The following is a 72,089-nucleotide window of genomic DNA, read 5'->3' on the forward strand; positions in this document are numbered from 1 at the left end:
TTATGCATTCTGTCTAGTATACATTAAACCTGTGTAAAGGTTTTCAATTTGTAGTAATTCAAATAACTTCAAATTCTAATTATTCATGTCCAACCCCTTTTTGTAAACACAAATCAGTCTCCGTGCCTTTGCATTTACTTTTCTTTTTTTCCTTTGCATTTACTTTTGAGGTTTTGGCTCAAATGTTTCATCAAACATTGTCAGTAGCATTACTCATCTTTTCCAGTCCTTTTTATTTCCCTTTACTGTTTTTTTCTCTTTACTTTCTTCTTTTCTCTGTAACAGTTTACTATATTGTTAATATGTGTGTTATGTATTATTCATGTCATTACTTTTGATTGTAATTTCTCTTACCTCATGCCCTGGAAATGTAATAGATATTTAAAATGAGTAATTTAATAGAGGATAGCTGAAGCTACGTATAAACTATTTAATATTTTTAAATACCTACTTTCAATGCCATTATTTTCCACAAATTTTTAATACATACATAGCCCTTCTGTCTTACCTGCTCTGCATCACTCATTGGCCAAGCTTATTCTTATTTCTACTCCTTTATTTATACATCCTCTTTACCAGTTTTTCTCTTTTATTTATATTCTTCAATATTCAGCTTTACGTTCATCTTTTTTATGAAAAATCTTCTATTGATTTCTTTCCTTTATGAATTTTGAGTTGAATGTAACGCTATACTTTAGACCTTGATATAATCAGTAACATTGGTATTGATGATTTTGGCCTAATGAGAATATGAGTTTGTCTTGTATTATAAATATTATACTTAGTGTCTTCAGGGTTTGGTTTGGTTTGGGTTTGGTTTGGGGAGGAGGGTGCCAGGGATTGAGCTCAGGGGCACTGGACCAATAAGCCACATCCCCAGCTCTATTTTGCATTTTATTTAGAGACAGGGTCTCCCTGAGCTTGCTTAGCACCTTGCTTTTGCTGAGAGCCTTGCTTTGAACTCTTGATCCTCCTGCCTCTGCCTCCCAAGCCACTGGGATTAGAGGCATGCCCAGCCAATATCTTCAGTTTTGGGGGTTTCATTTGGTTTTTTGTTGTTTTCCCTTTGAATAATTGTAGTCTGTAGAGTACATTCAAGCTTAAAACAATTTCACAAATAGATATATTTCTGAATTACGTTCTATACCAAAAGAAAATATATTAGATTCATGAATTATGTTCCTGTTCATACCTGGAGTTAATGTTTTTTATGGGTAAAAACTGAAGTTATACAATCATACTAACACTTTCAAACTGGAAAATAGTGGCATGTCATGTTTTCATATAAGAAGACTGAAGTTTAGAAAAGTTGTTCAAAAAGCAGTTAATAGTTGATACAGAATTAACCTTCATAGTTCATTGCTCTTTAATCACATTATTACTAAATAGCACATTCACTTAAAGATGAAGTATGTTTTCTATTTAAACAAAACATAGGTATATTCTATTGTATATTTTTAAAGAATGGTATTGATTTAAATGTTTATTAACCTGCTTACATTTTTATAATCCTTTTTTTGTGAGACTGACCTGACAGTTTTTAAAGTTTTTATTAGATATAAAAAAGTATATAGATACTTTATTGTAATTCCCAGGAATTTGTATGTTTTTTATTTTTATTTATTTATTTATTTTTGAATCACATCGGTTACAAATCCACGTTTTTACATATTGCCATACTAGTAACTGTTGTATTCTGCTATCTTTCCTATCCTCTACTATCTCTCCCCTCCCCTCCCGTCTTCTCTCTCTACCCCATCTGCTGTCCCTGTTTAATGTTAATCTTTTTCTCATGCTCTTCCTCCCTGCTCTGTTTTTAGTTGCTCTCCTTATATCAAAGAAGACATTTGGCATTTGTTTTTTAGGGATTGGCTAGCTTCACTTAGCATAATCTGCTCTACTGCCATCCATTTCCCTGCAAATTCCATGATTTTGTCATTTTTTAGTGCTGAGTAATACTCCATTGTGTATAAATGCCACATTTTTTAATCCATTCATCTATTGAAGGGCATCTGGGTTGGTTCCACAGTCTAGCTATTGTGAATTGTGCTGCTATGAACATTGATGTAGCGGTATCCTTATAGTACACTCTTTTAAGATCTTCAGGGAATAGTCCGAGAAGGGCAATAGCTGGGTCAAATGGTGGTTCCATTCCCAGCTTTCCAAGGAATCTCCATACTGCTTTCCAAATTGGCTGCACCAATTTGCAGTCCCACCAGCAATGTACAAGTGTACCCTTTTCCCCACATCCTTGCCAGCACTTGTTGTTGTTTGACTTCATAATGGCTGCCAATCTTACTGGAGTGAGATGGTATCTTAGGGTGGTTTTGATTTGCATTTCTCTGACTGCTAGAGATGGTGAGCATTTTTTTATGTACTTGTTGATTGATTATATGTCCTCCTCTGAGAAATGTCTGTTCAGGTCCTTGGCCCATTTGTTGATTGGGTTATTTGTTATCTTATTCTCTAATTTTTTGAGTTCTTTGTATACTCTGGATATTAGGGCTCTATCTGAAGTGTGAGGAGTAAAGATTTGTTCCCAGGATGTAGGCTTTCTATTTACCTCTCTTATTGTTTCTCTTGCCGAGAAAAAACTTTTTAGTTTGATCAACTCCCATTTGTTGATTCTTGTTATTAACTCTTGTGCTAAGGGTGTCTTGTTAAGGAATTTGGAGCCCGACCCCACAATATGTAGATCGGAGCCAACTTTTTCTTCTATCAGACGCAGAATCTCTGATTTGATATCAAGCTCCTTGATCCATTTTAAGTTAACTTTTGTGCATGGCGAGAGAAAGGGATTCAGTTTCAGTTTGTTGCATATGGATTTCCAGTTTTCCCAGCACCATTTGTTGAAGATGCTATCCTTCCTCCATTGCATGCTTTTAGTCCCTTTATCGAATATAAGATAGTTGTAATTTTGTGGATTGGTTTCTGTGTCCTCTGTTCTGTACCATTGGTCCACCCGCCTGTTTTGGTACCAGTACCATGCTGTTTTTGTTACTATTGCTCTGTAGTACAGTTTGAAATCTGGTATCACTATACCTCCTGATTCACACTTCCTGCTTAGAATTGCTTTTGCTATTCTGGGTCTTTTATTTTTCCATATGAATTTCATGATTGCTTTATCTATTTCTACAAGAAATGCTGTTGGGATTTTGATTGGCATTGCATTGAACCTATAGAGAATTTTGGTAATATCGCCATTTTGATGATATTAGTTCTGCCTATCCATGAACAGGGTATATTTTTCCATCTTCTAAGATCTTCTTCTATTTCTTTCTTTAGGGTTCTGTAGTTTTCATTGTATAAATCTTTCACCTCTTTTGTTAGGTTGATTCCCAAGTATTTTATTTTATTTTATTTAATGGGGTGGTTTTCTTCATTTCCAGTTCAGAAGTTTTGTCGCTGATATACAGGAATGCCTTTGATTTATGCGTGTTGATTTTATATCCTGCCACTTTGCTGAATTCATTTATTAGCTCTAGTAGTTTCTTTGTAGACCCTTTTGGACCTTCTAGGTATAGGATCATATCATCCGCAAATAGTGATAATTTAAGTTCTTCTTTTCCTATCTTAATGCCTTTAATTTCTTTTGTCTGTCTAATTGCTCTGGCCAGTATTTCGAGAACTATATTGAATAGAAGTGGTGAGAGAGGGCATCCCTGTCTTATTCCAGATTTTAGAGGCAATGCCTTCAGTTTTTCACCATTTAGAATGATGCTAGCCTGAGGCTTAGCATATATAGCTTTTACAGTATTGAGGTAAGTTCCTGTTATCCCTAGTTTTTCTAATGTTTTGAACATAAAGGGATGCTGTACTTTGTCGAATGCTTTTTCTGCGTCTTTCGAGATGATCATATGGTTCTTATCTTTAAGTCTCTTAATGTGGTGAATAACGTTTATTGATTTCCGTATATTGAACCAGCCTTGCATCCCAGGGATGAATCCTACTTGATCATGGTGCACAATCTTTTTGATATGTTTTTGTATCCGAGTTGCCAGAATTTTATTGAGGATTTTTGCATCTAAATTCATTAGGGATATTGGTCTGTAGTTTTCTTTCTTTGAGGTGTCTTTATCTGGTTTGGGAATCAGGGTAGTATTGGCCTCATAGAATGAATTTGGAAGTTCTCCCTCTTTTTCTATCTCCTGAAATAGATTGTAGAGTAATAAAGGTATTAGTTCTTCTTTAAACTTCTTGTAAAACTCTGCTGTATATCCATCCAGTCCTGGGCTTTTCTTGGTTGATAGTCTTTTGATGGCTTCTTCTATTTCCTCACTTGATATTGGTCTGTTTTGGTTGTTTATGTCATCCTGACTCAATCTAGGTACTTCATATATCCTAAGGAATTTATCGATGCCTTCACTATCTTCTATTTTATTAGAGTATAGGGTTTCAAAATAATTTTTAATTATCTTCTGTATTTCTGAATTGTCTGTTGTGATATTGCCTTTTTCATCCCGTAAGCTAGTAATTTGGGTTCTGTCTCTTCTTCTCTTTGTTAGCGTGGCTAGTGGTCTATCAATGTTATTTATTTTTTCAAAGAACTAACTTTTAGTTTTGTCAATTTTTTTGATTGTTTCTTTTGGTTCGATTTCATTGATTTCAGCTCTAATTTTAATTATTTCTTGCCTTCTACTGTATTTGCTGCTGATTTGTTCTTCTTTTTCTAAGGCTTCGAGGTGTAGTGTGAGGTCATTTATTTGTTGGCTTTTCCTTCTTTTAAAGAATGAACTCTATGAAATGAATTTTCCACTTAGTACTGCTTTCATAGTGTCCCAAAGATTTCGATATGTTGTGTCTGAGTTTTCGTCTTGAGTTTTCTTTCTTCTAATTGCTCTGGCCACTGTTTCGAGAACTATGTTGAACAGAAGTGGTGAGAGAGGGCATCCCTGTCTTGTTCCAGATTTTAGAGGGAATGTGCCAAGGATGTTTTGAAGAACTGGTTGTCTAGCTGCAAATTCTTTTAACTTTTGTTTTTCGTGGAAGATTTTTGTTTTATCTTCAATCCTGAAGCTTAATTTTGCTGGATACATGATTCTTGGTTGGAACCCTTTTTCTTTCAGCGTTTGAAATATGTTGTTCCAGGATCTTCTAGCTTTCAGAGTCTGTGTTGAAAGATCAGCAGTTATCCTGATTGGTTTACCCCTAAATGTAATCTGCTTCCTCTCTCTTGTGGCTTTTAAGATTCTCTCCTTATTCTGTATGTAGGGCATCTTCATTATTATGTGTCTTGGTGTGGATCTCTTATGATTTTGTACATTCGGTGTCCTGTAGGCTTCTAGTATTTGGATTTCTTTTTCATTCTTTAAGTCTGGGAAGTTTTCTAGTATTATTTCATTGAATAGATTGCTCATTCCCTTGGTTTGGACCTCTATACCCTCTTGTATCCCAATCACTCTTAGGTTTGGTTTCTTTATGTTATCCCCTAAATCTTGGGATGTTCTGCTCATGATTTTTTTCACATTCTGACTGCTGGACAGTTTCTCCGTGGAAAGGGTAGCATTCCATTTTCTATGCTGCAGACACTAATAAAACTCATTGTCTTGATGTTCAGTACGTTATTGCTTGTTGTGATTAGAGTCCAGGTTATTCAGTCCCAACTTCCAGTGTTTACAAGGTATGAAATTCTGGTTCTTTTTTATTTTTAATCATTTTGCCTTTTTAACTTTGGACTTTAAGTGATCATAAATGTTTGGGAAAGTCTGATTTACACTGAATTTTTTTAGCAGTTTTATTGAGGTATAGTCTATATATTTTTAAAACTGCAGATCATGTTTAAAATATACAAATTCATTAGTTCTGTCATACTTGTACATCCAAGAAACCACCACATCAAGGATAATGACCCACAAATTAGTTAAGTATTAGGGTTAAAGTGGAGTCTTCTCTATCCTTAGTGATTTTTGTTTAACAGTTGTTGAGAGAAGAATATTGAGATCTCTACTGTAATTGTAGATTTGTCTTATTGCAGTTTTTTCAATTTTGTTTCATGTGTTTTTTAAGCTCTGTTTTTAAGCGCATAAATGCTTAGGATTTCCACATCATCTTGATGAGTTAATATCTTTATCATTATTAAATGAGCTTCATTGCTAGTAATAGTCTTTACCTAAACATTCACTCTGTCTTATATTAGTTTGTCACAAAGGCACACACCTGTAATTGCAGCAACCTGGGAGACTCAGGCAGGAGGATGACAAGTTTCAGGCCCGCCTTGGCAATTTAATGAGAAACTATTTCAACATAAAAAAAAAGTACTAAGGATGTATGTGGCTTAGTGGTAGAGCTACCTACTGAGGAAAAAAAATTCTCATGCCAGCTCTCCTTTATTAGTGTTATATAATACATATTTTTCCATCTTTTTTCTTTTTATCTATCTCCCCCTCCCCTCGTATACATATGTTTTATATCTACACATATTTTGTGTGTGTGTGTGTTTTGCTTTTTGGGGGGGTTTGGATGTTTGAACCCAGGGACACTTTATTGCAATCTACATCTTCTGCCCTTTTTACCATTTATTTTGAGACAGGGTCTCACTAAGTTACTTAGTGAGTTGCTAAGGTTGGACCCAAATTTGCAAATCTCCTGCCTTAGCCTTCTGAGTCAGGAATTGCAGGCTTGTGCCACCAATCCTGGCTGCTTTTATATTTTAAAATAATTTCTTGTAGGTTATATATAATTGGGTCTTAATCATTGTTTTTTGTTTGATTAGATAATCTGAGGTGTTTAAAATGAAATATTTGGTCCATTTATATTTAATATAATTATCGATACATTGGATGTAAATCTTCTACCTTAAGTGTTTTCTCTTTTTCTCATCTGTTTGTTTCCTTTTTACTTTCCCATCTTCCTTAGAACTTTCCCTTTGTGCTGTTTGTATATATTTCCCTTGAGCATACATTTTAATGCATTGTTGTTACATTTGCTTTAGATGCTTATCCTTAAGCATTTCAGTGGTAAAAGTCTTTTATATTAACTCATGAAATTATTTTTTCCCAGGGCTCTGCATTCTGTTAGTGACATTTTTCCTTATCATGAAAGACTTGCACATTTCTTAGTATGCAGCAATAATTCTGTTAGCTTTTATATCTAAAGATGTATTCATTTTACCTTTTTTAAAAAATCTTTTTATTTTTTTAGTTGTAGATGGACACAATACCTTTACTTTATTCATTAATTTTATGTGGTGCTGAGAATTGAAACTGGTGCCTCACACGTGCTAGGCAAGCACTCTACCACTAAGCTACAACCCCAGCCTGAGTGGAGAATACTACACTTGCTATTTCTCATTCAGTATTCTAAAAATATTGCCCTACATCTTTTGGCTTACATTTTCAGTAAGAAATCCTTTCTCATCCTGTATCTTTAGCCTTCTGTAACATTTATTATTATTATGTCATGTTAGTGGGGGGGGGGTACGGCTGGAAGGTACACATACACGCGTGTGTATGTGTGTGTGTGTGTGTATCTGTTGTTAATTTCATCTAGTTATTTTTCATCTTAGAAACTGTTTTCATCTCTAGAAGGAAGTCTTGATTCAAATTTTTTTAATGTCTTTCATATGTCTACATAATCTATTTTGTTTTATTATCCTTCAATACTTTTTCTGTGATCCATGCCATTTTGATCAATTTATATTGAATAAATTTTCTTCTCATTGTGACTTTTATTTTTTTGCTTCTTTGCATGTCTGGTAAATTTTGAATAGATGCCATATATTAATTGTATCTTCATGTATTTCCATATAAATATTTTTGAGCTTTGTTCTGGGATACATGTAAGTTATAAAAAATGTTTTATCTTCTTGTCTTACTTTTAAACTCTTAGTGGGACCACAGCAGGCTTTAGAATCAGCTAAATTTGCGCATTAACATCTTTCTAACTTATACCAATGACTGAATTACGAAGATTTCACATGGGTGCTGAGGGCATTTCTTCCTCTGTATAATTTTATGGGACTTTCATTTCTCATCCTGTTTTTTATCCTTTTTCAAAATGTTCTTTCCCATTAGTTTTCCTAAGATCATTTTAACAGTCACAAAGTAAATGGCCTAAAACAATAGAAATGTATTCCCTCACAGTTCAGGAAGCCATACGTCCAAAATTAAGATGTTGGCACAATTGGTTTCTTGAGGAGGCACTGAGGAAGAATATATTTCATGCCTCTCTCCCACCTTCTGCTGATTGCTGACAAGCTTCAGCATTCCTTGATTTTGTAGCTGTATCACTCTAATCTATTCTGTCTTTACATGGCTTTCTTTCCCATGTATATCTATCCTCTCCTTTTTGTATAAGGTCATGGTCATTGGATTTAGGGCCTACTCTAATACGTCCTCATCTTAACTAATTACTTTGGCAAACTCCACACCCCAAAAAAAAGCCATAGTCTACAGTTTTAGATCGACATGCATTTGGGGGAGACATGATTCAGCGCACTAACCTTAGACACTTCTTCTCATCTATATTCAAGCAGGAACTCTTCAATACTGAAAGATAGTGGGGCCGCTCTGCAGTCTCTTAAGTTTTCTTATCATTTTTCTTCTCTCTGATATTCTACCCAACTAACTATAGACCCCTGAGCTCCTCAGGCTTCTGGTGTTTGAAGCTCCATCTTCTCAACTTCAGATATACCACTGGACTCAGCCTGAGTTCCATCATCTTCTTGCACCTACCTAGTGAAAATTTAATACCTAGATAGAGCTTTAAGTTGGTACAAGATGATGATTGAACTTAAGCTAAGTCCAGTGGTGTTCCAGCACATAGGCCAGGGTACTTTCCATGTCATTGCATTGTGGGCAGTGAATAGAATAAATTTTTTTCAGATAATTTTCTAAGTCCAAAATTTTATAGTGTTTTCACATAATAAATTGACCTCAGTATTATTTTTTATTTAAAGAAGAATGACTTCAACTTGCAGAATTTTTAACTCGAGTCGAGCCATATAAAACTGAACTCATTCAGGTATAACAGTATTGGAAATGGATTAAATTGTAGATATATATTTTTATATATCCTTTAGCCCTTAGTTTCAATGTTTTTATTCTGATTATTACTCCATTTAGAGAATTTAAATGAACTGTTTTCTGTGTCTGTTTCTACAGTCTGAAATGTGGTTTATATTGTCTTTGTAGCTCTTTGTGTCTGGAACATGTACCATTAAATATATATTTTCTAAATATAAGCATTTAAAAATATGTACATGTGCATTTATATGAATTTGATTCTGTTACACTACCCTATGAAACTGATTTTAATGATTTGTTTTACGTTGATTATAATATGATTTGATCTATTTTAAAGTTAACTTTTTTTTTCTATATCAGCTATCCTAAATATAGGAATAAATATAGGAAAAAAGCTTTGTATTCATTTATGCCAAATTTTTTGAAAGTTAAAGTACTAACAAAATTTATTATTCTTCATATGTATAGAGATTTCAAATATGAAAATTTAAAAAAAATTATTCAACATGTGCTTTTTCTCAGTTATTTAACATTTTAAGAAAATCAAGTCTAAGGGGTAAATGTTGTTTGTTTTTTTTAATTATTTAAAAATGACATTGGGTTTTTATTGTTATATTTTAACATTGCCAAAAGAATTGGAAGATAGATAAAAACATACAAATCAAAAGTTTTTCATTTGTAATGTACTATTTTAAAGTAATTTAATTTACATCAAATAGTCTATGCTAATAAAATACATAATTAACATATGATGAAGGGGTTAGGGAAATAGCTTAGTTAAAAGAGTGCCTTGCCTCACATGCACATGGCTCTGGATTCAATCCTTAGCAGCACAGGAAAAAAAAAATCCAAAAAAAAAAGTGTCAACTTTCAGAGAAACTTTCAGAGAAATAAACTAATATATATTTTATTAATATACTAGGAAAAAAGTTAGAACACAACTAGAATGTTACATAAACCTACACAATTACAACTCTCTACTAGAAATTTAGTTTTTAGTTTCCTAATAATCAAAGCAAGGATGGTTAAGTTAGGAGGTAATATAGTTTTCTCTGTCCATGAAAGAAAAAAAACAAATTTTGTGTAGAAAACTTAATTTTTTTTAATAAAAATTAGCATTTAGCTTTACTAACTACTAGCAGTTCTCTCTAAAATAAATGTCTTATGTAGGGAAACATTTAATGAGATTTAGTGAAAATAATTCTACCAAATGTCATATTGTAGTATGAATTATTCTAATAATAACTAGAAAGAGATGACCTGCTTATTCTTCAAGTAATTCTTCATAAATATCACTTCTCCCAACTAGACATTTTATATAATTCAGATAGTTTGAATTTTAGTAATGATTTTATGCAATATTCAATATTTTATTTATATATGTTGTAGAATAAAATTTGTGTTTAAAAAGTGTTTTCTTATAAGTACCTTTTATTTTTTTTAATTCTTTATACAGGTTTGATAACCCAGCTGCTGTAAGCCCAACTCCCACAAGGCAGCTAACTTTCAACTACCTCCTTCCTGTGAATGCTTGGCTTCTATTAAATCCTTCAGAGCTATGCTGTGATTGGACCATGGGAACAATACCACTTATAGAGTCATTTCTAGATATTCGAAATCTTGCTACTTTTGCTTTCTTTTGCTTTCTGGGGGCTTTGGGAATATTCAGTCTCCGATATCCTGGTGATTCCTCCAAGACAGTTTTAATGGTAAGAAACTTCTTTCACTTTTTCTGCAATGTTGCATCCAGTTGATTGACACTATCTTTAATTCATCAAAGACATCTTTTTAAAGCAGTGTCTTTCCTTGGTCAACAAATACGTTTAATTTATAAACTTATTTTAGTTTATCCTAAAATTATAAAGCAAGGCACGTAATTTTCCTAATTAGGTGGAAACTAAAATCAAGATGTGTCTTTTTTTTAAGTTCATTTTCCTCTCATAGAGAAGAGTGTCCTATGAAATATGCAGCTAGAGAAATATATGTTAAGTTCTCATTAGCAAAATATTCATTACTTCCTGAGATAGCTCTTGCTATCTTCAGAGAATCCTGTTTAGTTGGAAAGGTTTTGTTGTTGTCATTTTTCTGAACTGTTTACTTGTAATTTTCCCTCTCTGCCCTCAGTTCTTCCTCACTCTAGTTATTTTCCCTCTTCCTTTTAATTATTAAAGACAGTAATAATCTATAACATTTTCTTAGCATTTACTACAGATTAGAAAATATAGTGCTTCAAAAATATTTCATTTCTGGCTATAGCCACTAAATGCATACTAGGCAGCACTTTATACACAGAATATGATAATAAGAGGAAATATAAGGTCCCATTTCCAGGGAGCTTGTCTTCTAGAGAAATTTGAAGCCAGTGGCTGAGAGAATATAAGATTTGGGAGAGATCGTGTTTACATCATCCTTGGACATGTTGAATGTGAGGGTTATTTAAAGCATCCTAGTATAGATTTTGAACAGTACTTCATGTCAAAAAGAGTTGCCAAAGTTTAAAATAAAATTTTTATTCATTAGCATAGTGGTAATTAATTGAAACCAGAATGTAGGTAGGATTGCATTTAGAGAGATTATAGAGCAACCTTTGTCAACAAGGATTTTTTCAGTTCAAGAACAGTTGCTAGCTGGTAACATTGTAGATGCGTACAACAAAAGTTAATTCATGTTCATTATAGATGCCTTAAAGTATCTGATCTCATTTCACCCCTAGAATAGTTAAGGTGACTGAGTAGAGTGAAAAGAGAAGCCTACAACTAGATCTTAAGCAACTCCCATATTCAGATTTTGAATAGGAGACAGACCAAGGGAACAGAAAAGTAGGAAAGTATATTAGAAAAGACAGAATATTTAACTCTTAACAGACACTGTTGAATACAAAAGTGAGCTCTGTTTGAAAAGTGATGTCTCTTGGATTTGACCTCTTATAGATCCATTAGTTAATTAAATGAAATTTATTTCTGTGGAGTGACTTGATTTGGAAATACAAAAGTAAAAATAATATTGGTGAAAAACTTGATTGGTTGATACTTAGAAACATTTTCATTTGAGTACTCAGCTATCTTTTAGAAGTTAGGAGATATCACTAATGAGTTGGCTTAAAAATAAAGTTGAAATGTTGATTAAATCAGTTTATACTAGCTACATGTTACTGTGGCTCCAAAGGTGGAGCTTAAAAGATATATTGTCACTGAGAAAATTTTTAAGGTTGGATAAGAAAGAGCATGTTTAAATTTTGCTACAGAGGATATAGGTGATTAGAAAAGGTTGAAACAAATGGTAGAAGGGAAAAGCAGGGAAATACCAAGCAAAAGTTTGACCTGAAATAGAAGGAGGAAACTCACAGGAAAAAGGGAAATGGGAATGAATATGGATGTTAGTAGGTTTAATAGCAAGAAATTAAAGGAACTTTTCTCTTATGGCTTTACCCCTCTCTGTAAATTAGTATGGTTGCCTGCTGAAAGTAAAATGGGTCAAAAGATTGAGAAGAGCAATCAAGATTCAAACATTCAGAGAGAATAGAATAACACCTGTCAGAAACCTAGAAATTCTAAGCAGTCTTAAGAATCAATTTGAGGCTGGGCCTGGTAGCACACCCTATAATCTCAGTGACTCAGTAGGCTGAGGCAGAAGGATCCGGCCTCAGCAACTTAGCAATTTAGAAAGACCCTGTCTCAAAAAATAAAAAGGCCTGGGGATGTAGCTCAGTGGTTAAGGGCCCTGGGTTCAATCCCTGATACCGAAAAAAAAAAAAAAAAAGAATCAATTTGAAGTTGGTGGTCATGAATTTATGAGGATGTTAATCTAGTCAGCTTTGGGACTTACTCAAGCTGCTCAAATACAAACAGCATAGATAAATGTCAGAATTATTCAAAATTGGGGTTCTGATAAAAGAAAGATTGAAACAAAAAGGAGAGATTGAATTAAAGCTTGACAAATAAAATGATGGTATATGTAATATGCTATTTTTTTTAAAAAGAGAATAATGCCAATGAAATAGATTTATCTAAATTATATATTATGTACATTTAAAAAGAACAGTTGTGACCTTAAGTATAACTGCTTTAAATGTGCTATTTTTTAAATGGTATTTTCTGAAAATCTCTACAAAGGAACAATAGAGCAAAGATATAATTTCAACAACAGATATCATGTTAACTCTTATTAAATAAGATATCATGTGTGTCACAACAATTTAAGTAGTTAGTCTTTTTTCACTTATGAAAAAATAGTCTCAAGGTGATAGAGTAGTTTACTTTCTATTACATAAGAAATAAGTGATAGGTTGATTTCAAACTCGTAGCTCTTTCTGTTGTCCTTCCTTTTCAAGACAGTGTATGTTATTAGAAGAAAATTAAAAATTATTCATAATTAACTAGATTGGCATACATTAGAAAAGAGCATTAAATAGAACTTGATAGAACTTATAAGTTTAGTCATTAGACTAACATTTACACATTTCTTATCCTAGAACCAATAAACTTTTCCTGAGAGATTTTTTTTTTTGTAACTTATAAATCAGTCTAAGATGCATCTCTGAATGAATTTAACACTTTTAATTCCTACAAATGAAATTGCTTTAGAACAACCATGAATTAATGGGAAATTATTTTTGTCAAGCATATCTAGGAAGTGAAAAATTATGTGCACTCTAAATACTTTATGTTTTTATTTTAATAATACTGAAATTTCAGACATAAATTAGTGTGATACATAGCAGCTTGAGAATGGTACTTTTCCTCAGATTCAATATTACGTGAAGTCATAATATATGAAAGAATATTCATGCAGAAAGTATTCTTTTCTAAGTATATGCATCTCTATATCTATATTTTACTAATAAAGTTTGATAAGGAAGAGACAGTTCTTTGCATTAGAAAAGATGCAAACTTCTGAAGCTGGAGATTAACTTATTATTTATTTAGGTACTGTGAAACAAATCAGGGAAATAACATAGAAACAGATGCCCATAGAAAGATGTCCTGATGACAAACTTAAATCCTTTCACAAGTTTGCTAATTAATTTTTCACAATTGTACAAATTTTTGTGGCTTTATAATTAAAAAAAACACATTTCATTCCATATTCACAAGGGCGATAAATCTGAGCATTTTTATGACATTTTATCTCAGTATATGTATTATAATTTTAGAAATTCTTGCATAGAATAAAAAGTCTTCAGTTTCCAGTATTATGTGGTTTCTTAGAGTAATAAAGTTACAAAAACATGTATGTTATCAACTTGTGTAATTTTGTTGAAAATTTTTTAACATATTTTCCTATCAGTTTATTTTGGCCATATGTAAAACAAGTTAGATGTGTAAACATTTTTTTAATTTTTAAAAAGTTTTTTATTCTGGTAAATTAAATTAAATTTTGTGTTCTGCACCATTTCCTCTTCCCCCAGCAATTATCATTCTACTCTCTTCTGACTGTGAGATTTTTTTAGATCTCATGTATAAGTGAAAGCATTTGTCTTTCTGTGCCTGTCTTTATTTCATTTAATATAATCTCCTCCAGGCTGGTGTATGTTGAAATAACAAGATTTCCTTCTTTTTAAGGCTGAATAATATTCCCATTATACATAAGTACTCTGATTTTTTAAATCTGTTTATCCATTCAATTCATTTGATTGAATGTGATTCCATTTCTTGCATATTGTAAATAATACCACAGTGAATATGGGAGTGTATATGTCTCTTCAACATAATAATTTCATTTCATCTAGATATATACCCAGTAAAGGGATTGCTGGATCATATGATATTTCCATTTTAAATGTTTTGAATAATCTCTGTACTCTTTTTCATAATGACTATGTTATATTTTACATGCCCACCATCAGTATGCAAAGTTTCCCTTCCCATCCCTACCTGTGTGTATTTTCTTTTTTTTATAACAATCATTCTAACTAGGCTGAGGTGATATCTCATTGTGATTTTAATCTGCATTTCTTATTTTGAGTATTTTTTCATATATCTCTGACCATATGAATATTTGCTTTTGAAAAATATATTCAACTCCTTTGCCCATTTTTTAATTGGTTTATTTGTTTTCTTACTATGAGTTGAATATGTCATTTTAGAAATATTTTCAAAAAAGTTTTTTTTTTAAAGAGAGAGTGGAGAGAGTGAGAGAGAATTTTTTAATATTTATTTTTTCAGTTTTTCGGCAGGCACAACATCTTTGTATGTGGTGCTGAGGATCGAACCAGGGCTGCACGCATGCCAGGCAAGTGCGCTACCGCTTGAGCCACATCCCCAGCCCCCAAAAAAGTTTTTTTTATTAACAGGATACACCTAGTTATTCAGTTTTCACATAAAGATGTAAATATTTACCATTGATCATTTTTTTTTATATATTTCACTAGGCAAGTATATTTCTCATAGAAAAAAGACAGTGAAAAAACAGTGTAGCTAAATATACTTTTCAAATTTAAAATGCTATTAAAGGTTCAGGTTTTAATTTCAAGAAAATAATTATTCCTAAACAATATACCTAGGAATATTATTTTCAAAGATATCCTCCAGTTATAAGTTCCAGAATTTAAGACTTCCATTGCATCTTGCTTACATACATCCTGATGTTTATACCACCCCTAAATTGTCTTCGTACTGTTTAAATTAGTATTCTTCATATTATCATTTTTAAATGGTCCACAAATGCATTCATCCAAATGAAATGATAAAATTTTGGATTTAGGTATTGAGTGTTTAGTTTTTTAATTTAATAAAATTAAACTATCTTTTTCTTTCTAGGCACTTTGTTTAATGGCATTGCCATTTATTCCAGCATCAAACCTTTTTTTTCCTGTTGGATTTGTTGTTGCTGAGCGTGTACTGTATGTTCCTAGCATGGGATTCTGTATTTTGGTAGTCCATGGGTGGCAGAAAATTTTAAACAAAAGGTAAATTAAAATGTTTGTTCATTTAATGCTTGCTAAATATAGAATTAAATGTGACATTAAAGTATTTTAAATCTGTATTTTGTTCAGTTTTGTAAATTATACTTTTTTAACCTTTTGGGTTTTTTCATCTTACTGTTTTCTTCTCATTGTCTATGATTCAAGTTAGGAAAGCTCCACAGTACCTACTCACTCTGTCTTCTTCCCAATATTTATGTAATTTTATTTTACAGCCTGAGGCAGAACAAACTTGAGTCAGACCCAATTGAAAACAAGGATATTATTGAAACTGAAGTCACAAATGACCATTTCCACTTCCATATGCAATGAACATATAGTCATCCTTCTTAAGTGAGTCTTATTGAGTTCTCAATATATATAAACTGCATATAATAGGCAATTCATAATTTCTTGCTATCACTATCTTCATCATAAGCTTAGTTTCCTAGTTGCCTTAAACTATTAAGGAACAGTATACTTAGAAATGATTATTGTAATAAGTTTTAACCCATTGTCTATATGTATCACTAAAATTGTCAAAACAAGCAAATTGTTAATGGTTAAAAACACTAATGTTAACAATATTAAATTTAGATCTGCAACTTGAAATAGAAATGCTTACTTGTCTCACTTTCATTTTCTAGTCACCTAACCCAAAAAATTCTGATTTCTCTTTTCATTATTTTTCTAGCAAATTATCTCCAAGTACTTACATCCAGTCAACATTTTTATTTTAAAAATTTTCCCTGGTTTCTCTAAAAGGTCTTCTGATTATCTTCACTATCCATTCACTTCTATCCAGTTACTCCTTGCTGTATGTGCTCTTTGAATATTTATATTTTTAAGAGTGATAGCCACTTTCATTTTACTGCACATCCTTCATAGGTAATTTCACCCGTATCTACAGTTTTCACCACCATCTTTCAAACCTTTTCTCTTACTTTCTACCCATATATCCAAGTATACTCATTACTGATTTTTGATTACCTACCATCTTCCAAGAGTCTACCCTTTAGATTTATTTTCTCATTTAATCTTAGTACTTCCTAACTTTATTTTACAGAAGTGCAAATTGAAGCTTATATAAGTTACTTGAATTATCCAAGATCACATAGCTAGTAAACAACAGTCTTGGTTCAGATTTACATCTTACTGCTTCCAATGACCATTTTCTAAATGATTCATACTTTTTAACTCTGGTTAAGTGAATCTTTCAAAATACAAGAAATTGAACCATGGTATGGGAGCAAAAACACAAACTCAGATAACATTAATACTAAATGGAATCATAGAGATTAATGATGTATAACCATCTTTGTATAAATGAGGAATTGAGTCTCAAATAGCCTGAAGTTGTATATTGTATAAATAATTTGTATCTATTTTATTAGGAGTTAATTTTACTATGCCCTTTAATAGACAGTTCAGATTTTAAAGTATAAAATTATTCTAAGAATGTTGTAATGGCCTATGGTATAATTTTTAAGCAAAACATACTTTAAATATAGCCAGGAGGTAAGATTGACCCTTTATAAACACAGCCAGTATTCAAGTTGTAGGTAATGGTACCAAGGATGCTAAATATATAAAGTCACAATTAAAACTAGATTTATCAATTTACTGTCATTCTGAAAAAAGCTTTTGAAAGAGTTAAATGTCAGTATGAAGTTGGTCCTCTATATCTCTAGGTTTTTCATTTTCAGATTCAACAAACCACAGATTTAATATATTTCAAAATAAAAGTCACATCATTATTGACATGTGGGGACTTTTTTCTTGACTCTTTATGTAGCATTTACCTTGTATAGGGTATTATAAGTAATCTAGTGATGATTTAAAGTACAAGGTAAGCATAGGTTATATTCAAGTACTAAACATTTTATATAAAAGACTTGAATGCCTCTGGAAAGCTGGGTAGGTAGAACTATTCCTGCACAGGAACAACTGTGTCATGTAATTTAACACTGAATTTCATATTCATAATACTTTTTTTTGTGTTGGTTCTCTACAAAGTTGGGTGAATGTTAGAATTATCTTTAGGAACATTATCTTTAGGAACATTTAGCATATGTTTACCTTTCCTATAAAGTTAAATGCTTTTGATGATATGATTTTTTTTTTGGTCTCTTAAACAGTGTATTTAAAAAACTGTCCTGGGTGTGTCTATCCATGGTATTACTTACTCATGCCTTAAAAACACTCCACAGAAATTGGGATTGGGAGTCTGAATATACATTGTTCATGTCAGCCGTAAAGGTAAAGTATGGTTCAGAATCACAGGAAAGTATGTCATCAGTGATATATATAGAGAGAGGTTTTTTGTTTGTTTGTTTTTTAGCCATTTCTTAGCTGTTTTTATTTTAATCAGACATTAACTGTCAATATTAAGTCATTTACCAAAAAGTTATTGAAAATAATTTGTTCTTTATATTATTTATGGCATAAACAAATTATCTACATAGTACATGGCTGTATATTCAAAGAGTATGTTAATATTTCTTTCAGTGCTACATACATGTTGGAGTTCCACATGATAAGTAGTACTGAATTTCATTGGTTCTAAGGGTACACATTTTTTCCTAACCTGAATACCTGGAACAAGCATAAATCTTACGTTGAAAGTTATCTCTAAATTAATTATTGACTTTTTTTTCTTAATTGTTCATTAAATAGTGGTGAGTTCTATAGTTGATGTGCCTTAGACTCAATGAAATAAAATAACACAACAAACAAAAATAGAATCCTGCTATCTAAAAGATAATCAATGGTTACTAATATGGAAAAGATCAGAACTGATAGAAAGTAGTGGTAAAGCATTTCTTATAGAATGGACAATAAATATCTTAAAAAAGTTCTTTTAAAACCACAAATTTGTTTTCTAAAAAAAGTTCTTTTAAAACCACAAATTTGTTTTCTATAAAGGTTATCAGCAAAGAATTATTTTAGCTCTTCCTTATCAATGCCCATCTTCAAATCTCATAATTCTTACTTTATTTTGTCTATTTCTTTATTCTCTTTTGCCTAGCTTTATGGAATTGCTGACTGTACATAACAGATGACTGTCCTCTGGACCACAATAGTAGTTCCAGTAATTCCACCTTCTCCCTGAGCTCTGCAGACAAGTGAACCTTGAGCCCATATTTTTTGAAAATTTCTTTATTCTCACTCTCAGAACAATGGTTAAAACCTATAGTCATGGTTATAGATCAGTGGTAGAGCACTTGTCTAGCATGTGTGACACACTGGGTTCGATATTCAGCACCACATTTAAAAAGTAAATAAAATAAAGGTATTGTGTCACTCTACAACAAAAAAAAAATTAAAAAAAATAAAACCTATAGTCATAATTGATAATTCCTTGGTTGGGTATCATCCTTTGCCTGCAAGAATACCTTGCACATCTGAGAACTCTAAAAGCACACATTGACTCAGAACTTAGGGTTCCTTTTACCATAATAGAGTACTTAAATAGCTTTAAACATGTTAAGAATAAAAATAGTCATCAATACAATGTTTTAAGAACATTCTCATATTCTAATACCTTCTTTCTTGAAGGAATATGAATAGAGTAGAAATTTTCACACAGCACTATGTTTTGATTATGTAAAATTATATGTACAATTCTAATAACATAAAATAGGTGAAATTAGACTTTTGTGGTTTTAGTATATCATTAGGGGAAGAAGAGTAAATATGGTGAAGCAGTCTTCATTTGACTTTATCTCCAGGAACATCTCTATGAAACAATCCATTCCTAATAATACACCACTCAAATATCTGTGTGATTTGGAGTCATTTTTTAATATGTAATTTACTTCATTTTAATTGTATTTAAGGTAAATAAAAATAATGCCAAATTATGGAATAATGTGGGTCATGCTCTGGAAAATGAAAAGAACTTTGAGAGAGTTTTGAAATACTTTCTACAGGCGACTCATGTTCAGCCAGGTAAGCATTATTAGTAAACTGATGAATGGTTTTTGTTTTTTTGGGTTTTTTTAGAAGGAAAACAACATTTTGGGGGGAAAACATTTATATTAGATATTTGAGAATTTTTTCTTTGTTAACATAGTTGTTGGATGACAGTGAAATGTGCTTTTTGATGGAGTGCAGGATGCACAAGCTTGGTAGAAGTGATTTTAAGAGAGTAGAAGAAGAATTAGAGAGAATTCGGAAATGGAAGAAAAAAAGTACCTTTGGGGCTAATCCAGTACAGTTGGGGAAAGTATTAATGCCACGTGGAAAGACAAATAACTAGATGATGATATTGAATAGATGAGAGGAAGGAGCAATAGGGACCCAGTATCCAGATAGGATCTGGTGCTAAAGATGAGGAATTTATTCAAATTGGTACTGATAGTAAATGTGGTAACAGAAGGCACAGTATATGGATGTGGAAAGAGGCTAGAGAGTAGATGACAAGGAGGAAGTTTCTGGAGTTTTCTTTTGTTTGTTTCGGTTTTCTCGGTGAAATAGAAGGTAAAATCATTAGTAGAGAATAAAAAGGAAGAAGTGTTTGGGATTTAAGAACAGGAAAAGATATGAAATAGTGATCCAAGAATTTGCTTCATAAACTTAATGTATGTATGAATCAGAGAGTTTGTTATAAAGTATATTCTGATGAAGAGTTAGATAGAGCCTAAAATTCTGCATTTCTCATAAGTTCCCATTGATGTTAGTCTACAAATCACACTTAGAAACAAAGATCAAGGAAACTAGGAAAATAGTTTCCTATTACGTAGATTAGGAAAATAGAGTATAATTACCAGGCAACTCTGACACCCTACTTTAGATTAGTATTAATTTAAAATTAAACCAGTTGGTGTAGTTACATGTTTTTTTCCTACTACTTTTTAGCTACAGTGGTAATGAAGAATTCGATTCAAAAGAGTTAAAATTTTGTCAGACATGTATAACTAAGCAAAAAAAAAAAAGAATAACGAAGTGATTATAATGATGAGTTGCAGAATTTAGATTGGTTTAGAGTAGATGAGAAAGTTGGTAAGTGGTAGTGAAATAGTTACAGGATCAGCAGATTACAGTTCTGAAGAATGGATGGTCTAAGTATCAGAGTGTAGCTACAGCAGCAATATTTTCAATAGGGACATGTTCAACAGTGTAGAACTTTATTATAGTATATGTACCAAATGTGATCCGTACCCACCAATGCCATTACTTTCAATTCAGAGTAACAACCAAAAATAACCCACCACCTTAAGTGTCCTCACAGAAGTACAGAGTGCTGGGTACTGCCCCCAGTTTTTTCTAGGAGGTATGATTGTGTCTGTTGGAGCAACCTAAACTGGTAGAAAGAGGTGAAAATCATGGGAAGAAAGGCATCAAGGCCACAATATTAAATCTGTATAGATTTTGAAATGGCTAAGAATTTTGACTGTCATGATGTTGGAGGGAGCAATAGGAACCCAGTATCTAGTATGTACACTATAATATGCACACAGGGACTAGTGACTGCAACTCTGAGGGATAATGTACAATAGAGTTCAATGGCCTGATGTTTAGACAAGAGTGATTTTTAAAAGGAGTGATAATTGTCTGCAAGTGGCATCAGGGATCAAGGAGAACATCTAATCTTCTTCCAGGCCCAGTGTTACAAAGGATAAGAAAAAGAACTCAGTCAACACTTGGAATAGGTAAAAGCAAGGTAACCTTGTCTCCAAGACAAAGCCAAGTTTCAATTAGAGAAAAATTAACACAAGATTATAGAAATGGAACAATTGGTCTTTCCCTCCAGTTTTATCTCCTATAACTCTTTCATCAAGATTAGTTTTTCTTGAAATATAGGGTACACATACTGTTCTTCTACTTTGGCTCTGTTTATATTCTTCTTATTTTTTTATTTTATATATGACTGTGGAATGCATTACAATTCATATTACACATATAGAGCACAATTTTTCATGTCTCTGCTTGTATACAAAGTATATTCACACCAATTTGTGTCTTCATACGTGTACTTTGGGTAATGATCTGTTTAGATTCTTCTTGAACCTTCTCTCCTTTCTCCCTTTCCTCCCATTTACTTTCCAGCATATCCCTGCTAGACATGAGTACTAATGATCTTTTATAACCCATTTTTTATAACCCTACAAAAAAATAGGCTCTTATTCTAAATTACCTTCCCATCTTTCCACCTAAAGAAAGTATTTCTCATTTAAAATCCCTTACAACTACTCTTTTTTTAAATATATTCTCTGTAGTGCCATATTTTATTATTGAAATGTTAATTTGCTCAAAATATTTATTAAATTGCATGTAAAACATTGGATTTATCTTTTTAACTCCTACATTATCTTGTAGCATCTTATACACAATCAAGAATCACTAAATGTGGTTGTTTTAATTCATTACTTTTGAAGTCTTTTAGATTCATTCTAGGAGTTTTTAGAGAAAATTTTGATGTCAGGTTACACAGACTTTGAGACTCTTATTTAGACCCCTTCAGCCAAAGTTTTTCTCATTTTTAAATTGGAATAATAATTTTTGTCTCAGCATTGTTCTGAAGACTAAATGTGTATGTTGATAAATGTGCATAAGTGCAGTTTAATCTAGTAAACAGTGTATTTAATCACAGAATGTTGCAAGTATGGGCACTTAGTTTTAAATAATTTTCTCCATCATTATCAGTTGTCACCTTTATAGTTTTTTTAGATATACTTGCTGAACCTCTCTATGTATGACATTAGTATCACACTTTCACAATTACTGTTTTAATAAGTCATAGACTTGGGAGGACAGGTAATCAAGTTTATTAGAAATATTTATGAATAAAAAAAGCTTATAATATAAGTTGAAAGTGATATTCAGAGGCTTCTTATTCTTTGTGTGGTTTGGTTTGTTTTTTGCTATGTTCATAGAAATTTTGACAGATGAAGTGACATTATTTCACTGTATTATGAATAGTTATTGGAGTTTGGGAGAATGTAACCAAGATAGAGCTAAAAAGAATGACTCAGATTTTGTCCCAAATGACTGAATAGTAACAAGTATAGAGATGATCATTTAAGCCCTGAAATAGCATTAAGTCACACAGAGTAGGAATCCATAACATCCTAAGGCTCTTTCAATTAAAAAAAAATGTGAAAGCTTTTGTTGCATACAATGGGAATAAATTACATGATAGTCTTCACATGCATGTCATGTTAGATAACCAATTTATTTTTCTTGTTTTGGTAATTGCAAGTGTATTTTTAACAATCCCAGTTCACAGTTTTGTAAATAAAGTTACAGTTACTTGTAAATCCTTTTAAAAGTCAAGAATAATCTACCCTTAAGATACATCAGAATCCTCCAATTTTTTTGTTTTGTTTTGTATTGTTTTGCCGAGAGAGCATTGGTTTCATTTTTATCTAAGTAAAAATCTTTGAAACTGTTTAATCAGAAAAGATAGTGGACCTGTTCCTTAACTTTGATATCATCAGGATGGGAATAATTTTAAAAGAGTTTTAGGAGTTTCCATCTGCTTATAAATTTTATTTTTAATTGACAATTTTGTGGACAGGGAATACTGGGAAGCAAAATAGTTTGGACATCAGTGTGAGAATTCTTGATTGCATTCTTTTGGCTAAAGCATTAGCAGGCATACACAGTTGCCTGATAATTTGCCTTCTACATCACATGTAGACAGGATGACTGAGATCACATGCAAGCCCATGGTGCTTCTAATAACTTGTCATTTAAGAGGAATGGTAAATGAAAATTAAATTTCACAGTATCTACAATTGTAATGTCATATAAAAAATCTGTGGTTTCTAAATGACAAAGTCAAGGTATTGTTACTACTTATTAGGATTTGCCTATGTTTCAAATTGAAGGAAATTCTAATTTACTCATACATGTTAATGAAAATTAAAATGTAATTACATTCTCTTCCAAGTTCTTGGATGTCCTGAATTCTATCCATGAGTCACTTGGAAATGAAGAAGTACAAATAATTATACAAACAACTCTTTCAAAGAGATTTACTATATAAAAGAACAGAGATTTTAGCAGTATAAAGATAGTATGAGCAGAGTCACATGGAGAAAATGAACATGATTCAGTGTGTAAGTAGATTGGTTGGTCTTAGATCAGAGAGGAGGTATAGAAGGGAAAACTGAGTATGTATATTCACACAGATTGGTTGAGAGCATCGATAATGGGATGAGTCATAAATTCCTCTCTGTTCTCATTTCCCTGATGAAAATAAGTTATTAGAAATTTGAGGAGAAAGAAGGAATGAAATACTACCCAACTAGGGTTCTGAAAAAAAATGAGTTTATTAGAAAAACAGTTATTGACAGACTGAGAGTATATTTAAGATTTATAATGTCCTCATTTACATTGATTTAAAAGCAGACTAACTTATGCTATGCTTGATTTGAATAATTTACTCAGATAAACAAATTTGTACTTTGATTTCTCTATAGCTCCTTAGTTATTTAAATATCTTTGATTTTTTTCATCTTCTTACCTTTTTTTGAATTTAAATTTACTTTAGAAATAATACTATTCCCAAAATCCTTTGGGATGTTTTAACTTTATAACTTATAAAATCTTCTCACAAATTATGTCATTTTTTAAGTCTTATTAAGTAGCCATTTTATTGCTAAAGGATATCTAATTGCTATCTTTTGTTCTTTGAGAAAATGGAGCTACTTTATTATAATATCTGAAGTCTGCATTGATGGCAATAACTTCTTAGTATTCCACCTAATTCCTTTGGGTTATAATTTGTTTTATTTTTTTTATCTTAAGTAAATAACCTCTTTCTTTTCTAAACCTGGTTGAGACTTATTTTAGTACAAGTACTCTGCTGACCTCATTATTTACATTTTCTTTTTATACATTTCCCATTTAACTTTTTGTTAGATTAAATTCATTACTGTATAACTTTTTCACGTTCTATATATCCTTCGTTTTTACTATACATGTTTCTTTATAACAAAAACTGTGGATTTAATTGATGTTAAAATTAAAAAACAAATCAGTTCTATAAAAGCAAAGATTACCTACTGTGTATTTTTATACACACTTGATAATTAGATAATTTTTCACTCCTGGCTCTAAAGCAGAATTCCCTTTGAAACTTTTTAAAAACAGGTATTCTAGTTTGCAAGTAGGATTGCAATGACTAGTCTGAAGTTTTTTTGTTTTGTTTTTGCTTTCTTAACCCTACTGACTCCATAAGACTGGGCAGTACATCTAAAATGAAAAACTCCCTTACCTCCAACTTTATCCCCCAGTTCTCAAACCAAATTTATACTACATCTGCCATTTTTTATACAGTACACACAGTTGCCAACCTGAAGCATAATGTAGCAAGATCTTAGGACTGTTGCTCTCCTCCTAGGGGAATACCCAAAATAGATATGCCTTGGCCCCTATGTGTCCTGGGAGTTGCAGTCAGAGAATTATTCCACAATTGCAAAATCGTCGGTGTCACAGGCAAGTAGTATTCACCAATTGAAACCTTGTCATGTCTGTTAGATATTCTTGTTGAATAAAAATTGTCTAATTTAAGATCTCTCTTCCTTTTATCTTTGTTCCAAACCTTTGAAGTATTTACTGGGAAGTGTATCTTTTTAAAACTAATATGCATTGAGTCCTCATATTTTTCTTTTCCTGAAAAAAAATTGATTTTATTTTTCCATTTTGAAAAATGAGGCATAATTTCCTGGCATTCCAAAGTTAACATAATCTTTTTGTAAGTTTTTAATGAATTATATAGTGTTGTATCATCATTTAAGAGAGAAGGGCCACAGCATCTTATGTAATACTGTTTTCCTGTATTCCATTATTCTGTCATTACAGTCACATTCACACAAATTTTTAAAAAGCTTATCACAAAATCCTTTTAGTCTCTAACTTTTATACATATTTGTTAGCTATAACACTTGAGCTAATTCTAGGACTCATGATGATCCTTTTCACTTGCAGAATTGAACCATATGTTTTTATTGAATTCCAAAACTATGAGATTAAGGAAATAGAAATAAGCTTTAGTATAAGATAGTAAAATATAGTGAACAATGTAGTAAGGTAATGTCATCATGACCTATGTTGTCCTAACCCTTTAGAGAGTGATTGAAATAGATTTTTCATGTTAAATACATTTTCTGCATTCACATTGCTATACATGATTTTTTAGTATACCATTCATCATAAGTTATACCAAGTTATGTTAAAAGAAGTTCAGAGAACCAGGCATGGTGGCATCCTCTGCCTATAATCCCAGCTACTCAGGAGGCTGAGGCAAGAGGATCATAAGTGTGAGCCAGCCTCAGCAACTTAGTGAGGCCCTAAGCAATTTAGCAAGCCCCATGTCTCAAAAGTAAAAATAAAAAGGGCTGAGGATATGGCTCAGTGTTAGTGCCCCTGGGTTAAATCCCTACTACCAAAAAAAAGAAAAAGAAAAAAGTTCAGAGCAGAGAAAAAGCAAGATCTGTTTCCCTCTTTTGTATTTTTTACCTAATTTATTTCTAGAAGCATGTCTTCTCAGTAACCTTGAATACTATTATACCTCTCAATGAATGATTTTTTTTCTTTTTAGATGATATTGGAGCCCACATGAATGTTGGAAGAACTTACAAAAATTTAAATAGAACTAGAGAAGCTGAAGAATCTTACATGATGGCTAAATCACTAATGCCTCAAGTAAGTTGTCATAATTTAATCTATTGTTTCATGTCTCCTCTGTGTCCATGTTGAATAGTATTATTTGGATGGGAAATCTTTTTCTTCAGTTTGTTCATATAAAATGTAAGGTGTCTTACAGAATTTTCTATTTCTATAGAAAGTGTTATAAATGATTACATTTACTTTTCTAGCTAACTTGATGTTTAATTATTTTTATAGTCTATTTATAGTCTTTTATAATCTATATGAGGAGGATTTTGTATACTTTAAGCAATAAATTCAACATTTTTCCTATCCAAAAAATGAAAATGTGATAAAATAGAATGTCTCTGTTGCTAAATTGTTTTAATCACTTGTTAGAATGATACAAGCAGAAAATTCATCAGATATAACAATATAGTATCAAAGATGAAAGATCTGTTTAGAAAACAATTTGTGCTGCAGATTTCTCATTAAATAGCAATATTAATGATTGGATACTTTAATAAGTTTTCTAAAAATAAAGTTGGACCACATATCCTGAGGATTATTTCAATTCTGAAATGATATGTTAAATTTATACTTATAGGTTTTTTAATCAGATAATTTATTGTGTTCGTTAAAAAATTGGATCCATCTATATTATATGTAATGACCTTTATTTAACCTGAATAATCAACTGACTAGAACATGTATTTATCAAACAAGTTAGTTTTTAGTATAACTCTGAAATAAAATGAACTGTCCTCGGGAAATATTTTGCTGACAAAAAAAAATGACAAAGTGTACAGTTGGACTGAGAGGCAGGAGATCTGGGTTTTTTCCTGTTCTGATGCCAGTTTTTTAAGAAATCTTTGTCCTCTAAAATATCTGATTTATCTGACTTTAGAAAAAGTAGATATGGGGGCTGGGAATGTGGCTCAAGCGGTAGCGCGCTCGCCTGGCATGCGTGCGGCCCGGGTTCGATCCTCAGCACCGCGTACAGACAAAGATGTTGTGTCCGCCAAATACTAAAAAATAAATGTTGAAGTTCTCTCTCTCTCTCCCTCTTTCTCACTCTCTCTCACTCTTTCTTTAAAAAAAAAAAAAGAAAGAAAAAGTAGATATGAATAAAAAGCTATCAATGGTTGCATTTAGCTGGCATGAATGAAAAATTGTCCTTTAATGCCACAAAATTTTACATTTTATGAATATTACACATGTTCACTTTCACATTTTTATATTTAATTTGATACATTAGTAAAACTGGCAGCATAATGTTACTGTTTTCTGTATTACTTTAAATAAGCCCCTAGGAAAACTTACTTTTTATCTTTATTTGGTACTGAAATATCAAATAATGAAAATGCCTTTTCTTCTAAACAGATTATTCCTGGTAAAAAGTATGCAGCTAGAATTGCTCCTAACCACATAAATGTTTATATCAATCTGGCCAACCTTATCTGAGCAAATGAGTCCCGGTTAGAAGAAGCAGATCAACTTTATCGACAAGCAATAAGTATGAGACCAGACTTCAAACAGGCCTACATTAGCAGGTATCATAGTTCACTTTAGAGCCATCAATGTAGAAGATTGAAGCTGTATCTGCATGTACATCTTGACTAAATTTGGCATGTTTTTCTTTTAGTTACTTGACTCCAAATACATAGAGAGATTATAGCTTATTTGAGAATGACAATCAAATTTGATTAATTTGAAATTGACAAGGGAATCCCTTGTTTTGAAATAGCTAACTTAAGTTTTATATGAAGGAAAGGGTAGAAAAAGCTCCTTCTGTTTCATTTTCTTATCATCACTGAAATCTTTTTCTTTTTTTCCCATCTAAAATATCTAGAACTTATATTTTCTATTAGCACCTTCTGTTATTCAACTCTCAGAAACTTTCTTAAGTAAATTTTGAGATTTAACTGGTTATTGATTTCTTTAACCACAAAGAAACCTTGGTAGTTTTCTAACATCACATGTTCAGTCTTATGTACTTTCTCATGTAGGTGTTATCATTTGTATACTTTGGGGAAAATGACTGTTAAACTCTGTTTTGCAGCCAGACTAGGAAAACTAACCACTGTTTTTATAGAAAAAGTGCATTCAGAATTTAACTTTTTGAGATATAATTTATTTTTAAATTGGAGGTTCTCTTTTTCAGCCTTATCCAGTATTCATTGTCATGTGTTCATCCATAAAGAATTATTCAATAATCTCTGCATTTAAAAAATAACATTTTAGATTAATTCTTAGAAGTTGTTTCAGTGAAAATATTAGTAAAAATATTTTTGAGCAAAACTAAATTTAAGTTCTCTAGCAGTAAATAAAACTAGATTAGAAAATTGATGCAATGATTTTCTAACTGATCCCCAATTCTAGATGTGTTTCTTAGTTATCTGCAGGTGGCACTATTTCCCTTCTACCCTACAAGATCAACTTTTTTGAAATTCCTTTTTTCTTTTAATGTTCATTTTATAGTGTACTTTTAAGGATAGTAAGTTAATATAAGGAGTTACAAATTTCAAATGCTCTGTTCATTTGTATAGTGAGATTTGTATCATAGATTTGAAAACTGTATTATTTTTTTCTACAATCACATTTATTTTTCTTTTTCAAATGCTTTCTTCATTATCTGAAAAATTTACTGATCTCCCACACTTGATTATTATTACTTGATTAGACTCATTTTTCTAATGTAGTCAAGTCTGTTTCATTTTAAGATATATTCAAAGAATAGATTTTCTCTGTTCCCCTTTTTTGAGTGCCTCTCCACATCTAACCTAAAGTCAAGCATATGTTTTCTTTCTGTAATAATATTTGAAAATATATCCAGCCTAATTTGCCGAACTATGGAGTTCAGACTTGAGAGCAGCTTCAAAATGTTATTTTTGTTTTTGAAGAGAACTTTTAAGAGACTAAATTAAAAGAAGTAATGAAAGCTGTATGTGGAAAGGCTTCAAACTTGTAATAAATGGTGTCTACTAACTGACATATAATGTTTTACATAAACCTCATGTTTGATTTTTTTACATAGGGGAGAATTACTTTTAAAAATGAATAAACCTCTCAAAGCAAAGGAAGCATATCTTAAAGCACTAGAACTGGACAGAAATAATGTAGATCTTTGGTATAACCTGGCAATTGTATATATTGAACTTAAAGAACCAAATGAAGCCCTAAGAAACTTTAATCATGCTTTAGAACTAAATCCAAAGCACAAATTAGCATTATTCAATTCTGCTATACTAATGCAAGAATCAGGTATGTTTTCTCAATATTTCTATAATTATAATTTGATATACAGTAAAACATTAACTTAAACTTTATTACCCATAATAAACATTTTGTAGAGGTAGTTTATAACAAAATTGTATATAAATGGCATAGTAAGAATATTTAAAATACTTGAATTTTACTTTAGACTCTTTTTCAAGTAAAATGCACTGACATGAGAATACTAATTATTCATTTTCCAGTATGTGTTAAGACTAATTTTTAGGCAGTGTGTTAAACAATATCTAATTAATGTGTTTGTTAATTTATTCATGTAAGCATAATATAATGCCGCAGTCCGGCTGCAGCAAAATAACCAGGGGGTGAGGAGCAACTTGTGTGCATTGTTACAGCAGGAGTGTAGCCATTTATTGTAGGACAGGAGGGGTATATATACATTACACACAGCTTATCTAAATTAACATAAACCAGATACGGCGGTCAACCAATAAGGAATCTCCACACTTAATGGCTCGCTGGCATTACTTCACATTACTTCCCTCTGGCAAAATGCCAGGCGCCATCTTGACTTGTTTACAGATCCTAACAATATAACCTCTTTAACATAAATAACATTAGAGTTTACTTTGATTTACAAGATAAAATACTTATATTTTATATATCTAGTTTTGCTATTTTTGAGGTATTATTATAATTTCCTATATTTCCTACAATCCTGCAAAACTAAATTATTAATCACAATAATTTTCTATCTTTTACCCATATGTTGTATAGAAATGTTTGTTGTCCCTCTCAAGGCAGAATATATGATTATAATCTCTTTAAACTTTATGTTGGAAAGATCTTTTTATTTGTAATTGCTGTTTATTTCTTAAATGTTTTTCTTAAAACATTTACAAAAAGGAAAGAATCATAAAATTATAATATTTTTAATATGCTCACTTTGACCAACAGATTCTGTTTACTAAGTTATAAATAAAGCTACTCCCAACTTCATATAGCTATATTAGTAACTGAAATCTAGTGATTTATTTTCAAATTTTCCATATTCATCAATGTATAATTTTTAGTAAAACTAATGGTTTGTAAAATAATGATCATGAAGGCTGCTCATTATACAATATAAGATTGCACCCTAAAGTGTATAGTTGTAGAACTGAAAAAAATCTTATTTGCAATAGAAATTATCTCAGTAAGTATTTGTTTTTCAGATCCTAATTTTAAAGCCTAATAGATATTGTTTATTTTTGCCCTTGAAATTTCCTAAAAATTTTGAAATAATATGCCAGAAAACTGAGTTAATAATTCTGAAACATTTTTAACAATAAGTTACTTTTTGCTGGGCATTTTTACATATATATCATAGTAATTCTTGTAAAATTCAGTAAGTTAACCCAGAGACGTTAAGTAACTTGTTCAGTATATAAAATCATAATTTAAGAAAATCAAGAGTGATGTCTTTTTTTGGGAATTCATACACCTTTGTCCTCTTAATTCTGTATTCTTCCTTTGATATTTCCTTGTAGATTCTTAACTTTGAAAGGATTTTTTTCCCTTTTGGCTTCTGAAGCACTCTTACTACTTTAAAGGAAAGGAAATGATCTACCATTAAATATGTCAGTGTTTCAAGCATATTTATCTTTCCAATGAAGAGAGAGATTTTTTGCTTTTAGTTTTTTATTTAAGGTATAGAAATTAGTTGCTTTGGTGCTATCTTTTTTAATCTAATTAAATATTTGAAAATGACTGTGTTCTTTAGATGCAATTCATTTGATGATGATATTTTATTATCTTTTTTAAAAAAAATGATTCCTAGGTGAAGTTAAACTCAGACCTGAAGCTAGAAAAAGACTTTTAAACTACGTAAATGAAGAGCCACAAGATGCTAATGGCTATTTCAATTTGGTAATGCTTGCCATGGATGACAAAAAGGACACTGAGGCAGAGATTTGGATGAAGAAAGCTATAAAATTACAAGCTGATTTCAGAAGTGCTTTGTTTAATCTGGCTCTCCTGTATTCTCAGACTGCAAAAGAATTAAAGGCTTTGCCAATTTTAGAAGAGTTACTGAGATACTACCCTGATCATATCAAGGGTCTCATTTTAAAAGGAGACATTCTGATGAATCAAAAGAAAGATATACTTGGAGCAAAAAAATGTTTTGAAAAGATTTTGGAGATGGATCCAAGCAATGTGCAAGGAAAACACAATCTTTGTGTTGTTTATTTTGAAGATAAGGATTTATTAAAAGCTGAAAAATGCTTGGTTGAAACATTGGCATTAGCACCACATGAAGAATATATTCAACGCCATTTGAGTATAGTTAGGGATAAAATTTCCTCATCTGGTTTTGTAGAACGGCCAGTATTCCCAGCTGATAAGACTTCAGGTGAAGAAGGAGACAAACTTCCAGCTGAAAATATAAAAGAAATCAGAAGTGAATCCAGACCAACACAGATAATGAAAACAATTGAATCTAAATCCAAAAAACAATTAGCAAAAAATGCAGACAAAGAGACCCCCCAAAAAACAACAAAAGACATCAAAGAAATTGAGAAGAAGAGAGTTGCTGCTTTAAAAAGACTAGAAGAAATTGAACGTATTTTAAATGGACAATAGCATTATTCTTTATAATGTGACATTGGTATCAAAAACATCAATCTATATCATGTGATTGCTTGTACTGGGAGCTTTGAAAAATATCAAGAATATGTAACAGTCCATCATGGGCTGCCTCTACATTGGATCAAAATAAGATTTTTCATTAAAGACCTGTCTTACCCTAAGATATGTGTCATATATGATATGGCAGAAGTTTTTAGTTTTGGTTAACAAATCAAAAATTTCAAATTATAGCTGATCAATTTGTGACTTTGATTATAGAAGGAAAATTTTTCTGGCAGAATAATCTTTACTACTCTGACTTAAAAATAGTTTGAGGCCTGAATGATTATGATTCTTCGAGGATAAGTTCATTCTATGAATTCCCATTTATTAGCCACTTCATTTTTCCTTTACCTGTTGAAAACTGGCATTGGGTTAAAAACATTTTTTGAACACATTTTTTTTCTTCAATAATTCTTTTAAATCAAGAGATTTTTGCACTACGAAAGAACACTGGGTCTTTATGTTGTATTATTTGGTTGACTTTTAGAAAGAATGCTGGGTAAAACATTTTAGATGAATTATGACATGTTAGTTTAAGAATAGTTTTTCTTAATTTCATACTTGTTCTTCATTATACAATGCAGTTTTGAAGCAGCTGAAGTTACACTCTCTCTCTCTCTCTCTCTCTCTCTCTCTCTCTCTCTCTCTCTCTCTCTCTCCCCTGATGGTGCTCACATATACTGTATTTTTTTCCACATTGAGCCACTAAATCATGACTATTCTGCAGCTTTTAATCCCCAAACTGTTATGTTTCTTAACATTAATCATTAATCATATTGAGAAGCTCCGATAATTCTTAACTTTAGACTTCTGAGTAATAGTAGACTTCTCTTTCATCTTATTGTTAACTCTCTAGTTTTATTGAATTTAATTTTCTGTTTTCAAAGTTACACCTTGATTATTCTTACTTTAAGCCACTAAATTCAGTTCCTTTTAACTGAAAACAATGTGACAAAGTTTATTTTTAAGCACTAAATTCTTGATATCTTGTGGTATATATATTATTAAATATTTATTTTAACTACTGAGTTTCATAAAAATGTTTTAAGCTGTCTTAATTCTATCAAATATGGAAAACAAATTGTTTTCAAAACAAAGCAATTTGTTTTCTAGTGTATTTGCATATATGAGCATTTATTATGGTTTAACTAAAATTGCATCATTTGGGCCAGTTGTCAATTACAAAATTATCCTACTAAATAATTAATAAATTTATCACCTTGGTTTTAGCAAATTTAAACCTGAAAAATGTGTTACATTAAAAGGTACAAATTAAAAGTTAAATATATTAATTGAAATCTAATCTTTTTTTAGTTAAAATACATTTTAAATGAGTTTTATAAAGTAAGTTATAATTTGAAATGTTAAAGCTCAAGAAAGCTGTCATTCTGGGATAGTAACTAATTTCTAATTATGTAGTATTTCAAAAACTATTTTTTAGTTCCTTTGAGAAAACTAATTTCTAATTATATATGTCTCAAAAATCATATTCCTGTAATGTTTTTAAGAAATGTTTTATAAATAGGTCACAAGAAACATAATCTGCATTAAAGACCCAGTCTTATTAGGTTCCCAGAGGATCTGGCATAGATTTTTCTAGGCAATTTAAAGCAAGCATGGATGCCAGTGGGTATTAATTCTTGACCCAGGAGATTCTATTAAACATTAAAGCGATATCTTATTTCAGTTTATAGATTATGATTTTGTGACTTCAAATAGAAGGTAGAGAATACCTCATGTAGTATGATTTGAAAAATGAAATTAAGTTATTACATTCTGTCCATTATATCTTGAGAATGTTTCTGAGGTGATCTCTTCAATGATAATTTTAAGTGGAGGACATTTCAGGAAAATAAAAGGAAATCTTTTGTGACAACAAAACAATTATATTAGCATTCAGAGCAAATGTCTGTCACACAGGAAATACTCATGTATTTGAATTTTAAATTATTTAAACAAAATCCATCCTGAGTAATTAATAATTATCAATTATTCCAAATCTGGTTTCAATATGGACCCCACCCCTTGTGACGGAGTCATGCTTCAGTTTTTTCAAAACTCCATTTGGTTCTAATTTGTAATTAGAGTTAAGGACTACTGTTCTTAATTAGTTCTGGAAAATCTTTTTGCCTCTCCTGTGTTAACTTTTTAATTTAGTTAACACTAAGGAATATGTTCTGATAAATAATTTGTTTTCTTTGAAAATTAAATCTTAAGTTTTATCATACTTGCTTATGTGTAAGATTATTATTTCTTACATATAAATTCAAAATAAAAATTCAAACTGTTCAGGTGAGAAAACATAATGGATTCTTCTTCCTCTAGAGCTTTCTTTTTGAAGAGTTGAGGGTGGGGACATTTAAGACCAGTTCACTAACCTGTGATTCAGAGTTGTGGACATTTGTTTGGAAGGGAAAGCTTATCACAAGCTGGTGTGCTGGTAAGTGGATGGAGTTTTAGTTCTACTATTTTATAAAATAATCTACACCCCAGGAGTTCTAGCAAAGCTTTGACAATCCCCAGAAGCAATACTGTGTTACTCCACTAATTTTCAGAAGATAAAATTCAGTTTCCCAAATTGCTCTTCTATGAGTTTCCTTATTAACATTTGGAATTGGGAATTTTGTAATGATTCCAGTGAAGTAGTTTTCTGAAGTTGATGATGTGGAGAAAAAGAATGATGTAATTTTGTTTTACAATTTTGTGTTTACTGTTCTGTAAGTATGTGAGTTACACAATTCTAATAAAACCTCATGCCTTTTCATTACATCTAAATTGAACTGTTTCATGTTATAGAATGCTTCTTTAATGAAAATATTAAGAAAATATATAGATTTGTATGTCAATTTATACTTCAGAAATCCATATATTGTCATATTTATTTTTTTAAAAAATCTAATTGCATGAATATATGTATTTTAAATAAACACACACCCCCCAAAAATCTGATAACATGGTCCAAAGTTATATGTCTGGGAAGCTGTCAGCCATCCATGCTAAGGGTTCAAATGAATGCAGTTTAAAATTGTATGTATTTTGTATTACTATTGTGTCTCTGTGTACCTTATTTCTAAATATAAGTATTAAATTGGTACTTTTTAAAACCTTAATCTGACTTGCATTTCAGTTTTGAAAAAAAAATAGAATATTGTGTATAGAGGTTTTTGCCCTGATGAAGAAAGTAGAGTTGATATTAATTTACTACCAATGATATGAGAAAACCACATGAAATTAGTTTCTTCCATAGTTAATTATCATTCAAAGGGGACAGAAAGCAATCAAGAAAATGAAACAGTTAAACTTGGAATTTTGTACAAGTTTAAGTTCTGTGTCTGCATGGGTTCAAATTCTGCTATCACAATTTGGGGGAAGTTGTTTAACATGTATACACTCAACTTCCTCATCTGCAAGTTTGGAAAAACACTTCCCTTATAAAGTTAGTAAAGGGATTTATATAATTTATAAATTAATATATTCAGGAAACTTAGAACAGCTCCTGGTACCTAATTACTAGTATGAACACATGGCATAAATGTTCACATTTGATAATTTTTGAATTGATCAGTGCTAAAAGGAAATATCAAAAACACCAAGATACCAGGGATGGTCATGATCCCAAAAAGAGATTTAAAGATCTATTGCTTGTACATACATAGCCTAAAATAAATGTGGGATTAAGTTTAAGTGAATAAATGAGAACTAAGATACTTGAAATGTTGCTACCTTGCTCTTCTGCTCTTCACTGCCATCAGGGTACATAAGAGAATATTCAAGAAAACTACGTTTGGATTTCAGACAAATTCACATTCTTTGGAACCTAACTTTTTTCATCAATAGCATTTATCAGGCTGTCAAAGCAAAACATTTCCCATAAATAGCATTTACGTTGTAAAAGAATCTTGCATCATTCTGCTTAGAGTAAACTAGCCTTCAAAAATGATCCTAGTTTGCCCTTTCTAAAAGATTTTATTAATCAGAATGTATTTATTCCTGCCCTCTTTGTGGCTTTAGTCTCAGAACGAGAAAGTAGACATGTTAAATGAATCCATGCTGAAGTGTGAGTGATAGTTAGATCTTATTTGCCATTTTATAGACTATTTCAAGTAAACTTTATTTTGAACAGTTGCAGGCTGGAGAGTGGGAACTATTTTAATGATAGGGAGTTTCTCTGCCATTCTTTATTTCTAAGCAAAGAATCAGGCTCAAAAAGTTTTCTAACTGTAACAAGACCACTTCTGACCAGTCTTGTTTTGAATGGACCCTGATAGGCCTGGTAACTTATCTTTGAGAGTGGAATCAAAGTAACTCGACCATCAGCAGAGTCATTATATATAGTAATATGTATTTATTATATCCAATACAGATATCTGTAAATTCCTGGCATGTACATATATAATATGTGATCTCTTTATGACCATCTGTCTGTGAACCTAAAGTTTTTATAGGCTGGCTTCTTTTTCCTGCCTACCACTAATGTTTTCTCTCACCATTTTCCTCCCCCCCCCCACCTTCTTTTTCTTCACAGAATAATAGGGGCAGCTATATATATTCCAAATGTTTAGCCCCAATTTTCTCCAAGCCCTAAAACCATGAATCCAATGGTCTACTGATCACATCCACAGTTATCTATTCCCTCCTTCCTCTTCCAGACCCACAGCCAGTGAACAAGTCTAAGAAAGAAGGAAAGAAACAGAAAATATATACAACATAAAGCAGAAAGGGGGATTAAGGGAGAGAAAGACCAAAGGGATCAGAAAGCTTGCTAATAATGTATCCACTCAAAACAAACTAAGTTAAACACATCATTGGAGTAAATAAACATGATTATGTGGCTTAGGTTGAAAAATACTACCAAAAAAATCAAAGAATATAGCTTTTAAACCATTAGAGGAAAACTATTTGGTGGCCTCACTAGTAGGGAGAAAGGCAAAACAATACTACAGTAGATGTTAGACAATTGCTAATACAGCAGCAATCACAAAGAACCTAAGTGAGTTAAAACTTCTTGGAAATGATTATATTTACATTATATTTAAACTATGATTAATATAATTATAAATGCAAGGTCCAACAATATGTATAAAATACACTTGAAAAGTATACAGAAGTTAATAAAAAATGTGACCACAAAGTATACCAGAAAAATATAAACCTAAAGCAAGCTAGGGCAGCAATTTTAATATATGAAGAATGAAATTTAAGGGATAAATGAAAAAATGATGTGTATTGGTGGAATAATAGAACAACAAAATTATGCCCATCTAAACATGCATGCCATCTACTAATACAACCTAAAAATAAAACAATGATAAATAATACTACAAGGAAATAGATAAACCAGAAAATGTTTAGATATTTTAACCAAATTAATGGATCAAGAAGAGGAGAAAAAAAAGCCACAAGCTGATATACTAAAGACTAAAACATAGTTAAATCATTATTAAATACATTTGAACCATAAATGTACAGAATTCCACATTTGACACAAAAGATGTATTCTTTCCTAATACATATGGAATATTTACAGAAATAAACTATGTATCAGTCACAAAGAAAACTTTAGCAAATTCATAGGAGTACTAATTTCTTTGACCATAAGCATCAACATTAGAAGTCAAAAAGAATGGATCAAGACTTGTACTTCAAAGTGGGATGTAGTAGGTGCTGGCAGGCCAACATACTCACTGCTGTGACCAGTGCAATGACTATTTTAAAACAGGAACAAAAAATTTAAAAAGATAAGTTTAAAGGCATATTTACAATATCTTGGAGAGCTGTGAATGAAAGTAATGATAATAAGAATCACAAAAATTAAAAGCCAACTGACGGAAGAGTCCTTTCTAGAAGAGGTATATCCAAGTACTTTCTTCCCTTGGAGCATTTGTAAATTCTGGATTAGAATGAAATCTTCACTAACTCATTACATAGGGAATCAACTCTGGGAAAGAGAAACTCAAAACCATCTAATCACATGGGAATAGAATTGTGTGTTGAAAACTAGAACAAGCCGGCACCATGGAGCACGCCTATAATCCCAGCAACTTGGGAGGCTGAGACAGGAGGATCAGTTGTGATCCTCAGCAACTTAGTGAGATCCTGTCTCAAAATAAAAAAGGGCTGGGATGTGTTTTTATGGTTAAATGCCCCTGCATTCAATCCCCAGTACTAAAATAACAACAACAAATCCCTAATACCAAAAAATAAAAATTAAAACAAACAAAAAAGAAAACTAGAAGAAACCAAACACAGGGCTGCTGCTTCAATTAGATACATGCCAAGTTCTGCAATGACATGGGAGATTGGTGGACTTGGCTAAAATGATAGAGTAAAATCTCTCATTTTAGCTTTGTTTAGATTATAAAATCCTATAGACAGAGAGCATCAAAAAAGTAGACTAATAAAAATACAAAAAAAATTGTATATTAGCAATGAAATACTAGAAAATGAAGTTTAAATGCCATTTAAAATAAAACCAAATACCAAGGAATACATCTAACAAAAGATAAGTCAAGATAATTATTACCTTAGGAATAGAAATGGGTGGGATATTTATTGGGAAAAGGAATGACGTGGGGGCAGTCAGTGTTCTGGTATTGTTTCATTTCTTGATCTAGATAATGTTTGAAAAGTAAATTTATTGGTTTTGGAAATTCATTCAAGATATGTGCTTTTTTTCTGGGTATATGAAAACTTCAAATTGTTTTAACAATTATAAAATGTATTCTTAAGGAAATGAAAAAAACACAATAAAAGAATTCTATCTTAGATTTTTAGTAAATAAATAAGTAGCAAATAATATAGACTTAAAATAATGTACAACAAAATATTAATTTTTAAAATACCTTGAGATATCATTTGAATAAAATGACCTGATTTTGTTTAAAATATTAAATCATAACATACCTAAATCTATAAAACAATTGTTGAAAATTTTGCATCAAATGTATCTATTATCCATCCCCCAAAAGAACTCCTCTTGCTCTTTAGAATCCCTCCATCTGACCACACTCTTCCTCAAATCACTGATCTACTTTCTTTTTCTGTGGGCATTAACTACATTTTACATTCATTTACATTTTCTGCAGTTTTATATAATGGGATGATTATTTTTTTTTGTCTTTCTTACCATCTGTTATGGACCCAATATTTGTTTTCCCTCCCCCAAATTTATATATTGAAACCCTCAACCTAAGTGTGGTGGCATTTGATGGTAGAGTCTTTGGGAAAAAAACTAGGTTTATATGAAATCTCAAGGGTGGAACCCTCATGATGGAAATAGTGATATTTTTAAAAACAGTGAGACCAGAGCATCCCCTTTTTCTCTAGTATAAGGCCAAAGTTAGAGAGCAACCATCAGTAAACTACAAGAAGGCCTTTACCAGAAACTAAATCTGCCAGCATCTTGATCATGGACTTTCCTGTCACCAGAACTGTACCAGAACTGTGAGCAATAAAAGTCTGTTGCTTAAGACACCCAATCTGTAGTATTTTGCTTTATTAACCTGAGCTGACTAAGATAGAAATTGAGATCAAAAAGTGGAATACTGTTAGTGCAAATACCTAAAAACGTAGAAGCAACTTGGGAAATAAGTAATAAGTAGGGGCTGGAAGAGTTCTGAAGTGTAAGGTAGAAAGAAAAATGGATGCTAAGGGTGATTTTGGAGAGGGTTTTTAGGAAGAACAGTGGAGAGCTGGAGAGAAAGCCTACATCCTAAGTGCAGAATTTTGGTAGAAATATGGAGAGTAAAGACCATTCTGGTAAGGTCTTAGAAATTAGGAACATGTTATTTGACAATGGATAAAAGATGGCTTGTTACACTGTGGCAAAAAAAAAAGACTGAATTATATTAGTATCCTAATGTTCTAGTGTTTTTTGAATAGGAACAACTTACTAGAACTTACTAGTGACCAAATTAAATATTTAGCTGAGGAAAATTCTAAAAGTGTTGAAAGAGTAGTTGGTTCCTCTTGATTATAATATATCTGGTGATATAGTCTTTAGGTATAGTCTTAACTGGATTAAATCTGATTAGAAACTTTTGATCTGACCTTCCTGTATTTGCATATTTAACATTTCTCCAGGCTTGGAAGATTTTCTGCTACTATTTCTTTCTCTTCTTTTTAAACTTTTATGACTCAAACATTTGCTCTTTTCATACTGTTCCATAAGTCTTGTAAATTTTCATAATTTCTTTTCATTCTTTTTCCCCCTCAGTCTTCAAGATCATAAATTCTTTTTTTCTGCTTGACCAGTCCTGCTGTTGACACTCTCTATTGAGTCTTTTATTTCATTGAATATATTTTTCAACTCCAATTTTTTTCTAATTTATCATCATTATCATTTGACTCTATTCAATTTCTCTTTCTGGTCAACTACTGTTTTTCTCAATTCATTGTATTTGTTCTCTGTCATTTCTTGAAGATTGCTTTGCTTCCTTAAAAGTTATATTTAAATTTTCATTAGGCAGCTCTTTCATTTTTCTTTCTTTGGTATCAGTCAGTGGCACTTTTTATCCAGTTGGTGGTATCTTCTTCCCCTGATCTCAATCCTTGAAGTAGTGCATCAATGTATGTGCATTTGAAGTTAAATTATTCTATTCTTCATGATCTGGCTCTATCTGAGAAAGCTATGCAGGCTTTATGGCACTATATGACCAATTTCTAGAAGACAAAAATCTAAGAATGATTTCTAGGTATAAATACTCGGATTCTCAATTATATCCCTTCTGTATAGATAAAGTAAATGGAAATAGATAAAAACTATGTCGAGAATTTGAATAAATCATGCTGCTAGAGAAATCCAAAATCTTACAAAAAAAGATGTTAAGATAGCTCAAATCTTGAAATACTTCTCAAACTCCAGAACCTGGAGTTAAAAGAAGTACACTGATAAACATTATAGGATGTATAACAGATATGATCATGAAAAACAACTGTGTTAACTTAATAGACTGAAGGGTCGAAGCAGTGCCACCTAAACCATAGATATTACCTGACATCAACCTTGACTAATAATTCAAAGGATAGAAACAAAGAACTGGTACAGGCAAAGTCCAGATTTTAAAGTTTCCTTACAACAAGAACAATTGATCCAAAATATTCCACTATAGCACTTTGCAGGTACAGAATCTCTGTATACAAGGAGATCTGCCAGAAGTCATTCATGCCCTCTCTTATCCCCACCAAGGAAAAAGTGGTCTACTAATCTGCCTTTAACCATTTTCTTATCAATAAAAAAAGAAATATTCTCTGAAATATATTTTACTTCTAAGTCAAGTTTTTTTTCTACCTGTCATATAAAATATGGCAGTTGTTTTTGTACTAGCAACAATTTTATCTTGTCTTCCCCAAATGACAGCTTAGGAAAAAAATATGCATTGAATGAGATTTGGGGATTGATTAATTGTGCTATGTAGTATTTGTTCTGTGGGCCCAGAGGAATTAGACATAAGTCTGATTGAGAGGACTGTACATTTAACAGATATCTTTGATTTAGAGTTGTGAATAAAAAAGGTTCATGTTTTTGTTTTGTGTTGGGGATTGAACCCAAGGCCTTGTACATGCTGGGAAAGTGTTCAACCACTGAGCTACATACAACCCTTTTCTTGGGTATAGAAAATGAGTAAGACCTTGAATGCTATTTCTTTGAGAGAGGAGAAAAGGCATGAATCTGTGGAACATGACACATGTATATAATGTAGACAGAGACACTTTTGAAAGGTATATGGGTGGGAAGATGGGGTAGCCAAATGAATGGATATTTCCTGAGTTGTTTATTCTCTGTTATCAATTTATTCTACTTCCAGTACCACTTGGAGAGTCCTTCAGTAACCTACACTGGATGGAGGCATATAATTCATGCTGGAAATAAGTATATTACATTTTTAGCTATTGTCATTTATAAATAATCCCATAAATTTCTTTGTGACATGATTAAAATTAGTAAGAGGCTGAGACTTCCCAGAGTCCCTTGGTCTTCTCCCGTTGGATTTGATTGAGAGGCAATCTAAGTCTGTAGTAAGGGCAGCCATCTCCACAGAGGGAAGGCATAAAATCTAATAGTAGAGCAGCATGATGGATGAACAGAAAGAGAAGGTCCAAGTGAAATCATTTAGTTCCCAATTAAACTGTAGTAGAAGCCAAAATCTGGATTTTAGAGTTAGAAAAGACAATTACATACCTTTCCTCCTTAAACTCTTTGTATTGGGTTTATTGTCCTATGAAAGTGAATAAAACCTACTAACACATAATTTTTTAAAAAAATTTAAATACATTTCCATAGCTTTATGATTCAAGAAAAACTTCTTTCAAAGCAACATGTTGTTTTTCTGGTGTCTGACATTAAGCAAAGACAGATTGGAGACAGATAAGACTGCACAACAGGAGGGAGAATCCAGACCTTTTTTTTCCCCATATTTTCTAGGTTTTATATAGTGTTATAAAAATACACACTAAAAAATGTCTGATTAATGCACTTTAAGGTCCTCAGTGATCTTTCTCCTGTCTTTTCTCCTCCTTTCTTCTCCTTATCCACTTCAATCAGTCACTTCCCATTTTTTTCTGCCTAGAATGCCATCCTCACAGGAATCCACATATGTCCCTAAGCTTTATTTCTTAAGGAAAATCAAGTACTATATACAATATAAAATTTTTTTTAAAGAAACCATAAGGATAAAGGCAATGAAAGAGCTAATAAGTGACTGTAGGACAGAACATAATAGCAGATGGGTAATCAATTCTTTATAAAGAATTATAAAAATTAAAAAGGGAAATAAACTAATTATCATGGAAGTAATTTATTCATGTCCTTTGGTTAGGGCACTTCTGCTGGGAGCCATCAGCCAAGTAGGTATGACAATTTCCTTGCCAGTGTACCCCCATGTTTCTTTAGTGGAAGGACTCATGGAAATAGGACATTTTGCAGGACATTGCATGTAAGGTGACCTTGCTCAAGGACCAGGGCGGATCCGTGTTTAGGGTGTTCCCCCTTTAGAATAGGGCGGTTTAGCATAATAGGAGATTAGGGTGTTCCCCCTTTAGAATAGGGCGTATCCTGCTGCTGAGTTCCTCTTGAGTTCTTAGGGTCAGACAGTATATTTTGGGAGACAGAAGCCCAGTAGTGGATTTGGGCAGAGTGTGGATTTGGGCAGAATGTGGATTTGGGCAGAGAACGTGGATTTCCCCAGAACGTGTTTGTAGACGGCCGGTGTGAGTTCGGGAATAAAGAATTGCTGTTTGAATCTACAAGCTGTGTGGAGACTCGTGATTTGTGCCCAGCCAGAGACTGCGGCACACTTCCTTACTCCCATTGATGTTCCTGGTATCAGCACCTAGGAGGGCAATTATGACAGATTTTGGAGATTTTAGAGAGTAAAGGGATTATAATACATAAAATGAGTTTTTTTAAAATTTTTTATTTGTTTTAATTAGTTACACATGACAGCACAATGACCTTGACATATTATACATTTGAATCAGATGGGAAATAATTTCCTCTTTTCAGAAATCTATCAGCAAACACATTTGCTTTGTATTATACATAAAGTGATATAACTCAAGTGTTTTTAAATTACTATCTTATATATCCAACCAAAGGACAGGATTCCAATCTTATAAGGTATACTCAAGAATATTATCCAAAGTATATGGAAAAATTCCCTCTTGAGACTGAAATTAATAAACTAAACATTAACAATGAATGAAACTAGCCATCAGTAAATGTAAACTAGACTCAATGAAAGATGCTAAACATATGTTGCTATTAGAGCAAAGTGTCTTCAAAACCAAGTGAAAAGCTAATGATGTTTTTAAATGTTCTTGATAAATGTTAAGATGATTGTAGGCTTAATTGATTAGGTACTGAGTTGCTCAATCACATACCTGTAGATACTAGCCATTTCAGGCATGTAGAAGGCACCCAACAAATATTTTCAAGTGATTGAATAAAAATCTTCTATTAGATATTTTAAAGAACTTAAAACTACAAGACAATTAAAACTATCGGTATAGGAGTGAGGGCTCCAGAGATTCCTAGCTGTATTTGCAGTGAAGGCAGAGCTGGACCATGCCAGAAAACCTCAGAAGACTCATAATGAAGCTGGGCTGCCTCCATTCAGACCCAGCGGCTGCACATGGTTACAGCTCACATGCTCACGGAGCACATGTGCTGCCTGGATGTTGACTCACGGTCCAGAACATTGGCATCATTGTACCATCATCCCAGCTTCCCTAACAGTGGAGATGAAAGGAAATGATTAAGTCTGGAATGAATGTGGGTTGTCTGACTAGTCCCTTGGACTTATGAGTGCCATGCAGAGATGATCACGAATGTGTGCTCATCCACAGAGAGCTTTGTTTTTTGACCCCATTCTCCATCAACCAATTGCTGTGGCTTTGGACATTAAAGGACCTGAAATCCCAACTGAGCTCATTAAGGGCAGTGACATCATGAAAATGGATCTGAAGAGAGCTGCTCTCAAGATCACTCTGGATAATGCCTACATGGGAAGTATGACCAGAACATTCTGTGTCTAGACAAGAAGTGGACAGCAAGGTCTATTTGGATGAGGGACCTATTTCTAGTAAGATGGAGAAAAGTGCTGTCTTCCTGGTGACAAGGTGGAGAATGGTGGCTTCTTGGGCAGTAAGAAGGGTGTGAGCCTTCCCAGGTGTCCTATATTTCTGCCTGCTGTGAAGAATACTGAGACTTCCTGAATTTAGAAATGGAGCAGAGGATGGAGGAGAGAGAAAAGATAAGAGGGGTTTATTTTAACTGATAGTTTCAGGCTAAACCAACAAAGAAACAAACAAACCAGAAATCCCTGTTCCACCTTCCTTTTATGCATGTTGAAAACTAGCCATCAAGACTCACTGTGCTCTGTTTGCAAAACTAACCAACCAACAAGCAGCAAGCACTTCTCCTGGTAGGTTATCCTCCTATCCCCACACTGTGCCCACTTCACGTTGTCCTGCCTTCACATCCACGGCCAATGTAGGTTCAGTGTAAGTAGTTTATGCTTTCTTTTCCTCAAGGTTTTATTATATTATACTCACTTCTAAGATCCATTGAAGATTTTTTCCAAGTGCTATTTGGTCATGCTGCTAGTGGCTTAGGGAATGGGCCGTAGGACTGATCTTTTATTTGGGCTAGGATCTGAAACAGTTTTAATAAAGCCCTGTTATTTCTTGTTGTGTCTAAATTTGTTTTAACATGCTTAGAAAAGATTATCCAGGATCTGAATTTTGGGATAGGGCAGGATACAGATGTGGGGTAGGGAAGGATATAGAGGCCCCCACTTTTGATTGAGAAGCTCTACCTTGTGGTGCCCATTACTAGCAGCCCCACAGATGATACCACCACGGAGACTTCCTTCAAGTGATGCAGTGGGGTTCTGATCATCCTCATCAAGTTTGGCAGGTTCACTTACTAGGTAGTCAAATACCACCCATATGCGCCCATCATTGCTGTGATATGGAATCACCAGTCAGCTCACCAGGCCTACTTGTACCACAGCACCTTCCCTGTGATGTGTAAGGACCAATTCCAGGAGACCTGGGATGCAGGTGTGGCCCTCTGGGTGAATGCTATCTTGAATTTTGGTAAGGCCAGGGGCTTTTTCAAGAAGCAAGATGTGGATGTTGTGCTGATGGGGAGATGCCCTGGATTTGCCTTCACCAACACCTTTTGTGCAGTGCCTGTGCTGTGACAGACCTGAGCCCTCGTCTAGCTTCTGTCCCATATCCTCACTCCAGTCATCCACTAGGCCAGCAATATCTGCGGTGGGTTAAGACACCAAAGAAGATTAACACTACTGTGACTCATGTCAGTTTTAGCTCTTCTTCATAAGGTATTGGTCCACTTTCTGTTGTTAGTAATAAAATACCACAGACTGAGTAAGTTATAATGAAGAGATGGTTTATTTGGCTCATGGTTCTGGGCTAGGGTGGAGTAGCCAGATCCAGTGATGGCTTTTTTGGTTGGTGGGGTCCCCAAGTAGCAGAAGGTATCACATAAGAAACAAGGGAGAATAAACAAGTGCCCTAATGAACCTAATTTTTAGTAATCCATTAATAATCCATAATCCATCAACCTACTAACCTATTAATTATGTGAATTAATGAGTCTCTTCATGAGCACAGAACTCTGATCACCTCTTAAAGGTCCCACCTGGTCTCTCCACTTAATGTCTCATAATGGGAATTACATTTCAAGTGAGTTTTAGAGGGAACAAGTCATATTCAAATTATAGCATATAGTTCAGCCCAGACTTTAGGGAGCTCATTGTTATGATTTGGATATAAGGTGTCCCCCAAAGGCTCCTGTGTCATGTAAGAACATTCATAGTTAAAAAAACTGGATTGTGAGAGCTATCACGTAACCCGTCTATCCTAGTTTGAAAGGACTACTGTGTAACTCTTGGGCAATATGGTGGAGAGGCAGGTGGGTCACTGGGGCCATGCCCTGGAAAGGTTCATCTTCCCTACCCCCAACCACTCCTTCCCAGCATCATGAGCAGAGCCCCATTGTTCCACCATGCCCTTCTGTCACATCACTCCGTCTCATCTGGGACCCAGAACAATGGAGTTAGCTGACCATGGACTGAGACCTCTGAAATTGTGAGCCAAAGTAAACTTTCCCTCCTCTAAGTCTTTCTTTTTGGGTATTTTGGTCATAGTGATGAGAAGCTCACTAACATACTCATCATGTGGCTCCATCCAGGCAAGGGCCAGTGGAGGAATATAGGAGTTAAGGCTCCTAGAACTTTCTGTGAGAGCATGATAGCTTTCTTTCCTTTGTGTGCTCTGTTCAATTCCTGCAGAAAATGTATACTCAGAGAACTCCCAACACGGGCCTGGGTCAGGACATTGCCAACTACAGTAAAGGACTGAGGGCATGGGTAAGTAGTTTCAGTTTAATCAATTCCAGTTCACTTAACTCTGGCCTTGACCCTTGCTTACTTCTCCAGCCCCTCAGTCTCTTGCATTCCCACCTGTGTTCTCCTGCTCTGGCACTGCACTCAAACATCACTCAAAACAGACTCCACCATCCACCTTCCATTTTATTCACTGTTAAACCCACCTCCTGCCCTGTTGCCATAGTGTACGTGTATGTTAATAAACAACAGCTGAGGAAAAAACAAAAAACAAAAAAACAAACAAAAAAAAACCCAGCAGCAACAACAAAAACTATGACATGCGTGCAAAAATGGATTATACTACTTTATGAAAGTAATAAACAACCCAGAGCCACGCCCTCACATAAAAATAGCAATGCTGTCATCTATTGATTATTGTGAACCAAACATTGAGCAAATACTTTAATTGCATTATCTTATTTAAGACAATAATCTAGCACTGTTTTCATCTTTTCCCTTAAGTAAAGCTAAGAACTGAACAGGTCAAAGTGGTGAAAACTGATTTTCTTAGATACTAAATCCAGTGGATTTACCCATTCTGGTATACTGACTTTAGTCATTTAAAATGTGATAAAGGTCACTTTCCTTTTTTCATAAGGAAAGACTGATTTCCAAGAAATGATGTGAGGACGATTGCTCAAAGTGCTTTGTCATATCACTCATCAAAATTTTCGTCATTATAAACAGAATCACTAAGTTAAAAACACTCTGATGGATTTTACTACCTAAAAATTAAATGTTGTACTTAACATCATAAAGAAGAATGAAACTTGGAAGAACACTTGAAATATATATTGCCTCTGAAAGTTTACTCCCCTAATTTTAAAAACATTCTTGCAGCTAGAAAAGGAAATACTGAAATAAAAAGGAAGTGATAAATAAACTCCTCAAAGATTTAAAACAAATGACTGAGAAATATAAAAACCTTTAGCCTCAGGAGTAATCAAAATGTACAAAATAAAATTACAATGAGATCTTGAAATAGTTAAGGATTTAATGATAATAACACCAAATACCACAGACATTGGAGGAATATACATGCCCATAAATGTTAATAAGGATGCAAAAGGATGAAGCATTAAGAAATAGAAAATGGGATCATTTTAGTTAAAAATATGGAAACTCCAAAATCCATTGATTCTATTTCTGTGAATTCATCCTAAATATGTAAATATGTAAAAATGATACTAAAAAAAATTAAAAATGTTCTGAATTTACTGGGAAGACATTTGTAGTATATTGTCAGATTACAACATGAATAATGTGATTACTTGAAAAGCATAGTTACAAATGCAATACACACATAATGGATATATTTATACTTATTCCAATTCTTGAAAAAAGTACCTTTTGTTAGCCATCAAAATGTGTTTATCCCTCAGAAGACAAAACTGCAGATGATTTTTATTTTCCTTATCATTTATCTATATAGTATCATTCAAAGATAAATAAATAATTTCTGATAATCAAAGAAAAAGTAAGAAAAAGTAAAATTGACAAAGAGAGTAAGTTTACACTCACCCCACTCCAAATCTGATCATGTATCCAATACCTGGCTTCTGAAACCTCTACTGACTCATTTTTACCTATATATAAAAACTCAAACACTTATTTTGGCTTCCAAAGTCATTTCACATCTGGTCTTACATAAAACCTTGACTTCATTAACCACCTCCTCATCCCATGGGCCTTTTAAATACTGTGGGAAAATACTACCCCCCCCTTTTTTTTTCTCCTTAGCTGAAGAACCTTCAGTCTTATTCCTCTAGAAAACATCTCTTCCATGAAGGCTTGGTCCCCTAAAAAAATTGGTGCTTTCTGAACTTTGCTTTCACTGCATACTTTTTAAAAAAAATTTTTTTAAATTTATTTTAATCAGTTATACATGACAGTAGATTGCACTTTGATACATCACATATAATGGAGACCCACCAGTTGTATAGTTATATGTGTACATAGGGTAATAATGTTTGGTTCATGCTACTATCCTTCTTACCACTCCCCTCTTTTAATTCCCCTCTACTTAAAGTACCTCTATTCTTCTCTAACCCTCACCCCCATTGTGAATTAGCATATACATATCAGAAAAAACATTTGGCCTTTGTTTTTTGGGGGGATTGGCTTATTTTGCTTAGCATGATATTCTTCAGTTTCATCCACTTACCAGCAAATGCCATACTTTTAAGTTACTTGCTAATCATCTTCCTACATCCTTTCACATGCTTGCGGACCACATGACCGCTCTGTTCTGCTTTCCCTTTCAGGAGTCAGAGGAGCCAGCCTTAGACAAAGCTACAGGTTAGATGGATTAAAGGACAAATTGGCAAATGACTGCAAGAGAGGTGATATACTGTCATCACAGGCGTAATTAGGTATCCTTTATAGAGTTTACTCATTATGATTAATAATTTGAGTGAAATCCAAAATGACAATTTAAAGCCCTTTCTAAAGCAACATCTCCTAAGAGCCTGTACTAAGGAAAAATTTAACAAAAAACAATGAATGAGGGAACAGTTGAATAGATAGATCAATTGGTAGATATAGATGGTAGATACCAATAGGTCATAGTGTGTCATTCTTCATAATTATGGACTTATAGAACTATGGTTATCTACTATTCTGAAATAACAATAGTCTCATTTGAATTCATTTTTTGAACAAATTTAAATGTGTTGGGTTTGGAAAGACATTTTCAAATAACATGGTAACTGGGATCAATTGGTAGTGGATACTTAGGTTCCTATAATGGCTCATCCTTATTCAAGAGAAAGGATGTTCATAACAGTTGGCAGTTGGCAAGGGATAAAAGGGAATAGCAGTACATGTCATCCTTTAGTGTATTGACCTCTGAAACACTTAGATAATGGGAATTTAAGAGTTGCAGGACTGTATAAACTTTCTTCTGCTGCTTAATTCCTTGATTTCTGTCTCTTCATATAGGCTCTGTGTTCTTGGACAGCATCCCAAAATGATGTTTTTCTTCAAGGCAAGTTCTATATAAACTCATGTTGATAAATTTAAACACCTTTAGCCTTTAGCTACTTCCACATAAATAAAAAGATTGGGTTAGTGTGGTTCATTTTAATGAGTAAGGAGGCAAAAATCACTTAAAGCAACTTCAGTTTGTTCTAGTGACTGGATAGCAATGTTTCTCGGCTAATGCTATAACTTGGCTATCAGCTTATACTTATGAACCATTTTAAGAATAAGAAATTTGGGAAGTTATTTGGCTCAGGGTATGAAAAACAAGATGTCACGCAAGGGCTTGTTAAAAGTTTCACCATGGCAAATTCAAACATATACAATATTATTAACTGTGTCTTGGCAGCTCATTTTCTTCTTATAAACAGTCAAAAAAGCAGCTCTGGTTTATTTAATTCCCAGAAAAGAAAAATTGGAACCATTTAGCCTGCTTAATATCAAAACCTACCTGACCCACAAAAGAATCAAGAGGAATTTAGCAGAACACTTCATTTGAGTTACATCATCGCATACACAGACCCTTTGACCACAAATAGAACTTTAAAAAAATTTCTAATACAAATTTCATAGTGTTCATGTCTTTTATTATTTCTCCCTCTAATACTCTTTCTCTGGTTTCTTTTTTTACACCACCCTTCAGGATTTTCCAGGAATTAATTTCTTGTTCCTTTCTCCTTTCTCTTAACATTGATCTTCTTCAGAAGTTTGCCCAATCTTACAATATGAATCAACTTCATATTGACCCATGGCTAAATGTCCATCTTAAGTTTCAAAATCTGTATTTGTCTATTGTTCAATCATACTCTATCAAAAATATGAACTCTTATTTTTCTTCCCAGCTTTTGTAATTTTGTAGTGAAATGAGACATGAGAGAGGAGAGGAAGGAGTGGATTATAACTCCATGTTAGCATTAGATAATGGTTTTCTCAGTTACCTCTTCCAGGAAACAATCATATTTCAAATGGCCAAAAAACAAATGAAAAAAACTTAGAAAGGAAGATGCTTATATTGTCACCCATGTAATTTGGTGACAAATATTTTCTACCTAAACAAATAGTTCATGGTTAGATTAATGGTGAAGGTTTAAGTCATCTTAGAGGACTGGTAAGGGACACATCTGTCTCCTCCAGTATCTTTTCAGCACATCTCTATTTGTATCACACACCTGGCAATCTAATTTATTTTAGGGAAGAGCTACCCACCTCTTGTCCTTTTGGATTAATCATATGTTACTCCTCTCTTTCTTCCATGTCATTTTAGTTTGCAGTTCTGGAATGTTGTCATGTGGTAATTCTGTCATTTCACTTGCACTTTTCTTGACTCCTCTAAGAGTCTTTAAACTCTTCAATGACAAAGAACACGTTTTCTGCATTGTCTTACAATTAATAAATGCTCTGCACAGTACAGATCTATAGACGTTTTGTGTTTCATTCCTGAACTCAATCTAGGTAACATGGATTCATCTCTGTGTAATAGGCCTGCTTCTGAAAAACACAATGAGGAGCTCCAAAAGCAGAATGATACTTTCAGAATACCATGTTATGTTTCTAAATAGATAGACAGATAGATATACATAAATCAAAAATCTGAAAACGGTCTGGAAGTGTACATTTCAATAACTTACAATGTCAGTAGTGTGGGATTAATAGCAGATCAAGAAGACTGTATCTGCATGCGAAATGGTTCAATTTTTGAAAGAGTTTTTTAAATGAAAATGGACCAAAAATTGAAAGGGTTACAGTAAGTGTTGAGGAGTGACTTGGCAAAAGGAGCACAGAGGTGAGAAAGAATTAAGTAGAGTTCAATAGAACCAGGTATAATTTCTGTACACATGACTCCATGAACAGGAGCAAAGGGGACACTTAAAGAAATCATAGGACTAAGGAGAGATCAGGATTAGGAGGGTTTGTACTAGTCTAGAAATGCTGACCTGAAAACCAACTAAAGTTTTCAACTCCTTCTATTGAGGAACATTAGCTGTGCCGTGCTTTTCAAAAATGACTTGTCATAACTGATTTATGCCCACGTTAGCAACTCTTCTGAAATTACTTTGAAAGTAGACTAATGTGAGAGTTTCTCTTTAGAGATAATTCAAATTACTTGCATAGGAAGTGGCAGCAGGTCTGGGGATGTTGTAGCTCAGTGGCAGTGACCTTGCCTAGCTTGGGGCTGGCCTGCCATGGACTTTCACCCCAAACACTTGCAAGAAAAGAAAAGGGAGGGAAGGGAGAGAGAAAGTTGGAAGGGAGGAAGGCAAAGTTGGAGGGATGGAGGGAGGTAGAAAAGAAGGAAGAAGAAAAGGAGAAAAACCAGGAAGGGAGGAAGGAAGCAAGGAAGGTAGGAAATAGGGAGAGCACAAGGGCAGGGAAAGGACTGAGTCACTCAAACAAAAGGCAAGGGACACAAAGACCAATATAGGCCATAAAAGTTGTTTGAACAGTTTAGTCAGCTTTAGAATTTGAGTGACAACAAACTGAATGTTATGATGACTGCATGGAATCTTCCCACTAACCCTGCCTTGGCCTGGCCTAAACCAAATCAAGGGGTTGGTGGCATGGAGAGGAATTCTCTCTGGCTGGAGTGGGAGGGACCTAAACCTGTGGCACTTGAGGATGCACTGGGTAGGGAAGGGGACAAGACTCCCCTGATGGGCAGTTGAGCACAACAAGGCTCCTGGGAGCCTTTGATCATGGCTCCCACCGCCATACGCCCACCACCCACCATACGCTCAGCCCCTGAAGGGGCTCACAGTGGTCTGCTCCGTTGCCTGGTGCAGGTTGGAGTTCCTGACCAAACACCTGAGTGTCCACAGCCTGTGTTGGCCTGCCTGGGCAGGCTGTGGTTGTGGTGGCAAGAGCCAAAGCTGTCTTGGAGTGATGGAGGAGCCAAGGGCTGCCTCTCAGCCATACTAGTGGGTGGTTCTGGAAGAAGCACCCAGGGTTGTGGCAGCATTGTCCGAAGACATGAAGCCAGGCCATCTTCCTTATGGCTAACTACAGTAACAAAGCGGATGCCAAGTGGCCAAACTTGGGAGGGCGACAGCCTGAGTTTTGAGTGACAGCCCGAAGGGGTAGGCTGTGTGGACAGTACAGCAGGAACGGAGAAGGTCTTGAAGTGGGAACCCATGAGGAAGGGGTGACTGGTAGGAGAAGTGGGAAAGTAGTTGAAGATGCACCCAGAGGGTGGGTGATGAAGAATCAGGTTAGATTACCCAGTAAAATGGGAAGTTTCCTCAGAGCGAGAGCTGTGAAGCAACATCCTGTGACATTTTTTAAAAGAGGGAAAAGGTCACTCCGGTTTCTGTGCCAAAACGGATCATAGGTGAGGAGGGTGGGAATGGAGAGGCCATTATGGTGATTGAGAGTTGAGAGATGTGGTGGTTTGCAAGGTGACTTTGGTGGTTTTGAAGATGTTGTTGATGAGTTCTAGGGACAGGTCTTTTGTGGGGACTGCAATAGAGCATGGTGCCAGCACAGCAAGTCTGGGGAGAGCCCAGGTTGAGTGTCTGTGTGCTAGAGATAAAGCAACAGGGAGAGGCTTCTGGTTACAGGAGTTCAGAAGAGAGTTATGTTTTCTGAAAACTTAACATTGTGGGAAACCTCCTGCTTGTTGTTGATGGCTGCTGTGCAGGGAGCAGAATAACCCTGTGGTCTCTCTGAGGAGGCCCACAAGTGGCTATGTGGACAAGAAGCCAACCCCCTGCTGGTTTTTCACTGGCTTACTGACTCCTGCCTTCTCAGTAGGCATAAAGGCAGTGCCTCTGAGCACAAGGACCAGCTCTCTCGGCTGAAGGAAAAAGATCCAGAATTCTACAAGTTCTTGCAAGACAATGACCAGAGCCTGCTAAACTTTAGTGACTCAGACATCTCTGAGGAGGAAGAGGAGCAGTTTCACTCCTTGCCAGGTGCACTGGAGGTGAGGATAGCACAGACCTGTCCAGCAGGGCACCTGTGGCTTCTACACCCTCCCCCAGCATGACTCTTCTGTATCTGGTGTAGGAAGCAAGCGAAGAAGAAGACGGAGGAGAGGATGGGGACAGAGTCCCTGGAGGACCTCAGCAGAAGAAGAATGAGTCTGTTCCTGTGACCCTAGCCATGGTGGAGAAATGGAAGCAGTCTGCAAAGGTGAGAAGAAGGAGTGTGGTCTGAGCAGCTGGACCCCACCACAGGCCGGAGTCTCTCCCTTGTCTCATTGAGGTGCTCATGGCTGTACAGGTGGGAAGAGCCCTTCTCTGAACAGCACACAATGTCCAGTCCACATGTGTAGAGTGCTAGGAAGCCCTGGTTGGGATTCTTCAGTCATAGTTCAGCTTTTCTCTCAGGGGCTCTGCTCCCTGAAGTAAAGCCATTGTGGGTGTATCTGTTAGGTGTGTCTTGGTGTAGTTTCTCTTGCTTTATAGTGGGATGCCAACAGATAGTTCGTAAAGAAAAGATATTTAGTCCTAGGAATGTAGCTCAGTAATAGAGTGCCTGCCTAGCATGTATGGACTCTGGGCTCAATCCCCCAGCACTAGGAAAATAAGAAAGAAAGAGCAAGGGGAGGGAAGGGAAGGAGGGAGGGAGAGAGGAAGAAAGGAAAGAAAAGAAAGAAAAGGTGTTTACTTGGCTCACAGTTCTGGAGGTGGGAAGTACAACAGCATGGTGCAGCATCATCACATGGCTGGTGAGATAGCAAGCTTGCTCCTCCAACTCAGGACTTTCAGCCTTTTCCCCTGGGGCTCCTGAGCTGGGCTCATTCCCTTTCCAGGAGGATTATAGACTTGTCTCTATTTTAGTTGCCAGAACACGGCTTAGTGGTGCCGCCCCTACCTCTGCCCTATTTCTGAGGTTGTGGGGAAGGATCTCTTTTCTCTCAGGAGCAGGTTCTTGGAGTCAGTTATCTCTTGCTCTGCCTTGTGTAACCTCCTGCTCCCCCAGAGTTATTGATCTCTTGCTCCTTCAGCACCTCACTCCCAAGCTGTTTCATGAAGTGGTGCAGGCATTCAGAGCAGCTGTTGCTACCATCCAAGGAGACCAGGAAGGTGTTGAGGCCTGCAGGTTTCAGGTTACAGACAGCACTGGTGAGCAGGGTCTACAGGGCGGGTCAGGCTGGCTTACGTGCTCTCCTGTGAGTGACATCTGTGTCCCTTCCTCACAGTGTTCAACGCTCTTGTCACCTTCTGCATCAGAGATCTCTTTGGATACCTACCTAAGCTGCTATTTGGAAAGGCCCCAAAGGATACCAGCAGGTGAGAGAAATAGGGTGATCAGAGCTCTGCTCTGCAAGAGAGGACACTGTCCCCAGGGCCTTGGCCCACCTAGGACAGAGGCATGGCAGACTTTGGGGGCTCCTGAGAAGGAAGAGCAAAAGAGGCCTTTGGGGGATGTACTCTTGCCAGTGGGGGTGGCCCCACTCCTTGCCTTTTTCTTCCAGAAAAGAAATTCTATGCTGAGAATTTCTTGAGAGCATGGTGTGTGCTTGTTTTTTTTTTTTTTTTTTTTTTTTGGTATTGGGTGTTGAACTCGGGTGCTTAACCACTGAGCCACATCCCCAGCCTTATTTTTATATTTAGAGACAGGGTCTCACTGAGTGGCCTAACGCCTTACTATTTCTCAGGTTGGCTTTGAACTTATGATCCTCCTGCCTTCACCTTCTGAGACGCTGGGATTACAGGCATGCACCACTGTGCCCAGCGTGTGCTTGGTTTTAATCTTAAATTTTCCCAGGGTTTGGAAATCCAACTTCTGTCAGGACAGCTTTGAAAGAAAGCAGAAAGGCTCCACTGGGCTGTCAGCATCATGAGGGGTTGTAGGAATACCTTCACTAGAGCATGAGAGTGTTCATGTGTGTGTAGGCAGTGTAGACTGAAGGGGTCAGGCGAGGAGGGTGGAGGACAAAGCAGTGAGATGAGCAGGCAACAAGACAAGTGGTCCATGCAACTGGACCTTGGGGAGCAGCAATAGGGGATCCACAGCTGATGCTGACTGAAATGCCAAAAGGGAGCTGAATGGAAAACTCTCAGGGCCCTGCCTTTGGTCCTTGGTGTGTTTAGCCAATTTCTGTGAACATCAAGAAACTTACAGGAACCCGGCTTTTGTTGTCAGATGTTCAGTCCAGAAGATTTAAGGGTCCAGAGTTTTAGGGAAAAATGTTTGTGAATGTGCATGGTTGGGTCTTCTTCCCAGTGCGTAGGGGCCAGAGCCACCAGTCTGCACCAGTGAGTGGTGCCTGGTTAGGTCCAAAGGTCCTGAGTGCTGCTGAGGGTTGTGGTGTGACGGGGCCAAGGGAACCCAGAGGAGGCTGGTGTATGAGGGATGCAACTGGGGCTGGGCCCTTCTGGGAAGAATAGGACTCAGTATATCAGAGGGCAGTTGCTCTGCTTTGGCTGGGTGGGTGGTCTTTGGGAAGGGCTGGTGCTGCTTTACTGGGGGGTGGGCAGCTGTGTCTGTCAGCTGCACAAAGCTCCTCAGCATTTTGTGGAGAGAGGTGGGAAGTCTTCTCAGGGCAAGGTATGGTCTGAGACTCACTGAGGCAGCCTTGAGTCTAAGCTGCAGGAATGGGGATGTGTTTGGTTTCTGCAGGATGCTGCAGCCGTCCAGCAGTGCACTCTGGGGGAGACTCTGTGTGGACATCAAGGCATACCTAAGTGCAGTCATGCAGATGCTGTTCCTGAGGGGAAGGAGCATGGAAGCCCAGATCACAGTCGGGGCCCTTGCCATATTGGGTGGTCCAGTGTTTTTTGTGCCTCAGACTCAGTAAGATAGTGTCTCACAGCCCCCTTCTGCTTCCCTAGCTGGTGACCTCTCTGGCAGAAGCTACTGTGTCAGCGGCTGTCCTGCAGCACATCAGCAGCCTTGTGCCTTACTACCTAACCTTCCCCAAGCAGTGTTGCATGTTGCTCAAGGTGAGCAGGCTCATCACGCTCTGTTGGTGTGGCTGGTGGTGCACACAGCCACCCCACAAATACATCCCATTCCTGTTCAGGGCAGAAGTGTCACCTGCACCTACACTGGCTTCTGGCCAGCTCCTTTCCAGCCCTCCTCCACCTGAGTACCTCATCTAGGGCATCCCCTGACCCAGGCAGGCCAGCATAACTCGGTGATGTGAGAACAGGTTGCACTCAGGCATCTGTGTCCTAACAAGTTTTGAGAGCTGGATTCATTATACATTCTCATGCACACCTAATGGTAAAGGCAAGTTGTCACGGTCTTGCCTCTACAGGGCATGACATACTGTGTTCTGTGTTTTGGTGCCTCTTACTATTTTGCTACCAGCTTCTCCTGATGTGTTTTGGGAAGGGCTGTCTTCAAGCAGTAACACAGGAGCCTGTGGCTTGGCTTAGGGAGGGGAGGCATGTGCTGGGTCTAGGGGTTCCTGGGTGAGAAGGCTGGGGCAGACAGTGACATATTCCCTTTTCAGAAAATGGTGGTCCTATGGAGCACGGGTGAGGAGTCTTTGCGGGTGCTGGCTTTCCTGGTCCTCATTAGAATCTGCCAGCACAAGAAGGACATCTTCTTGAGCCCTGTCCTGAAGATAGTGTGGGCCCTGAATCTGTCTTGGGAATCAGCCTGAGGGCCTAACAGGCTGCCTTTTTGGTCAGTGCCCTTAGCTGGGCCCTGGCATCATAGCTCAGGGCAGACTAAGGTCCCTAGATCCCATTCCTCACCAAGAATGTAGGAGTGCTGACAGACACAGGAACCCTCAGCCTTCTGGCCTCTACCTCGACTTTGCTTCAGATAACCGTCCCCAAGGGGGAACATCTTGTTAGTGGTTGAGAACTTCCTACAGGAAGAATAGAATAGGTCTGAGGTCACAGCCAGCATCCAAACCCTGCTGTCCAACTCCAGACCTAGGGGGGCCCATCTGTGTGCAGGGACCCTCTGAAACCCTCATACTGGCCCAGCGTGCAGCAGGACTTAACTCACTCCCTACCCCTCACCACATACCTTCCCTGCAGGGTCCCTCTGCATACCTTAGTCTGTGTAAGTCTGGCAAGCATATGCTTGGGCATATGCATGGGGCTGAGCAGCATCAGAATCCTGAGGAGTTGGAGGTCTGTGCAAGGGGGTCTGCAGCCATTGGCTTGGCTGTAGTTCCTGCTTGAGGCAGCAGTTCCAGGAGAAATGTCTACGTGTTGGCAGATGGCTTGGAGCCAGGTAGTGGGTTTTCGGGTGCTTCTGACTGGAGTCTCTCTGGCAGCAAATGTATATCACGTATGTGAGGAACTGCAAGTTCACCTCTCCAGGCACTCTGCCCCTCATCAACTTCATGCAACGGACATTGACTGAGCTGCTTGCCCTGGATCCCAGCATCTCCTACCAGTACGCCTTCCTCTATATCCGCCAGCTCACCATCCACCTGCGCAGTGCCATGACTATGGGCAAAAAGTTGCACACAGCCATGCCTCCAGACTTGGGAGTCTGATCAGCAGAGGGCCTGGGGGCCTCCTTGAATCCAGGCCTAGCACCTTGGTGGATGTGATGGGTGGGCACACTGGGGAGGGGGCACACTTGGCTACTGACCTGGGTGCTGACACTCAGGCAAACTCTGCTCTGACCAGGACACGTACCAGTCAGTGTACAACTGGCAGTATGTCCACTGCCTCTACTTGTGGTGCCGTGTCTTGAGTACCCTTGGCTCCAGCGGAGCCCTTCAGCCTCTGCTCTATCCCCTCTCGCAGGTGGTCATTGGCTGCATCAAGTGAGTTCATCGGGCAAGCTTTTGGCCAGTAATGTTGTGTCCAGGGTCTTTGGGTCTTGGCAATCCCTGTTGGGCTTGCAGTCAAGTTCGCTGCAGAGTACTCTGTGCTCTGAGGGCAACAGTGTGAAGGCCTTTTTGGTTTCTTGTGAGGTGCTTTGTGCCAGTCTGACCAGGAGGGGGCATCTTTGTCCTGAAAAGCATCCTCCTGAGCTTTGGCGATTAGACTAGGAGGGAAGGTGGAGGTCCAGGGGAGGGAGCCCTGAAAGCAGGGAATGGGGAAGAAAGGGAGCCAGGAATGAACAGCCCCCACCCGTGTTAAAGTGTAGTGAATATGAAAGCTGCATGGGTGTTCCTCTGATCCCATCGCTGAGCAAGGAAGCAGATGCTTAGACCAGTACCAAGTTCAAAGTGTTTTGTGGTAGGTACCCTGTTCTGTTTGGGGGAGTGTGATGCTACTTTCTGTGGGCATTGTGACTCCTCACCTGGCTGGAGTGACAGGAAGGCCCTCCTGGGGGTTCAGAGGCAGTGGGTAGCCAAAACTGGTGTTGAGTGATGACTTAACCAGCCTCTGCCCCTTCCCGCCTTACCCCTCCCAGGCTGGTCCCTACTGCCCGCTTCTACCCCCTGCGCATGCACTGTGTGCGTGCCTTAACACTGCTGTCAGAGAGCACTGGCACCTTCATCCCAGTGCTGCCTTTTATCCTTGAGGTGAGTGGGTTCTGCAATCTTGGTTCAGGGTGCTTCAGTTCTCCTGCCTGCCCCTGAGTCTGCTGTGAGGTCCACATCACTTCCCTGAGCTTTGCATGGGTTCAAGGAGCACATTACTCTGCTCAGCACTTTACCTCCTAAGCTGGTTGTGAGTGTCAGTCACTTAGGCTCTGAGGGTTGAGCCTGAGGACCCTGGGTTTGCAGTCAGGGAACAGACTCTGGCCACAGAGATATTTGCTCAGGACTTCAGCGGGCAGGAGAGCTGGGCTTCAAACCCAGGTTTGTGGTTTCAGAGCTTTCAAGGCCCTGCCTAGACCACTATGTGCACTTGAGCACCAGTGCTGCTCTGAGGGAGGCAGGTTAGTGTCAGGTTAGGCCTTAGCCCACAGGATGTTCAAACACTTGCTGTCTCCAGGTCACAAGAAAAGGGAACCCATGCCTGTTCCCATTCCCTTCCACTGAGGCAGGTTGCTGTTTGTGCTTTGTGAAGCTGTTGTGGAAGCCACATCTGTTTCCCTGTGACAGCCAGGTGTGATTCCTAACTTCCCCTGCTGTGACCTCTCTACCTTGGCACCCCACTGAGGGCCTCCTACCCTGACAACTGGCTCTAGGTGCCTCCCCAGTCTCTTCCACTGCTGTGGCATGGTTTCTTTTTCTCCTTCATCCTGGACAGTGCTCAAACACTGACCCTGCCTTGGTTTATTGTAGCTGCACCTTGTGGGGCCTCCCATGCCCAGATGTAGGTTGAGAAGGCAGATCACAGAGGCTGAAGTGAGCAGGGCATCTGGACCTTCCTGGTTCCCTGGGTTGGAGACCAATGGATTCATAGTTTTATCCTCCATGAGCCTGAGTGTGGCTGGGAGGCTGTGGACACTTCCTTGTGGCCCCCACCCTGGACCTGGAGCAGACTCATCAGCCTGAGTTGGAGGACTCTGAGCATCTGAGCCCCATCCCCTGATGAGCTTGGTCCTTCCCTGCCACCTCAGGATGCCCTAGTGGAGCAGCTGTATGACCTCATGCTGGAGTACCTGCAGGGCCAGGCCCACAGTATTGCCTTCCCTGAATTGGCACTGCCTGCTGTCTTACAGGTGTGTACCCAATGGTTGGCTCCCTCCCCAAATCCCCTGGGGGCCTGCTTTATGATGGACTTTGATTATCTTTTAATGGACACAGTGCCCTTTGTACACAGGGACTGAAAAGAGGTGTCTTTGTCCCAGCTTCACAGGGCTAGTAGCAGAGCCTGATCCTTTATGGTCTCCACACAGGCACCGCCTTGCAGCTGGACCCCTTGGACCATAATGTGTGGTACTGGTCATGGGGGTGTAGGAGATTATCAGTCACTCAGGAGGTTGGGACAGGTCTGGATGGCTCACCAAGGATCCTAGCAACATGTTGGTCCACTGAAACACTGTCTAAGCCTTCCAGGGACCAGACCAGCTGCCTGCAGAAGTCTTTACACTGGGGTGGGCTGGTCCCTGACTGATTTCCTGTGTGGTCCTGGGGCTGGGGTGGGGGTTTCTCTCTGCTTCTCCCATGAGAGTATGGCTCTCTGCCTGCTGTTCCCTGACTCAGGCCTGCACCTCTCATGGGGGAGGGTCAGTGCTGCTGCTCACAACTGAGCTGCATCTGAGGCCCATCCAGACAGGTTGTGTGTGTGTGTGTGTGTGTGTGTGTGTGTGTGTGTGTGTGTGTGCAAGGCTGCACATGCATAGTCACTTGCTGTCGTTTGGCACTTGGCTGTGGCCTGGGTCCCAGATAGGAGTGCCTGGCAGTCAGGAAGCTTCTGCTGCTGGATTCAAAGGTCTCAGGGATAGGGGACTAGAGTAGGGGTAAACAGATATTTTCAATAAGTGTTCTTGGATTTATGGTTGCATGGTTTCTCAGTCTGGCTACTGGCCTTTGGCCACAGTACAAAAGCAGCCACAGAAAGCCCATTGCATGTGAGGGAATGAGTGCAGCTGTTGCCAGAAGAGCTTTATTTACAGAGATGGGCAGGCTGGAGAGCAGCCTGATTTCATCTGTGGCCCACTGTCCACTTGTGTGCAGTTGGGCTCTGGACCTCCCTGGAGTCGCCATGATGTTTTGATGGGCCCTGGACTTCCTTTGGGGTGCAGGGTATCCTGTCTGCCTGCTGGGTTGATTGCCCCCCCCCCCCGCCACTTCTGCAGCTCAAGTCCTTCCTCCGGGAGTGCAAGGTGGACAACTACTGGCGGCAGATGCGCCAGTTGTTGGAAAAGGTGCAGGAGAATGCAGAGCACATCCACAATCACCGCCAGAGGGTCTCTTTTGGTGTCTCTGACCAGCTTGCAGTGGTCAGTAGGGAACTGGTATCTGGAGTGGGGGTGGTGCTGCTTGAGGGCACTCATCAGGGAATGGCTGGGTTTGAGGTTTGCCCATAGTGGGACATGATTCTGAACTGCCCCACTCCTAGGATGCTTGGGAGAAGCAGGCCCGAGGAGAGGGGACCCCACTCACCAGGTACTATAGCCACTGGTGGAAGCTGAGGGACCGCGAGATACAGCTGGAGATCAGTGGTAAAGAGCGGGTACATCTGGGGTGCCAAGGGAGTGGGTGGGTCAGCTAGATTCAGATCTTGCACATTGGCATGACTTTTAGGACCAGGCAGAGATTTGATTGGGATGACTTTGGTGGTGGTGTGGGTGGGGCATGGGAGGACTATGGCTGTTTGAGGAGGTGGTGATCCTATGGGGTAGTGTCAGGAGTTGTCACAACCAGGCATCTCCCAAGGGTAGGGGCCTTGGGGGGAATGGCGTGGCTTCACATATTTGTCACACAGGCCAGCCTGTGGACCCCAGGAAGGCAGGTAGAAGGGCTTTAGCTTTTGACTCTGGGCATGGCTGTGACTATGAGTTGGGGTGACTTGAGAGACTGCTTCTTGAAGTAGCATGCCACCAAGGTGCTGGCTCTCCTGGGAGGGATGCTACGGATGTGGGAGCAGAAAGGTTGCCAAGTAGCAAGTGGCCAAGCAGGGTGCTCCTGAGGGCTGCTGGAGGCTTATGAGGGAAATAGTGTTGGCCTCTCTGAACCCCCTGCCCATGCCTACCTACTCCTCTGGTTCTGATTATTCCAGATAGAAGATCTGAACTTCCCAGAGATCAAACAGCGGAAGATAGAGGACAGGAAGGATGAGGACAGGAAGGAATTTAAAGACCTCTTTGACCTGGACAGTACTGAGGATGAGGAGACCACAGACTTTTGGGAGAGAGGTGGGGGCTGCCCCTGCTGTAGCATGTGCTCCTGGAGATGGGGAGGGTGTGGATGGCTATGGGACCTCACAGCCAGAGGGGTCCCCGCCTCAGTGTTTTCTGTGCTGATTGCTAAGCATCCCTACTCCTAACTACACTGTTTGATCTTCCACCTGCAAGTGGAGAGACGGGTGGTCCTCTTGCTTGTGGCTTACCCTGCTGTGGACCTCTGCTGGTGGTCACTGGGTGGGGGGCTCATCATGGACTCTTCTCGGTTCACAGAAACACCTGGGTCCCTGAGAACTCGGCAGGGGCTCAAAGTGGAAGAAGATGATAAGTACTACCAGGAAGAGGAGGATAGCAGCAACTCAGAAGGTGAGTGGTTCTTGGGGCAAGGGATCTGATCCTTAATCCCATCTGGCAACAGAGCCATGGGAGGGCAGCCCCAAGCCCCGCCCACTCCTCCCTGGGGTGCTCAGCCAGCTGCTCTGTTCTCATGGGCTCTAGCAGCCAGCTTATAATGCACCAATAAATTAATTAATTAATGCTGTGATTAATTAGTGATGATTAACCTCCAAGACTGGCTTCCTCCCGATAAGCAGAATTTATGTGGCCTTTTCTGTCCTTGCAGATGGAGGCCCAGATGCAGAGGCGGGGCTGGACCATGGTGAGCTGTGGCAGCTGGCCCAGGGGCCCCAGGATGAGCTAGAGGATCTGCAGCTTTCGGAGGAGGACTAAGGGTCTCCTGCAGTGCCCCAAAGGCCCTGAGGCCAGTGTCTGTGCAGCAGGAGGGCAGTAGACAGTGGACAGGGCTTTATTGTCACAGCACGACAGACCAGATGAACCAAGAGCTGTGCTGACCTGGGCAGCAAGAGCCAGCCCTATGCAGGAGGCTGGTCCTGCTGCCAGGTCACAGCAGCCTGCTCCAGAGAGGTGGCTCCCTGGTTCCTCTACTCCTTTGTCTTTGGTTTGTCTATGGACCTCTGCATTCACTCCCAGAAAGTCTTCAAAAACTCATTCAGTCCTTTTAAGTCACATTTTTTCCTTTTAAAAATTCTGAACAGACACAGGGAGGGTGGCTGTCCCTAGGCAGAGCTGCTGTGGCCCTGGCAGCCCCATCATCGCCCTCAGGACCCATGGGCCTCCTCACCTGTGGGTCCCAAGCCAACCTCCACACTGCCTCTCTGGAATTCACAGCGGCTCTGGTGCTCGGGCATAATGAGGTGGCGGCTTCGGTGCACACTGGATATGAGTGTGGGAAGGTCACTGTCCTGGCTGCAGCAGAGCAAGACAGAGGATGAAGCCATGAGCCTTGGCAGTGCGACCTGAAGAGCATGAGTACAAGGGTGCTTGGGGCTGAGGACAGCGTGCACTGAGCGTGGTGATGTGTGTGCATACCTCTGTGGGCTTGGGATGCCACACCTATGCACACTCACCAGGCAGGCCAAGAGAAAGCAGAGACATGGCACCTAGACCCCACTACAGCACCCAGCTGGTCTGTGCAGAGCCAGAGCAGCCCCTCCCACCTTCCTCTCTCCAGAGAGGCAGCTGTGCTCAGCTACCTGCCTCAGAGGGAGGACAGGACGGCCTGCTGTCTCACAGGACAGGCACATAGAGGGCACACTGCCACCCATGTGCTGCCAGATCTGAAGCAAGCACCTGGCACGTGCCACTTTGGTTAAAACTTGCAACACCCTCTCGGGGCCCTCATTTCTCCAAATAAGGAAACTGAGGTTCAGACCAAAGTCCTGTAGCTAAAAAGACTCTGCCCTGGAATGGTACCTGTGGCCCCAGGAGATGCACTGGCTGGCTCAGGACACCTGTGATCCCCAGGGTGCACCCAGGCCTGGCCTTGGAATCACCCTGCATGTGATTCTTTGTCCCTTCTCCCTCCTGATGAGCCCTCACCCACAGCCCCAGAGAGAAGAGGGAGGAGAAAGTGGGGCACCCCTGGGGTTATGTGAGCAACCCCATCATCAACAGAGAAGGAGGGGACAGAAAGTCAAGGCCAGCCAGAGCAGGGGCAGGGAAGCCCAGTGCCCCAGCAATGCCCTCCCGGCCCACCTGTGGTGGAGCAGCCTCTTCAGCAGCACTGACACTAGCAGAGCCTCCTCACAGTGACCTAGGATCCAACCCTGAATCTTATTAAATAGCCCCCAGCCCGGGCTGGCAGGAGCCAGGCTAATCCAGGCCAGGCCCTAAGCAGATCAGTTTCAGCACCAGATACCCCGGGGCGGCCCCAGATCCCCTAGGAGACCCATATGTAGATTCTCCCCTACCCCCGTGAAGGTGGGAGGCAGATGGGGGAGTAAGTACTTTATGGGATTAATCTCCCGAGGCTCATCCCCCATCATCCTCACTGATGTGGGGTGTTGGACAGAACTGCTGTCCTCAGCATGGGGAAAGGGCCTGGGCTGGCCGGGTACAGGGCTGCAGCTGCCATGGAGCTTCTCCCCACAGTGCACTGGACACTTCCTGCTTCCAGGGACTGGAGAGGTGAGCACAGTAATTTCCTGTGAGCCCTGGCCTGGACCCCCAGCAGCACCTGCATCTGGGACCAGCCTCAATGACAGCTATCGGCTCTGTCTCACTTGGGGGTTACCCGGGCTCTTGAGGTGCAGGCCCATCGGGGCAACCCTTGGCTAGACAGGACCTGCCCTTGCATTCCACACTCAAGTCCCTGCCTTGGGGGTTCATTCCTCAGGTCCCAAGATGGGCCAGTCCTGAAAACCTGTTCTGGTCACTCAGTTACTCACTGAACAAATTATGCTGGGTTCATTAAAAAAAAAAAGCCAAGAGACTCACACACAGGCTGGAGAGTTGAGAGCACCTGTCTTCACAGTTTGGGGCCACTACACACAGGCAAGGCCTTAGCAGGCTGCTGTGGCACGTGGGGAGACTGAGGCAGGGTCAGGAAGACTGCAGGGAGGGTTGTGAGGAGGCCAGGAGAAGGGCGAGACCGACTCCCTCCTGAGGGCCTCCCCACCCCAACTCTCTCATGTAGCCTTCACCAGCTGGGGGGCCTAGAAGGTCAGGGACCTAGCAGGCCCTCTTTCAAGCAATGCTGCAGGGGCATCACAGGGCAGAGGGGCCCTGGGCCTCTACCTGCAGCCAGCAGCAGGCATCCCCAGCAGGATTGGTCAAAAGGACGAAGAGGACAGACAGATGCAAGAGGCAGACAGACCAGTGAAGAGTGACAGATGAATGGGGATGGACAGACAGTTGGGATGGGACAAAGACAGTTGGTGACCCAGTGTGAGGCAGCTGGTGGTCCACAGCCCTCCTTGTCCAGACACTGGGGGCTGCTAGCAGACGGGATATGATGGGCTGTTAGTCCTCTGGGGTGTGCTCTTCTCCAGAACCGTAACCTTCCCTTTAATGAAATCCAGAAAGTCATCCTTGCCCCTCTGGATCCTCTGTGGGACCAGGGTCTCTACTAATGCAAGGCCCAGGCTGCAGCAGCCAGTACTGGTGAGAGCTCAGCATGGGACTCCTGGGGCCTCCCCGCACCCCAAGGCCAGGTGTACCCCAAGGAGATGCAGGTCTGGAGGGGAGGCACAGCCATTGGGTTTCCTTGCAGGCCTTGCTGGCAAATTTATCCTGTAGCGTCCAGAGTAAAAGGCTCATAAAATGTCATAAATGTTCATGATGGTTCATAAAAATGATCAGTTGAGCTGGCAACTCCAAAATGAGGTGGAAATAAGTTTAAAGATGTTTTTATTGTAATTCGGCTCCAGGATCCAGACGTTCTTGAAGACATAAATAATGACACCTCTGGCAGAGATTCAGGACAAGCTGCCATCCTGCAGCTGGGCTGGGGAGGCCAGGCACCCACAGCTGGAGTCACAGAGGCTTTTCCTGCCCTTGGTGCCCACTGCTCCCCATCAGGCCCTTCCTGTGGTGCTCCCCTTGAAGCCCCGGGGAAAAACTTGGCCCCAATAACCAGAAACCAGCCCCTACCCCTTGGGAGCAGGAACTGGGTCCCTGACACCTGACCTCCTCCTCAGCGGCTTCTTTTTTATCCTTTATGTCTTGGGTTCACAGGCCCCAGCCTGTTTCCATAACCCAAATCCATGTGAGGAAACCACAATCTGCCAGGGTCCCCAGAAGGATCTTTCCAAAACACAGACCTGGTCACTCCCTGCTCAGGAACTTTCTGTGGCTTGCTCAGCTTGGAGAACAAAGCCCAACTGGTCCAGCGGCTAAGGTGCAGACCTTTTAGCATCCCATTGAGCCAGACCTGCAGAGTTCCCATTCTCCTCCCTTCCATCCCATCCTTCATCCCTCCACAGCTTTGCAGACCACCTTTTCCCAGTGAACTCCTATGCATCCTTCAAGAACCTGCTCACACATCACCATTCTCACCTCCTGGTGGGTCTCTGGGAGGGTGAGAGGTGAAAATTACAGCCTCATCTTAGAGCTGTTGGGCTCCAATGGACAGTCCAGTGGTGAGGGTCATAGCATGCTTTCTCTCCAGGCTGCCTAGAACCCTGCCCATGCTGTTGAGGCCTGGCACAAGTCTGCACTTGGCTGAGATGGGTCTCCTGATCTCAGTTGGGCACCATGCCACCTACCTTCCAGGCCAGGTAAGGACACACATCAAAACCAGCCAGGCAACCGCATGGCCCACACTGGCTCACACTGACTGGGACAGAGGACAAGATAAAAGACCATGGGCAGAGGAGGGAGGCAGGGTGGGTAGGACCAAGGAGAAATGGCAACAGCTGCCCCTGCCCAAGCCAGGCTCCTACCTGCAAGATGTCTCTCGGAAGGAGATGTTCACATCCCAGTGGGTGTGGACTCTACCGGGAGAGAAAAGAGGGTCAGTGGCTCCATTACTGGCATAGAGACAGCAGCGGGGTGTGGGCCTGACTCTTAACATCCCACCAGCCAGAAGCCAGGGCAGTAATGAGGGTGGCACCTCATGCCCAGTTCAACCTGGTGGCAGCTTCCACTGAACAAACCCAAGGGCTTGAGATGCTCTGGCCTCCCAGAGATGAGGAGGAGCATGCTGAACAGCCCTGTGCATCACCAGGCACCACAGCCCCCACCATCTGACTCACAGACACCCAACCCCTAGGTGCTGGCAGGACGAGGCCCATATCAGGAAACAAGCCTCTGGGAGGTTGTGGGTGTCAGCCCAGGTGGGTACCGGACCTTGGGTCTCTCTGCTTGCCAACCTCTACCCAGAAGTGACCATGGCATGGCTGAGGCAGAACAAGGTGCCAGGGAGCCAGTTCAGGAGAGAGGACAGCTTCTGCCTGTACCCCCGCCCCACAGCAGCCTTCCAGAAGACCCCTGGTCTTGGCGCCCCCTTCCACAGGAGCCTGAGCCTCCTGGCCCAGCTCTGGAATAAGTACCTTCTCTTCATGATCTGGACATGCGGATCATCCTCCTGCTTCAAGCCTGGCTGCCGTCCACAGGCTGGGCCACCTCCATCACTGTCACCATCACTGGCAGAAAAGCTGGGGTTCCATTCCTTTTTCAGGGAGTGTGGAGGGGGCAGGGGCCTGTCCTTTTGTCTGCCAGCTGCCCCCGGTTTTGGGCAGGAGGAGGAGAACGTTAAGGCTAGGCTAGACATCAGCCTCCTGGGCCTGGGCCAAGGCCCAGGGGCCTCATTTCTGCAGGCACAGCCTGTGAGGACAGGAGAGTGTGGGCTGTTCTGTATGCCCAGCCTGAGTGTGGGTGCCCACACTGTGGCAGGGAGCCCTGGGGATGCTTGAGCTATGACCCGCAGCTCTTTCCCTGGGTCCCCAGAGTCTTCTGGGATTGTGCATACAGCCTGGGGCAGGGATCATGGGGCTGGTCCTGGTGGGTGTGCAGTCAGGGAGCAGGTCCCTCTAAACGTGTCTGGCTGACATCCCATCTCCTCTGTCAGTCCTGAAAACTGACAGCAATATCAACAAGCAAAGTCACTTTTCTTTTTCTTTTGCAGTGCTGGTGAAACTAGGACCTCACAAAACACTCTGCCACTGAGTGGCAGCCCCAGCCCCTCTTTGCTATTTTGTTAGCACCGTGAAAAGCCCAGCTCAGGGGAAATCTGTCTGAGACTGTTGGTTCCTTGCAAAATGCAGGTCTGGGAGCCACAGGCCGCCTGAGAGCACTAACAGCCCCAACCCTTTGTTCCCCAGCCCTGATGGCTCATTTCTCTCCTCAGTGCCCCCCTGCACCATGTGTAAGTGTGTGGCGCTGTGTATGCTCAAGCTTGGAGCCCTGCACCCAGCTCACACATTTCTGCACAGAGCGGTGGATATGAGTGTGTGGCCCCAGTCCTGGCATTTCTCAACACTTCCTGGCTCCAGGTCCTGCTGCCCCAGGGAAAAGAAAAAAAGTCATTGATCATTTTCCAGTGTACAGAGGTTTTTTCTTACTTGGTTAAGAGGCTGCTGGCTCAGAGGCTGCATGGGCTTTCAGAGTATCTACTTTCCTCTCCTGTTCAGTCCTCCCATTGCCAGAAAGAGCTGATCCTCACCACACCCATGAGCTTAGTGAGGAAGGGGTCAAGGAGGCTCCCTGCCCCAGGTCATCCAGGATCCTGAGGTGGGCTGCTGCATGGAGTCCTGTCCTTGCAAGGACGCTTCTCTTCAGATTCAGCACCACATCATCTTCGGATGCCTGGCTCTGCCCAGCTCAGTGCTCCCTCCCCCAGCTCTGGGAGCCACAGTATCCCCCACACCTGCCCTCACACATCTGCTGGGATACCCTCTGTTTCCCTCTGTAACATGGTGAATGAAATAGACCCAGCAATATAAGAGCATGGTGGCATGGGGCCAATGGGTTTTCAGGGCCAGCCCACAGGATGACAGGGTCCAGTGACAGCAGAGCACAGGGAGCTGGCAGTGGTGAGTGCCCACCTATGCCTGGGTGTCTGTCAATCCATAGGTTTGGTATCATTTTCAACACCCCTTGGCCCATGGCTCTGCCTTGTCCAGCCTGCCAAAGCCCAGTGCCAGGCATCTGGAGATGAGCTCTGCCCTTCTCCTCAGTCACCTTTCAGCCTTAGGTGAAATACTCTCTTGAAAAGAAAAGGAGTATTTTCTCAAAGCCACCTGCTTCCCCTCTTTTGTGGCAGAAATACTCCCATTCAAACAGAAAGTAGAACCCAGACTAGGAGTAAACGTCTCTCTGCCTCTCATCTGTGGAAGAGAAGAGGGGGACACAGGGTCTATAAGACTGCTACTTGGAAGGGGACCAGGACTGGCTGGCTGGGAAGGAGCCCAGGCTATATGCCAGTCTTAGCCCCATGAGGCACAGAGCTGGGCACAGGAACTTCCAGTGTCTGGTATGCCCTGAAAGCACCCTGGAAGGATAGGTCTGGGGTGGCTCTTGGGGGTAACTCTATGGGGGAGCATGCTGAGAACCCAGATGGCCACTCTAACCCTGCCCAAGGATGGGGAACACATGCCCCCCCCCGATACATCAGAGACTTAGCTCCCCACTGCTCAACAAATTTGAGAACCTGGCTCCTAACCGATAATTGACCCCTTCTGAAATGGTGAGAGTGGGTTCCAGCATGCACAGTCACATGCACACCTTATTCTACCCCTGGAGTATCTGTGACCATGAAGTGCACACACCTTTGAAACTGGCCACAAGGGTAGGTGGAGACAGTCTCTGTCCACCAACAGGTTGGGGCTAGAAAGGGGATCCATGGAGATACCTCCAAGGAAGCGACCAGGCACAGAGAGGCAGGCAGGCCCAGGTCTGAAGCGCCCTTCATTCAGGGCAGGTACCAGGGAGCTTCAGAAGGGCAGCAGCTCCATCCCTCTCTGAGCTTCAGATTGCCACTTGAGGTGATGGCAGATGTTGAGCTCAGGCCACCCTCTTCCCCTCTCTTGTGGTAGGCCTCAGGGGTGGCAGGTTGGAAACTGTGGGGCACTCCCATCCAAACAGAAAACAGAACCCAGACTAGTCTGAGGTGGGCACCCAGAGGATCCTGTCCAGTTCCAGCTGCCTGAAGGGGTGCAATGATGGAGAGGGACTTCAATCTTTTGCCCAGTAGGTATGTGACAGTAAGCAAAAGGTGTTTCTACACACCTGCTTGGGGAGCTCTTTTACAGGTGCCCTGTGCTCCTGTAGACTCAAGTGTGTATGGCGGGCGGCTTGAGGCTGTGACCATGGCAGACCATGTGTGGGCTGGGCCTGTGGCTCTCCTTCCCCAGCCAGCATCCATGTGTCCAAGATTTCCCAGCCTGCTCAGCGTGCACCCTGCAGAGCCCACGAGGAAGCCAGGATACCCTACCACCAGGTCAAAGGGAATAAACCCAAGGTGGCAGCCTGGGCCCTCTCAGGACCACTGGTACCTCCACCCCTCCTGCTCCTTCCTATAAGAGGGGACTGCTGGGTGGATCTAGGAACAGCAGCCTCCACCCCCCATGTCCCTAGAGGTACCCCACAGGGGGAGCTTCCTCTCTAGAGGCAATTTCCTTTTCAGATCAACCCTCTACTCCTCACTGCCTGGAGTGTCATACCTGCTCCCCAGGCCAGTGGGGAGGCCATAGATTGTCTACCCTGGGTGGGGCTCTTGCTCTCTGGACACCTACAGGCGAAGACCCTGCCCCACCCAGGCTCCATGTCATGGACCCTCCGAGGTCCAGACCCTTGCAGGGCAGCACTTCAACATTAGGAGCACCAGATGTGCAACCTGGCCAGCCAACACTGTTACACCTCAAAAGAGTCCTGCCCCAGCACCTAGTACCTCTCTCTGCTGAGCCAGACGGCTTGGTGATCTCCAGTCCTGGGACAGGGAAGTCCCCAGGCCCAATGAATGACAATAACAGTGGGAAGACCCTGGAACCTGGAAGGCTGGAGAAGTAGCTCCAAGACACCCAGGAGGGAGGCTGCTCAAGAACAGGCAGGACCCGCCCTTCATCCAAACAGGAGAGGATCCTGTGACCCCGGATTCCCACTCATTCCCAGGAACTGTCTGGAACAGCACAAAGCAACCCCACCCACCCCATCTGCCCTGGGAGGATTCCCTCCAGCCTGCCCAGAGGGCTGAAGCTAGGACTCTTGATCTCAGAGATCACCAGGCTCTCAGGGGAGTCCAGACGTCGTCCCAACCCAGCTCCTTCCCAGGTCTCACCACAGGCGAGGATATTCGACAGCCCGGGCAGTCGCAGATTGGAGGATGCACCTGCAGAATTCCCTTGGACATAAGAGTCTTCAGATTTTTCCCTGTGAGGAGAGGCGAGCACAGCTGGTGAGGGGCAGTCAGGGCATAGATGGAGC

General features: G+C 38.7%; 1 protein-coding gene, 1 long non-coding RNA gene and 2 pseudogenes across 2 annotated transcripts; 3 read left to right on the forward strand and 1 right to left on the reverse strand.

The window, feature by feature from the left end:
• Positions 1-5,480: 5,480 nt before the first annotated feature.
• On the forward strand, positions 5,481-32,591 carry LOC143387582 (protein O-mannosyl-transferase TMTC3-like; annotated as a pseudogene).
• Positions 32,592-40,103: 7,512 nt separating this feature from the next.
• Positions 40,104-45,081, forward strand: LOC143640522 (pyruvate kinase PKM pseudogene; annotated as a pseudogene).
• An 8,645-nt stretch (positions 45,082-53,726) lies between these two features.
• Positions 53,727-63,596, forward strand: LOC143640523 (nucleolar complex protein 2 homolog). Its single transcript, XM_077108272.1, is given in 18 exon segments — positions 53,727-53,761; positions 54,009-54,180; positions 54,264-54,389; positions 55,124-55,126; positions 55,207-55,324; positions 55,402-55,492; positions 56,826-56,909; positions 57,019-57,148; positions 57,664-57,780; positions 58,444-58,641; positions 58,805-58,944; positions 59,541-59,652; positions 60,639-60,740; positions 61,821-61,964; positions 62,084-62,197; positions 62,744-62,879; positions 63,141-63,233; positions 63,490-63,596. Coding segments are annotated over 18 exon segments (2,022 nt in total).
• A 461-nt stretch (positions 63,597-64,057) lies between these two features.
• Positions 64,058-68,320, reverse strand: LOC143387581 (uncharacterized). The gene is made up of 3 exons (XR_013089858.2): positions 68,219-68,320; positions 67,610-67,660; positions 64,058-64,133 (listed from the first exon to the last, which is right to left on the reverse strand). It is a non-coding gene; the product is annotated as an uncharacterized LOC143387581 (long non-coding RNA).
• Between the last annotated feature and the right edge of the window lie 3,769 nt (positions 68,321-72,089).

Source organism: Callospermophilus lateralis, unplaced genomic scaffold (genome assembly GCF_048772815.1).
Source record: "Callospermophilus lateralis isolate mCalLat2 unplaced genomic scaffold, mCalLat2.hap1 Scaffold_322, whole genome shotgun sequence".
Taxonomy (NCBI): Eukaryota; Metazoa; Chordata; class Mammalia; order Rodentia; family Sciuridae; genus Callospermophilus; species Callospermophilus lateralis.